Source organism: Diceros bicornis, chromosome 33, assembly GCF_020826845.1.
Source record: "Diceros bicornis minor isolate mBicDic1 chromosome 33, mDicBic1.mat.cur, whole genome shotgun sequence".
NCBI lineage: Eukaryota > Metazoa > Chordata > Mammalia > Perissodactyla > Rhinocerotidae > Diceros > Diceros bicornis.
The window spans coordinates 27,142,044-27,214,132 of NC_080772.1; positions in this window are offsets into that span (position 1 = coordinate 27,142,044).

Consider the following 72,089-nt stretch of genomic DNA (forward strand, 5'->3'; position numbering starts at 1 on the left):
ATCACAATACAATAGTGACACAATTAAATTGGGTTTAGACAGTAAACGTATTTAAATTGCCAAGACCTACACATAAAATTTTAGTAGGATAGACAAAATTCAAGAATTCTTTAAGACTCCTGAATAAAATGAATATCAATGTCCTTGAAAGATAAGAGATTTACACTTTTAATTACTAATTTTTTTTCTTCATGATCTCTGATAAATGGATTTGTAGGTACACATTATAATAGCTTACTTTACAAAATCTTGAAAGGTATATTTTGGCTAGTTCATGCAATATTTTACATATGTTTAAATAACTATCAAATTAACATGAGTTTACAAGAATCTCCTTTGAATATAAAACAGTCAATCATTTTTATCTTTCCAAGTCTCCTGTCTTCTAAGTCTTATCCTATTTCTTTCATCAGTCTTTTTCAATTTTCTTCATGGGTGATATTTCATGTGCATAGCTCTTAACTATGGCATCGCCCCAAGTTCTGTCCTCAACAATTTCCCCTAATCCTTTTCATCCATGTAGTGACTTCCTCACACAATTTCAGGAATTACCAAAATGCTGAAAACCCAAATAAAACATTTCTCATCCAATTCACTCTCTTGTGATTTACACTTGCATATTTATAAGACTACTTTATATCTCCTTCCAGATGTCCCAAACATACTTCACATTAAATGTGTTCAAAACTAAATTCAAATTTTTACCCCTCCTTGTCTCTTTATCCCATAGCTCTGCTGATCCTGCTTCTGTTCCTAAACACTCTGTCTTTGTCATTGGCCCTACCGTCCACCCCATTACCCCATCAGAGATGGGGTACCCATCTTTCTGTATTCCTTCTTTCTGTATACCTGCTTCTTTCTGTATTCCTTCTCCCTCACTCTCCTATGATCAGTTGGTGTCAAATTACTATCGATCCTTTCCTCCTTACATCTTTCCTCGTTCTTCATTGCATTGCTTCTAACTTCTTTCAACATTTCTTTACTAGAATAAATGTATGTTCTCCAGCCTTCCCTCTAGATTCTTCTCATGATGATTCTTACCAATATAGTGTAAAACATGTATCTAATTATGGCACTCTATGATTAAAATTCTTCAATGACTACTCGTTACACATGGAGAAGAAGTCAAAATCCATGCTAACGCAGACAAAGCCCTGCTTTATCTGTTTCCTGCCTGCCTTTATTTCTGCATTTCCTGTGATTCCCCACGTCACACTACCACCTGTGCTTTAGCACTTCTGAATAACTTGCAGATCCCAAAAGGAGCTGTGCTATTAAATGTATTATTTGCTGATGTTGCCCTTTCTGCTCAACTGCAAAATCAATTTAAGTATTAATTTTCCATGAAGAGTTTTTGGACAACCATTGGCAAAACTGGCCCCATAAATCTCTGTACACACATTGTGCCCTATATAGTCATTGAAACACCAGAAACTTCTTTTCATTTGCAAATCTGTTTCTTTCCATTAAAATTGTCTAGGTTTGTGGACCATTTCTAACTCATCAGTTTATCTATAGAGCATACTCTAACACAGTTATATGTGGTAGCTGGCAAATGTTTGCTGACTGTATGAATGAATATCAGGTTAATTTTTGTGGATTATATTGATGTGATTTCTTCCAAAACTTACCCAAATCCTTAATATTATGATACAGTAAATAAACGCACAATCTAATCTCTGGACAAAGAGTTAAAGGAATAAAACCAATATATTTTAAAACACATGGTCTTAACTGTGATTGATTAATACTTTGTTAGACATTGATTTTGTTTTTTTATTCTGAACTTTGTATGTAATTCAAATTCTACTCTTGAATATGTAACTACTTTTTAATCTTTTAAGATCTGAAAATTCAGAGATTTTAACTTTTATTCTATTGTACTGGGTCTCATGAGAATAGGATTAATGAAATAAAAAGTGAACTGAAGTAGCACCCACATTTAAACACTATTAGATTGATTGTTCTGGAAATCTGTAGATTTATGTGGTGCTTATTTTGACAATCAAAATAATTCTAATTTTTATCCAATTACTACAGTGATGGTAGTTGTTGGAAATTCAAGGTCCTGTGACCTACATATCACTCTTTCAACTTCAGTTGATGTTGATATGCTCATAGATTTGTATACCATGAAGCGTAAAACAGTAAGGGTTACTCATACTTCATTGTATTATAATGGATATTTTTTCAAAAAGAAATGAAGCATCTAGTATAATGCTAACATTTTAGTAATACTTGTCAATTTCCCTCATTTCTCAAATTAAAACATGGGCACTTAAAATGGACTTTCTTTAAGCTGTACATGTACACAAAATATTATATTTCTTTTGATAGATGATGCAATCTTTGCGATATATTTAAGTAGACTTTTATTTTTAACATTTTATTGTAAAATAATGTACTAAACTATAAAAGTATTTCATGTTTACTATAAAATTAGAAATAAAGAGAAGTATGAACAAGAAATTCTGACATACCTAATCTCCTTAGTGGCATTATTCATATTGATCTTGAGTTTATTTCCTTCCAGTATTTCATATAATTTTTCTGCAAAATAAAAGATATATTACTGTGTTCTGCTTTTTCTATTGATATAATAACACAAGCATTCCTTCATGTTATTAAAATATTATTAATAAATATCATTTTTAGTATTTTGGCACTTGCCTTTAGGTTTTCCTTATATGACCTGTATGTTCTTAAACATTATTGGTGATTTTCTTGTCAAAATTTGATGTCTTGTCAAAATTCTGGATTAATAAGATGGTGTGGGAAAGTTTCTATAGTTTTTGTTTATTTTCTAAAATCATCTATAAAACATTGAAATTAGAATCATAATTTTAAAAGATCTCAAGTAGAATCCTGTCCTTTATAAAAACAATACATTATTGACCTTTTCAGTTTTTCTCAGGTTGTTTGGCTAATAAATTTTGCAATTCCATGGTCAAATTTGGTAAATTATACTTTTCCAAAAATCTAGTCTCTTATTGAGATTTTTCAGCTATATTAACATATAATGTTTCTCTTATAATTAAAGAAATATACGTTTATATTATTATATAAACTTTCTAGTTTATAATTTTTACTTATATTTTATCTCACTTTCAAAATAATTTGACAGCGCTTGTACTATTTTATTGTTTTAAGATCGGATTTACAAATTATTTATAAATCCAATTTTTTCTTTGTTAATATATTCATTTTACAATTTTTCTCATTTCTACTATTTTTGCAGGTTTATTTAATTTTTCACTTTCAAACCTCTGAAAATAAGCCCTGGGCTAACATCTGTTGCCAATCCTCTTCTTTCTGCTGAGGAAGATTGGCCCCAGGCTAACATCCGTGCCCATCTTTCTGTACTTTATATATGGGATGCCACTGCAGCATGGCTTCATAGGTGATGCATAGTTCCGTGCCCGGGATCCGAACCTGCAAACCCCAGGCCACCAAAGCAGAGCGTGCACACTTAACCACTAAGCCACTGGGCCGGCCCCCATGTCATTTATTTTTATATTTCATTATTCTTAATAATTTCAAAATAAAAATAAATGGAATATTTTTTAAAGTAAATAGAAATGAAAATACTTAAATTTTTATTATAAATTTTTAATGCTTTATTTTTAAAGTAAGCTATTTAAGCTATTTATTTATATGTTAATACAACTTTGCTTTTTTCATCAAAGTATAAATATACATTTTTCCCTCAGATGTGAAAGTGTGTTTTGGAGGATATATATGCTGTGTGGTGGTGGTAGTGTTGGAAAAAACAGATTCTCACCAATTATTCTGCATGCGTTGTTTAAACTTTAATATATATTTTTAATAACATTATATTTAGAGAATGATGTATTTAATTTTTCCTTTCTTGTATTTAACAATGTTTTATCTTTTAGCCTTGCATAATATCAATTTAAAAAAAAAACTCACAAATGTTTGGAAAGAAGGCATCATATCTATTTGGAAAGTTCAAAGGTAGACATCACTTCATTCAATTTTAATTTATTGTTCAGATTTTCCATATCTCTAGTAATTTGACATAACATAGGTATGTAGAAATATAATAACGTTTCTCTGTTATATTTCTCCATTTTTCTTCTTATGTACTTAATAGTGGGCATGCTGCCTTTCTCTGAAACAGATTTGTGACTTATAAACTGAAGAAAATTCTAGCAAATTACACAATCCATGGCCACATCACATAGAAACAAAAGAAAGTGTTTCCTCTTTTCCAAATTCCTGCTGTTCATAAGTCAGATTTTCTACATCAAATCAAAGCTACAATTTTCTCTTGTAGCTTTTGATTTTTTTCTTGTCATTTTTTTATTCTCTCTTCTCAGGGAATTTACAGAGTTTGTCTTTTCCATGTTGCTTTATCCTCTATACCATTTGTTCTACTTATTTACTACTTTATGAAACAATCCCAAATCTAAGTGGCTTAAAATATCAACAATCATTGGTTTGTTCATGAATCTGCAATTTGGACAGGTCCAGGTCCAGATAACTTGTCTCTGTTCCATTCTGGCTTCCTAGGGGATGGTTTTAAGAGCTGAGAGCTGGAAGAGCTGGAGAACTGGTTAAGCAAACATTTCTTTTTATGCAGTCTCTGAGCTTCTCCAACTAGTTTTTCTACGTGGTCTCTGCAGAGTGGCCGCCTCAGGGCAGTAGAACTTCCTGTACGGCAAGTGTTATAAGAATCAGAAAATGGAAGCTGCCCAATCTCTCAAGGCGTGAGCCAGGAATTGAGCACAGCCTCACTGCCACTGTATCGGATTGGTCAGTCAGCCACAGAGGCCGTCTAGATTCAAAAGAAGAGAAATAAACCCCACCTGTCAATGAAAGGAGTAACAAAGTGTTTTTAATCTATACAGTCCAACTGTGGTTCAGAAACATCATCGCTGTGTATAATTTAGAAACACCATTTTTTCATCTCTAAATAATTCTTCCCTAGCTTGGATTATTCCCTTGCTTGATGGCTTCCCTAAGAAATTTTGTCAAGTCGTTGCTTCCATCTCTTTTGGCTGCAGAAAGCTTTGATGGCCTCGTGATATCTTTCAGTTATACAAACATGTCTGAGTCTAAGAAGATGTTGAATGGAAGCTTTCTTGTTGCAACAGAAGTGGCAGTTAGAGGCCAAGCTAAGAAAAAAAGTCTGCATAAACTATGAAAGTGGTAAGATAGCAATTGGGGCCAAACACCTTTTTTAGGACTCATTAAGAATTGGCTGAGTAGGTTATGACATCCCCAACCATCACTCAGCACGCCGTGGACCTTGTCTATAAACATAAAGAAAAGGGAAAAGAAAAAACAAGTTAGAATTGCAGTATTCTTGGTAGGAAGAGAATAAAGTAGATGAAAGGGGCTTCCTACCGTCCCAGGCTAAGCAAAGTAAGATTTCAAATGAACAACTCATAGAAAACAAAGGTGCCTAAAAAAAGACTGTCATTTTACTCAACAGCTGGATATTTGCTGATTGTTGAATCTCTGCAGTCATTCTAGGGGTGACTTCAAATAGTGACATACACAGTGAGGAAGAAAAAGATGTTTCAGGTTTGTACACCATTGCATTCAGATGGTTTAATAAACTGATTACCAATGCTTGCCAATAATGACTTGAAATTGAGAAAGAATTGAGCTGGGTTCTGTTGATAACAGATGTGTATCTCCATTTAAAATTTTCACAAAGAAATCTCCATGTTTGGATGACCTCAGATGAAAGGGAGATATTAGGAGGTACCATCTGAGGATTCAGCCACCCAGGAACATTATGAAGGAGTATTAATTTTGGTAATGTCTGTTTTCTTATTTTTTTTGTTTGTTTGTTTCTTAAGGTAACAGGAAACCAGATATTGCTTAATGAGGACTATGCAGTTAAAGAGTCTGAATTAACAGAGTGTCACACGGATTCTATTAAGGTTTTACTCTTAATACTTACCAAAAGTACTATGTACACCAAAGACAGTGGAGGAGTGGAACTGTGTTAACTCTCAGTAGGTGGTGTGATATTTTTTGTATTTGATTTGGTACAAAATGTTGTATTTGACCTTGTACCGAGGAGAAATTCCACCAGTTTTCTGGTATGTGGGTGATACTTTTCCATAGCTGTCTTTGCTGATGTGGACATTTTCCCCCCATGTTTTCATAGTTTGTAGACAATTTTAATGGAAATTTTGGAAGCAGGATTAAGGGTCTTATCATAAACCCATGTGTCTAATCTTGTACTTTTGATATATGATTTGAATCATGTCCATTTATCTTTAAGGAAACAACATATGAAAAATGGAAAATACTTGAAATCATAGTGTTTTTTAGCCAGAAAGACACTTTATGTCTTAGCTGGACCTGAGAAAATCTCTTTGTAAGCTACTTATTATTTATGGTAAAATTTGCTTCTCTATACATTTTAAGCTAAAAAAATGTATAAAATTGTAGTTATTTTATTTATGTGGTTTTAAGATAAAATGGAAAGCTCCATATGTCCAAAAAGGAGAAATCATCTGAAATGATAACTAAAGTAAAACTGAAGTCTTAATGATTTGTGAGAACCTGAGGAAATCTCTGGAGGTATAGCTAAATTCACATTTATTTCTAGAATATAGAACGTACCTCCATAGTAAGTTCTTTTCAACTACATTAAAATTTTTGATTCCTATTAATTATTCCTCTCCATCATCATAATATTACAGGTTACTCTGCGAATATGTTACATCCTTTCTAGTTTATAACCTGCCATTCCCTGATCATCCCCACGACACTCTTCTCAACAGTTTTAAGAAGATCATTGTATGTGATGAGCTATAATTGAGTGGAGCCATATTAAACAGAGCCAGAGCAGCCTTTTTAGAGGAATTGCCTTGCGTGTCTTGTTTTCTTTGTCTTCCAAACTGGACCAAACTGTCAACATTCTAAGAAGTCAGTAAGGACAAGAATATCCTTCTTTGTAAGGACTGATAAAACTGGACTTTGCTGATGACCAAATTGCTAACCAATCAATGATGTACAAGTCTGGCCTCTTGCCTGGTGACCGAACTTCAAGTCAATCTATGAAGTACAAACCTAGCCTTACCTCATCTAGCACCAATGAACTCTTCTTTAAAACAACTCGCCTCATCTTCCTCCTTTTTTCCCATAAAAACTCTGAGTCCCTCTCCTGTAACTGGGACACTATTTTGGTTTCTACCTGAATCTGTGCTCTCTCAATTGGAATTCTTTGATCTCAAATAAATGCTTTGCCTCTTAAACTGGTTTCTGTTCTTGTAGGTTGACGTATTGGAGAGGATCAAAACTCAAAGCTATGTTCAGATAGGTTAGAAACCAGAAGAAAAACAATGTTAGGTTCAGAGTCCTGTTTTTGGTTATCTCCCATCATTTTTCTTCTCTCTAGTATATATCACTCTTAGATTAAAAAAAAAAAAGGACTATTAATCCAGTCACATTGCATCTCAAAATTGTTTTGTCCTTTTTCGTCATTTTGTTGGTAACTATGCAAATTGTTTGTGATATCTGCGTGGTCAACAAATCCAACAGAAATTTTCAGAAATTTGTCCGATTTTTCCTTAGTAAAATGTAATACAGTGCATTCACAACTGGAAAATGACCACTCAAGTGCCAGTTTTCAAAAACAGAGTCATTTCAAAGTACAATATTTATTTAGGATCTGCCTTTAATTGGGGATTTTATGTCCTTATTGTTTAATGAATTGGTTAAGTGCTTCAGAAATCAGCTTTTTTTATACTACTATTGTTTTAAATCCCCTCTAGTAGAGATGAAATTTTAAAAAGTTTAAAATCACAAAAGGAAGTTAGTCTTTGCAACGACTTTCTCATGCTATTTAACAAAAAGTAGAGTGCAAGCAACAATTCATCTGATTTCTAAGTGGCCATGACAATAGTGGTTATTTGCTCCCTCTGGGCACTAACTGTTTCTGCTGGCTCCAAAAGGGAGGATTTTCTTTAGATCTCTGTACAATGCCACAGATCTGGCAGTTAAGTAGAACCATATGTTAAGTGTTTCAGAATTTTAAAAATAGTACTTTTATCATTGACTACGGGAGGAAACAACTGTTTCTTCTTCTTCTTCTTTTTTTGTTTTTTTGTTAGTTTGTTTCTTACCCTGGAGATCAATGAACATGTTGTTCTTATTGAACTGAATAGCTCTGCTGCAGCATTCTGGAGCCAGCTGCAGAGGGACTCATAGGAAGAGTCAATTATTAGTTGGGCACCAAGTTAAAGACTACATTTCCTAGCCATCCTTTTATATACATGTGGGCATATGACTAAGTTTTGCCCAATGAAAAATGAGCAGTAGTTGTGTGTACAAATTTCACAGTCCTGCCCTAAACAGGAAGGTGTGTGCCTCTTTTGCCTATTTCTCTTTCCTGCTGACTGCAATGTGAATGGAATGATGAGAAATGGAACAGTCATTTGGATCCAGGAAATGGATGTTCAGGAGGTCAAAGAAATAAACCAAAAGAAGTCAAGCATGAAAGAACCAGACAGACACGGACTCAACATGTTGGCTCTTACAACCTTAAGCAGTGTAATATTGGACAAGTTACTGAAGTTTTCTGAGCTTCGTTTTTCTCATTTTGAAAGCATGCATACTATTATTATGAGAATTAAATGAGATTGTTATCGTTGTGAGGATTATTATATTGTGAGAATAAAATGTGATCATGTGTGCAAGCTACCTGGACAGTGTGCAACTACTGTTACTTCTCTCCCCTACTCTTTCTGTTTAAATGTACGCCCATTGTTCTATTTCAATTTTTTTAAACCATTTTTCAGTAGACATGTAAAGCAAATTAATTGTGAAAGTGTAATTTCATCTGTCTAATCTGCTGTCGATTTTATCCAGTATATTTTTTATCTCCCATGTTGCAGTTTTCATGTCAAGAAGTTTGATTTGAGTTTTTAAAAATACAGATCTTATATATCTCTACTTAATATTTTAAACATGAAATTTAGTTATAATTGTTTTAATGTCCTCTGTTACTTCTAATATCTGTGTAAGCTTTGGGTTAGTTTTGGTTAATTGATTTTTCTCCACATTGTAGGGTATATTTGTTGAATTATTACAACCAAAAAAATATTTTATTAGATGTCAGACATTGTTAATTTTACCTAGTTGGATACATTTTTATTTCTATAAAGATTCTTGAGCTTTGTTCTTGGATGTGGTGAAGTAACTTAAAAATGGTTTGATCATTTCACGTTTTGTTGTTTGTTTGTTTAATTGAGGTCGTATTGGCTTACAATGTTGTGTTAATTTCAGGTGTACATTATTATATTTCAGTTTTTGTGTAGACTGAATCCTGTTCACCACCAATAGTCTGGCTTTTATCTGTCACCATACATATGAGCCCCTTTATCCCTTTCACCCTCCCCCACCCCCTCCTTTTCTGGTAGTCACTGATCTGTTCTCCTTATCTATATGTTTGTTTATCTTCCATATAAGAATGGAATCATATGCTATTTGTCTTTCACTGTCTGACTTATTTTGCTTAACATAATGCGCTCAAGGTCCTACCATGTCATTGCAAATGGTGGGATTTTGTCTTTTTTTTATGGCTGAGTAGTATTCCATTGTGTATATATACCACATCTTCTTTATCCATTCATCCATTGATGGGCACTTGGGTTGTTTCCACATCTTGGCTATTGTGAGTAACGCTGCGGTGAACAGAAGGATGCATAAATCTCTTTGAATTTTTGATTGCATGTTCTTTGGATAAATACCCAGTAGTGGGATAGCTGAATCATATGGTATTTCTATTTTTAGTTTTTTGAGAAATCTCCACAGTGTTTTCCATAGTAGCTGTACCTTGCCTTCCCACCAGCAGTGTATGAGGGGTCCATTTTCTCCACATCCTCTCCAATGCTTGTTATTGTTGTGTTGTTAATTATAGCCATTCTGTCACATCTTCTTTTCAAGATGTGTTAGGTGATACCGGAGAAGTGCTCAGTCTAGGGCTAATTATTCCCCACTACTAGGCAAGACCATTCTATGAATTCTGTCCAGTGCCCCTTGAATCATAAGGTTTTCCATTTGATGAAACAAGCACTATTCCTGGCCCTTTGTAAGGGCCGCAGCCTGTTACCTGTAATCTTCTCAAGTGTGTTTTTCTTTGGGCCTCAGGTAATTCTCTCACGTGATCAATACTCAGCTGAATACTCCAGGGGGTCCCTCTGTGTATTTGCAGAATTCTCTTTCTCTGTGCTTCTCTCTCCTCTCTAGTATTTTCTCCTGTGGCTGTTAGATGCCTTGATCTGACTCTCAGCTTTACCTCCTCAACCTAGGGGCTCCATCAGACTCTCCCTGGATTCCCATTGTTTGTGTCACAGCAGAGAAACTCTCTCAAGGTAAGGCGGGGCAATCCTGGAGTCACTTCTTTTTTCTCCTGTCTTTCAAGGATCTTCTTTGTCTGACGTTCAGTGTCTTGAAAACTATTGCTTCATATATTGTCTCTTTTTGGGTTGCTCTCTGAGAGAGAAGCAAGACATATAAACCCTCAACTGAAATACAGTGTAAAAAAAAAATCTGTGATAGAAGACTATACAGAATCTCATGAGAAAACAGAAAAAGGAGCTAAAGTGTTCTTTAGTTTTCTTATTGAATAAATAATAGACTTTTTAAAGAAAACATTATTTGTACATATATGAAAACTATATTTGATACAATCAATGTTTTAATACAATCTGAAATGTAGTTCTCCAATTATCTATTGCTGCATTGAAAAAACCCCAACATTTAGTGATTTAAAACAACATCAGTCATTTTAATATGCTCACGATCTGTGCATCAAGGATTTGGATAGCGCTGGACTGGGAGAGTGTCCTATTCTGTGCAGCATCAATTTGTATCACTCAGTGTTTTTCACTTGGTGACCGGACTCTCTGAGGGTCCAAGATGGCTTCATTTACATACTTTGTGTCTTGTCAAAGGCGCTGGAAGGCTGGGCTCCTCTGGGCCCTTTTCCTTCTCTACATGATCTCAGGGACTCTCTACATGGTCTTTTACAAGCAGGAGTGAGTGAATGTTTCAGATATGTGAGTATGAAGACACAAAGCAGATATTTCTAAGGAAAGATATTTCATGTTTGATTCTATACTCAAACAAGATAGAAAAGAAAATCTCTATAATCTCTTTTGCATACAGAGATGCCCTAGGGAATAAATAAATGTGGTAAAAACTAACGTCTCAGAATCATTTATGGCTGCAGGTGGAGATCCCAGAAATAAGTGATACATAAGGCTACAATTTTCTAACATAAAAAAATGTTTTCTATTAAATATCCTATCTTACAAAGGGAAGCACATAATTACGTGCTTGATTCATAATCCAACCTCTAAAATATAACAAATTTGAAATGATTAATCTCACAGCACAATATTTTTAAAGATAAATGTGATACTCATTTCTAGAGTCCTTCAAATAATCTACTGAGGCACTGCAAAGTGTAACCATTACTTTTATAAAAACAATACATATAATTAAAATTATTCCTGGGCCGGGTCTGTGGCATAGTGGTTAAGTGCGCACACTCAGCTGCTGGCGGCCGGGGTTTGGATCCCAGGCGCGCAGCAATGCACTGCTTGTCGAGCCATGCTGTGGCAGCATCCCATTTAAAGTGGAGGAAGATGGGCACAGATGTTAGCCCAGGGCCAGTCTTCCTCAGCATAAAAGAGGAGGATTGGCGTGGATGTTAGCTCAGGGTTGATCTTCTTCACCAAAAAAAAAAAAAAAAAAAAAATTCCTGAGAGATAAATAAAACGTTCAGTCAGTTCTAAACTTAGTAAATCATATGCATATGAATCAAAGTGGAGGGTTGAATTCTATGGAAAAAAAACAGAAATTAAAAAAAAGATGCTAGATTTTGAATATTTTAAACTTGAAATGGTGTAAAGAAGCTCATACAGTCACAGTTTTACTACCTGTTTTTATTCTTGTGATTTTCAATATGTTCTTTCTATATTTGATTTTTAACATGTGTTACTATCGATGCATTTATAGATTTGTTCCCTTTGGAATGAATATATGAAAATACTGTTTTTCTATAAAAGTTCTTTCATGTCCATAAAGTGTTATATCAATAGATTGAGCAAATTGTGTTTGAGAACTAAGTTCAAAAGGGATAGTAAACACACACATACACACACACACACTTCCCCCCACGATTGTGAATGGAAGCCTGTAGATAAAGAAAGGTAACATATACAGTTCCCTTGAGTTCTATACTAGGGCCAATCTCATTTAGTTTCTGTATAAATGACCTTGAAATAGGAGTAAACCTGACCATACCTTGCTTTGAAAACAGTAGACAGAGCAGAGTCAGGATAAAGCTACAGAGAAATCTTAATAGAATATAGCCGTGACTGGGAATGTTACAGATGAAATTTAAGGTGATACAGTCTCATTTTCACCTCACATGGGAAGTGAAAGCATATGCTGGCAGTGGTGAGAGAAATAACATACATAATTTAAAGCCAGAAATACAGGTGTTTTTTAGTCCAAATAATTTCCTAAAATGCTACGTGTCCTGTGAGTGTGTACATTTTGGCAATTTGCTTATAGATTCTAAGAAAATGAATAAACATATAGATGCTAACTGTGAAAGCATATAATTTTGTACACGAATCAAAAACGTGGTGTCATAATACTCATCTAGGTATGGGGAGTTTGTTTCTGTTGCCCTTATTTTTATCTATAAGACAGTAAAAGCTCATATAATAGAATGACAATGAAAAATGGGAATGTATATGGGATAGCAAAATGGTACTTGTAAGTAAAATTAGATATTCGATAGAGTAATATAAAGATCAGTTAATGGGTAATTGTTTTTTTACCTTTGAGTCAATATCTTTTAAAATTTGCTTGCCTTTGTCGCTTTAGTAGTTGTGGTAGCTCTCTTTTGATAGTGATGAACACACTTCTCTTGGTGGAGTGCCCCTGGTAGAGAACTGTTGAGATGGTGAATGACTCTGAAGTTCTTGCTCTTAAATTTTTGTTGCCGTTAATTTTCTTAAGTAACTTCATATCAAAACAACTCCCGTTTGTTTCTCCTTTCCAAGCTTGAATTTATTAATCAAAAATACCCTCTTTCTTCGTGTATTTTCTAAATATTTTTTTGTCAATGTGTAATTTTGGTGTTTGAAAGTAACCATATTACAAATCGGTCTTTGTCTATCTGGGGGTCAGATCAGAGAATATGGGGAAGTAGGGTGAGAAAAGATTAGAATATCTAGGTGTATTTTCTTCACCTCAGCCTCCAATCCAGGCTAAGAAATTAAGTTGGCTGAGAGATGGGACGCTGGAAAAATCTAGATGTAAATGTTTCTCCTTTAAAAAGCAAATATAGACACAATTTTCCCCTAAGGACCTGAGTCTTAGAATTGCAGAACAAAGTCAAGTCACTGAACTTTGAGAATTACTTCTTGTACCAATCAATTAAGAGCTTGGGTAACTTATTCATGTTGCAACTGCACAGCTTTACAAGTACACGTGTCAAAGCTGGGTAGACAGAGGAACCCTGGTTCTTTCTGACTCTCAATTTAAGAACTTTGGCTTTGGAGTCAAAAGTCCTGAGATCAAGTCCTAACCTTAATGCATGACCTTGAAGAAATTATTTAACATCACTCTGCCCCTTGTTTCTTTATCTTTACCACTATCTCATAGAGTTATTATGATGATTTCCTGGCATAACTCATGTAAGAAAGCACAGTGGCTGAAACATAGTAAATACTCATTAAATATTAGACATTGATGATAGTGTTGATGATGCTGATAATTATACCTTCTTGCCTATATATGTTTATAAAAAGTTAGAACTGTCGGGGCTAATACCGACTCATTGCTCTCCTTCGTGATCAAGAAAATGATGAAGATAACAGAGATGAAGAGGAGCAATTTCTCACCTGGTGGTGTTTGCTCTAAGGAAATGGCTATTTATTAAAATTTCTGCATGAAACTTTGTGTGGTGCCATTTTCAGAGAAACATAGATGATAATGGTGGTAATGATGATGATATTAAAATGATCACTTCCCTCAGGTAGAGCTTATCTTCTTTTAATCCAATTATGCCTCTCTGTTTTATATATTACTAACTAGCTCTTCCAAATATAAAAATCAATGCATCAATAACTGTTTACCAAGTGTCTAACATTTGTTTAATACTGCAAAAGACCCAAAAGGATCTTGCAATATTTTGAAGGAAATAAATTCTTTGCTGGCAAAAAACTTATTAAACTCACTTGACTATTAACCACCCACTTGGTACAGGGCCTGTGCTTAGCAAAGCACCACTGAAATGTGTAAGTAGTATATAAAAAATAATAATCTAGGGCCAGCCCGGTGGCATAGTGGTTAAGTCTGCATGCTCTGCTTCAAAGGCCTGGGGTTCGCAGGTTCAGGTCCCAGGCACGGACATATGGACCACTCATCAAGCCATGCTGTGGCAGCATTCCACATAAAAAATAGAGGAAGATTGGCACAGATGTTAGCTCAGAGATAATCTTCCTTGAGCAAAAAGAGGAAGATTGACAACAGATGTTAGCCCAGAGCCAATCTTCCTCACACACACACACAAAAATAATAATAATAATCTATAAGCAGTACTGATGTGGAATTAGACATACCATGAACAATCAGAGGAATCATTATAACCCATCCAGATCTTTAAAGCATAGCCTCTTAGGTGAGCCACAACCCTGTAACTGTCTAGGATAGGCATGTATTCCTAATCCACTTTAATTCTGCACGGACCACGGTCCCTATCCCTAGGAAAACTGTTATCCTGAATATTCCGCATTGTGAGTCAAAACAGGAGGGAGACATAACTAAGTTTATTGGGAAAAAGATTTTCTACAATCAAATAAATTTGAGGAACACTGGGATAAACAGAATTAAATGAGTTTAATTTCTGCAGGACTTCTCTGACTATTAAATATGATAAAGTGAATTGGCAGTATTTCCAAAACAGATTAGAATGTGCAATCCTTAACCTATCCTAGCCATCTCACTAGACAGTTGTCCCAAGGAACTCACAGTATTCTGTGGAAAACACTTACCAAGTCAAATTATGTATATAGCACAGATTCACGTCAATGAAAGCAGTTCTCACTGCATGTAGTACTGCCCTGTAGGGGCATTTTGGAAATTTTTGAAGGTGCCTTAGCCTTTTGGAATAGTCAGTGTTTAATATATTTTTCTCCTGTGTTGTTAAAGCTTCCTGCTGGAAGATGGAAGAGATAAAGAGAAGACAGAGAATGTACTCTGGATCTCTGGAATACCGTTGAGGTAGCCTTTTTCTCAATTTGATTGAAGTACAATACATTTACCTCAATCATCAAGGGATATCTTCCCCTGGCAAACATCTGCCTTTGGGAACGAGGGTGGGGGCGATGGAGAATTCTGTGGTGTGTCCTTATTTGAGCCTAGATTCTAACCTGAAGCTCAGGATGTGTCACTTGAAAAGCTAAAGTCTCCTAGCAAACAATCTACCTGTTTACTTAGCAATTTGAGCTGTGGGTGTTTCAATTAGTTCCCCAGCCATTGTTTTTAAATTAGAGAATTGTCAGCCTAAGCAAGGAAAAGTACACTTTTACTCAATTGACAGAGGTTAGTTCAATCCTTCCTCTGAACTGTAACTCCATGAACCTTCTGACTGTGACAGAGCTCTCACAGCAGTCTTTAAAATACACTCTTTTTTAGAATTTTCATGTTACTTCATGGTTTCAGCTTTCTTTGTATGTATTTTAAATTCATTCTAGGGCATCTGGATCTCACAGTGGCCTAAATAATATTTTGATAATTTTGAATTGATTGCCAAATTTAAATATCTAAAGATTTTATATGAACGTATGGATTTATTGCTTCCTCTGAAAAATCTGACTATCTGGCCACAGTGGTTGGACATTCTCACATGGAAACAATCAATTGGAACTGAGTAGCTGCTAGCCCTTCCAAGAAGATATATTTTATCCATTCCCCATAGTCCTTGCTATTCCCTAGTGTCTTCCTCATACCAAGGCAAGTTTTACTTGCCATCTATGACTGTGTTTGATTGTTGTTTATTTTGCTGTTAAAGAGAAAAATAAACAGAGACTGCATGTTTCATGAAACATATTCCTATGTGTCTAATATTCAAGGTATGTGTCTGTCTAAAGAATACTATTGAGGTCCTGTTTTGGAGCAACCCTGGTACACTTCACTTGTCTATATTGGCTATCTGACCCCTGAAGTCATCTGAGTTGCAACAGTTGACCTAGGAGCTTAGAGTCAACAGTCAGTATGTAGTGAATCTCCTTATTTCCTCTCTCATCTTCATGAAATTCTATTGTCTTTCGTACTTGGTATCTTTGACTAAGCAGAAGCATAGCTAGTACTTACACATTTAGAGTTTGCTTTTGTTAAAGGAAAAAAAATGGTCTTTGAAGTGTGTTAACAAGGTAAGTAAATGATTGAAGCTGTACTAAAGATGGTTTTTTTGAAATAGAATATCAGCTTGAAATGGAGTGTCTTAAAAAATTTGCAGAAATGCAGAGGAACGCAAGGCTAAAGATGAGTTTTAATAATTCAGCAATAATTGCAATGCCATGTAATGCAAAGAATGTTGTACTAAGAATCAAGAGACCTTGACACTGACAAACTTGCTGTGAGGCTTTGAACAAGCTACTTAATCTCCCTGGGCATTAGCCTACTTATATATGAAATGGATACTGAAAGATGTTCTCTACAAGGATGTTGTGGGATAAAATGGGAAACTATTTAAAATTACTTCAGAATAGTTGAATATTATTGTAAGGTTTAATTACACCATTCCATAGAAAAAGAAGATGTATAAGTTTAAACTTATAAATCAAAGGGAAATGAGAAATAAAATGGCCCAAAAGATTTCAGATCTAGAGAGCCTCAGATTCTTCCCCAAACAATCTTTATCTTTAGGTAGATTGTATCCATCCTAATAGATCTGTGTCTGGGATGTGAGATATAAGAGTTGGTCAGAATGCATCTGAGAAATAGATCCAAAGAGTCATTGATAGAAAGATGGATTATAATGAGGTGCATTGAAATGATAGAGCATGACCAATTAACAACATTAGAGATAGGAGCAGAAAATATGAGGAAAAAGTTCAAAGCAGCATGTGAATCTGGAGAATATAGTGCTGTTGTGAACATTTGCCCTTATTTCTATTTATTTTTTTATTCTGAAATACATTTTTTCATGTTGTTCAGTCCTGATGGATGTTTTGCATAACGATTCTATAACCTTAGTGAGAGAAGTGATAGGTCACCCAGACTGGGCCAGTCTGAACTTATATGCCAGACCACAGTGATTATTCTAGAAATTAGCAAGTAACAAAGACTGGATGAGAGGTTCCTTCTCTGAAGTTTTTCAGTTGGGAGTTGCTGAGGAAGACATTTTTCTTTCCATCCTCTGCGGTCATACAGCCTACAGCCTATAGATTCAAGTCCCAAATTTCTAGAAGCCATTCCATTGCCTCTTTCCATATCTACTTGGACTGGAATAAGAGACTATGAACTACAGAGAGAAGTGGATGTGAGAACTTGAGAGAGCCTGAGAGCATTCAATTCCTTGATTGTTAGCACCTTTAAGGCCAACTCCACCCAATCTCTTCCTGTGTTTCAGTTTTCTGATCCAATAAATGCCCGATTTCTCTCTAAGATAATATGATAAGATAATAGCTTGCGTGTGTGATGGTTATCAAAGAATCCTGAAAATTAGTTTTAAATGAAAGATAAGACCAAAATTTATTTTTAGAGAATAATTAAATTGTAGTTTAAAAATCTCAAAAGTAGGGCTGGCCTGGTAGCGTAATGGTTAAGTTCAGCACGCTCCACTTAAGTGGCCTGGGTTCATGGGTTCGGATCCCTGGCATGAACCTACATCACTCATCAAACCACACTGTGGTGGGCAACTCACATACAAAATGGAGGAGGATTGGCACAGATGTTAGCTCAGGGCCAATCTTCCTCACAGAAAAAAAAAACCAACAAAAAAACAAATCTCAAAAGCAATAATACATTTAGGAAGGAGAATTTGGGTATTAGTTTAGAAAGACTTCTTCATTTACTACTACATCATAGGGAAGACAGATTTTAACGTCAGTGACTCTTTGTGGGGAACCAAAGGAAATTAACAAAGGTAGCTGTGTATTCTGGTTGTTGCCACCAGGAAATTTACTCTGAGGAAATACGGAATTTTGTTTTCAAGAGTTTAGAGATTTAAACTGCATAAAATTTAGTACTTATCACAAAAAGCCACCTACCATCATGGTATTTCCCAATTTTAAAAGGAAAAAAACAAAACAAAACAAATTATGCACCTACTTAAGACTGAAAAATATCTTCTGAGTGCGTACAATGGATATTTTTTCTCATGCTTATCACAATTCTATTTCCACTCGTTTGAATACAATTTACCATCATCATCACGTTTTGAGAGAGAGCCTATAGAGATTGTGTTGTGATGTCAAATTGGTATATGAAAACAATTTTGATAAGCACAGGGACATCACATTACAATGACAAATTATAATGACGAAATGGTTTCAGTGTTTCCATGGAGACCAAATTACAATGTCAAATTGATGGGGAAATGAAGTCAATACAAATCTACACAGACCAGATTGCAATGCTAAAACAATGCAAAGCAATATCACCACGGGTCTGCGGAGGCTATGCTGTGATGTCAAGATGATGGGAAAGCAATATCTAGGATGATGTCAAAACAGTAACAGAAAAGATGTCAGTGGAAATAGCAGCATCCTTCATGATGACAGTACAATAGAACATTATTATTAACGCAGATTTCACCAATGGTAAAATAAATCTAGTGAAACTAAGAAAATGGGAAGGTTATATATTTAAGTATTCTGATTCGAAATATTGTTTTATTATAAGTTCTTGGAAACTAAATGCTGAGTCATGAAAGTTAAGAGTGAAAAAACTAAGCTCTGTTCCCAGTGGTGGAAGTTATTTATTGAAGAATCTGTTTAAATGTAAATTACTTTCCTCATTTACAAAACGACTTGAAAGCACCCACAGGGAGATAGTCTGATTAATTCCCCTCTAGAAGGCTTCACTGCCAGAATTTTCTGTTGAAATGTCTTTGGGGCATGCACCCCCCTCCCCTTGGGGTGGTTGTCACACCTTTTAATTCTTCTTTCCTAAAGATGTTAAAATATTTACAGTTACATTTTTGTATTTTATAAATTATAAACCAAGTAGTTTAACACTGCCATTGTCAAAAATAATGTGAAGCACAATGTTATCTTCACTGATGCAGATTATTTCCATTTGTTCTTAAATAATAAATTACATTGATGCAATTTATCTTGAATAAGTGCAATAAATATTTTAACCTAATGCTAATGCCAATCAGTTGGGATGTTAAATGCAAACGGAATAGAATACATTTATCATGGTTTCTCAACCCAAATAATTTTTTCTTCCCTCCAACGGTAAACCCGACTTCTTGTAGAAACAAAAGAGACATGTCATAGGGTCATAAAAACATTCTGATTATTTAGAAATAATACTTTCATCAAATTAGGAAAAGATAATGATTCTTTGCTATACTGTTTGAGTTTGTGTTATTCTTCCAAGTGTGAGCTGTTCCAGGTTTGTGGATTACCATTCTATGTGGTGATTAAGCCCACGCCTCAGTATGCAGACTCATTTAACCGTGTTGACTAAATTAACTGGATGATTCACCTACATTCAACAAACATATTTCAGTTGAATACCATGTGCCAGATAGTATGCAAGGTCAATTAAATCAAATGGGTTTAGAGATTTGTTTTACAAGGTTTACCAATTGCTTTAAAATGCTCATCATTTAAGTTGAATTGATCCATCTGCTTGTGAGCGTGGGAATCTGTCCTTTAGGTTTTAGCTTCTTTTTCTTTTATTTTGCTTTCTGTTTCTTTTTAAGGAAAAAGTAGACAAAATGGCATAAAGGAAGAGTTCCTCAAGACCACTTGTTTACATAGCTAATATGGTATAAGACCCCCTCAGAGTGGACAACACAGGTCCCACTTCAAGAAATAGCATATAGGGCCGGCCCCGCGGCTTAGCCGTTAAGTGAGAGAGCTCCGCTGCTGGCGGCCGGGGTTCGGATCCCGGGCGCGCACTGACGCACCGCTTCTCCGGCCATGCTGAGGCCGCGTCCCACATACAGCAACTGGAAGGATGTTCAAGTATGACGTACAACTATCTGCTGGGGCTTTGGGAGAAAAAAAAATAGAAATAGCATACAGTTTTCAGTCATTCTTGAGGAGATGCAGAGCCAGGCACAAAACATGCCCAGACCAGCATGTTTATCCAACTGAACCCCGTTCAACTTAAACATGTGGAGAGGAAAAGTAGTAATAACAATAATAATAAGCCAATGGTCTTCCTAATGCAGAAGATGCAGACCTTCAGTGGAATCCCAGCTCTGCCACTATAGAAGTTCAGCAAGTCATTTACTTCCATGAATCTAAGTTTTTTTCATTGTAAGACACTGGAGACAAATAGGAAACCATCTCTCTATGAGGTGGGGTTAACAAGAAGACACCCATCTTCCCACAGCTGAGCTCTTTTAGAGTCTCAGAGGAGAATACAGGAACTCTTGGACTTTGTGGCACCTTAGGACACATAATTGGCCTCATGAAGACCTGTCAGGAGACCATGGCTATAGACTATACTCCGTGTTGAGCTCCACTCAAAGAAACAAATTTCCACAAAGATTTGTGATATCAATATGACAATGTTTTCTCTTATCCAAAGGACAAATGGAATCCCCCTTAAGACTTTCTTTTTTTTTTTTTCTTGCTGAAAGAGATGAGAGTCTCCTTGAGCTAACGTCTGTTGCCAATCTTCCTCTTTTTTTTGATTGGGGAAGATTAGCCCTGAGCTAACATCTGTGCCAATCTTCCTCTATTTTGTATATGGGTCGCCACCACAGCATGGCTGACGAGTGGTGTAGGTCCACACCTGGGATCCAAATCCGTGAACCTGGGCCGCAGAAGCTGAGTGTGCCAAACTTAATGACTACACCATGGGGCCAGCCCCAAGACTTTCTTTGATATCCTTTTATCACCAATTAAATGCAGCTTATTAAGAATCATGGTCTATAACTGTTTCAGATTTCTTAGAGAGATTTTTTTGGTAAGGTCAAATATTACCTAAATTTTACAAAACAGAACTATAGAACACTACACATAAAAAAATAAATGCTAGATGAAGCAAAAGTACTTGACAAAACTGTGATGGAAACAAAGTAACACAACAGTATGGAAACAGTACAGATGAAATCAAGAAAGGAGGTTATATCTATACACTCTTATTTTTTCTTTCCTTCTGTCTTTTATCCCCTGCAATGTATTTTTTGAATATAGCTCATTATTAACTGCTATCTCTACCTCATGCTTTCATATTGCACCTTGTATAATAGGAAGGTCTGACCTTTGCCCCCAGCTCCTGGGAGGTAACCTCAAAGCCCTTGGAATGTCCTGCCTAATAACAGTGCCTGTTTGCCTGGGGACTTTGGGCCGTGTCAGATAGTCTATACTAACACTGTGGTTTATCTTGTGGGCCTTAGGTCATGCAGTAGCAGCTTGGCCTCTGAAGGGCCTGTAGACTGAGGTCAGCCATGCCAACATGATCAACACCCAAGAAAATCCCTGCCTATTAAGGCTCTGGTGAGCTTGCCTCACCCGAGATTGGCAATACTCCCTGTGTGTTGCTGGAAAAGTAAGTGAATAGTCTGGCTCCTGGTTAGAAACTTATGTGTGCCCCAAAGTTCTTGACTTAAAACAGAATATCTCTAGGATTTTCTAGGGGTACCTGACAAGTGTTCATGTATTGGTCCACCCAGTCTTACCATTTTCCTAACTCTGGTCTTTTCTGGCCACATTTGGTGAGGTCTTCTGACAATGTCTCTGTTGTGTATGAAATCTTTAGAGGTAACTTTGTCAAAGGAGGCTCCCACAAAAGCTGTGGTGTCCCTGTTAAGGGTACCATTTCATGAAAACCTATCAACTTCAGCTCTCCCTGGTGCTACAACTGTCCTGGCCACCCCTACATCTACGAGTACACTCGTAGTAGATACTGCCTCTGAGCTCTGCCAACATTTATGCATTGACAGGAGCCTTTGACATTCCAGAGGAGCAAAGCTGCATTCTGTGGAGCCCTCTACTCTTGTGTGCCTAGCTTCAACAATGATCAACTCATGCTCGGTATTGTTTCAACCCACTTCACCACTCCAACAATGGAAGAGTTGAAGCGAATCTCTGATATCGTATAATTTTATCCATAAATGTATCACTTCTGGTGATCACTAAAATTTAATAATAATCCCTTAGCATCAAGTATTCAGTCCATATTCAAATATCTCTGATTTTCTCAAATATTTGCAGTTGGTTTATTGAATCAGAATCCAAAGTCCACCCATTGTAACCAGTTGATAATCTCTTAAATCCCTCCCTCCATTTTTTCAGGCTGCATTTCTTTCTTTCTTTCTTTCTTTTGAGGAAGATTGGCCCTGTGCTAACATCTGTTGCCAATCTTCCTCTTTTTCTTTTTTCTCCTCAAAGCTCCAGTACATAGTTGTATATCACAGTTGTAGAGTTGTAGCTCTTCTATGTGGGACGCCACCTCAGCATGGCTTGGTGAGCTGTGAGTAGGTCCGCACCCAGGATCCAAACCAGCAAACTACAGGCCACCAAAGCAGAACAAGTGAACTTACCTGCTATGCCACTGGGCCAGCCCCTTAAATCCCTTTTAATCTAGTCACTTTCTCTCTCTCTCTCTCTCTCTCTCTCTTGTCTTTTGGCAATAGCACATAACACTTCACAGGCCTTGTTGTATACTATTCTCAGGAGGCACAAAAACGTCTGGTAGCCTTCATTGTAATGATATTAAAATCAGTTAGCAGATTCATTTGTTGTCCTTCTGATCCATCCGTTGTAAAGCTCATCTTCAGCTTTTCACTTAATGGTTTTATCAGCCCTAGACAATCATTACCCAGGTTCAATATTTTTTTGGGTGTTACAAATTGATAATATTCTAGTCCTATCATTCCTTCTTTGTTTATTAGCTGGAGTCCTTCTATAAAGAGAAACTTCTCTTCATCAGCTATTTGGTTACTCGGAGATACCAGTCATACAGCAGAGGTAGGATACATACAAGATTTTTTCCCTCGCCAGGTTTCAGAATAGTTGGTGCCTTAAGCACCTACCAAAGGTGAAACAATGTGTGCCTGGGTTTTTAGTATCATGGTGAACTCATAGATTAAAATACATTTTGTTATATTTTAATCTGTTGCAGCTACCATATAACAATATGTTCTGAAGATCATACCATAGCAGTATATAAAGATATTCCTTATTCCCTCTTGTACTATGTCTGCATAATGCTCTCCTCCATGGTAGATATACCATAGTTTGTTTATACCATGTAGATATACGAAGTTTATTTATACAGCCCTCTGTTGATGAAGCTTTGGGTTGTATCTAGTTTTTAGCTATTATAGATTTAATAAATAATCACTAATACTTTCTGAAAATTAGATTATTTACTTCTCTTAGGATAATTTCTCTCCCAAGAGGACATTTGGTGTTTCACTTGAATACACATTAACTAAACCTGGATCTTCTATTATAATTACAGTGTTTCATAATTTCACTTTTTATATAACATTTTAAAAATATATAAATTATAAGACAAAGTATTTTGCAAAGAAAAGCTATGCCTAAGGCCACTTGGAATATATCCAAAAGTTGATTCATTTTGACAATAAAATATTTTGGATGATTAATATGCTGAGGAATTCAACTGAAAATAAATCAGCTCCCCTTAAAATGTGGTTTTAAAATAATTTATATCTTTGTGGAAATCAAAATAGGAAAAACTTGGTTGATAAGTTATTTGTAGTCAGAATAATATATGATTGTAACATTAGGAAGTCACCATTCCACATGTTTTTGCATTTTTTTAAAACTACATGCTATTTATAGTTGAAATCATAGACACACATATCTAAAAAAACTAGGACAAAAACTAAAGTTATGGTTAGATACCCATCCTTGTGAGATGGTGGCTACTTAAATATTAAGGAAACAGTTTCAAATAAGAACTTTAATTTTAAAGTAATTTTCACATCCCTGGTTGTCCACAGCTGTTTTTTTCCTTTAGTGTTGAACAGAATCACTGTTTTCTTTTGTTCTTTTAATAACTACTTATTTGTAATATATTGTAAGTTTTGGCTAATTTCCCTTCCTAAAATTTACTTCTCTTTAGCATGAAACTAAATTGAATTTCTTATAAAACCATGATGCACAAATTTCACATAAAAAATGATGGCTTTCGGGAGCCTTTGTCCACAGGACGTACTAAACAGAACAATGTACAAGTGAAACATACAAGAGAAACACTATTTAAGAAAAAAATCTGTGTTTATTGACTCATAAGTTCTTTTGGGTTTCTTTTTCCCCACTTTTGTCAGAAGTGACAGAACACTAAATGTAAATTAGACGAGGGGGAGAGAAGAATGAAATGGATGAAAGGAATTAACTGGTCCATAATGGAATGATTGAGGGTTAGAGCTCACTTTAGGTACGAGTCAAACAACCCAGGACTGAGATTCCCTCTATCTGTTGGGTCAGCTTCCATCTTTAAAAAGACTCCTTCACCACTCGCCTCAGGAGGGCTACCAGCAGCTCGTAGGACTGTGTACAACAGCAATAGTCTTTTTTCAAGGGTTTCCAGAATATATCCTGGGACTAATCTCAATGAGATTCAGTATGAACCAATTGCTGTAGTCAGGGGAATTCAACATGCTGATTCTCTTTGGCCTGAGAGCCTCACTAGAAAACATGTAAGAATCGTGGAGTGATGGTTCCTAAAACAAAATTCCATCTTTTGCTTGCAAGAGGGTGAATGGATAGAGGAAAACAATCAATAAATGTCTCAAGAGGTTTTAACCATTGCCAGTGCATTTTTAAAAACTTTCCTAATAGGTCAAACCAACGTTTTTAAAAACAGTTTGCTTTTTTTTTAAGCTTATGTCTTCTTCATTGTTCAGAAGACTTCTTAGTCTTTGAAACCTACACTGAATACTGCATTTGGTCTATTGATTTATTTATGAGATGAATAGGGGTGGGAAAAGGTGAGAGACTTACACACTGCTTTAATGCTTGGCAATCCTCTTCTTCCCTCCCTCCTTCCTTTCCTTCCTTCTTCCCTGTCCCTTTTCTCTCTACTTTTCTTATTCTCTATTTCTCTTCATTTCTTACTTCTTGTTTCCTCCTTCTCTTCTGCTTCTCTTTCATTACTCCTTTGTCTTTCATTTTCTATTTCCTCATTTCTCCTCTTTCCTTGCCTTTTTTCTTGGCTGTGCCTTGTTCTCATTCTTTAATCTGCTTCAAGCTCCTCACCTTCCATCTCCAAAATCTTTTTTCCCTCTTTCTAAAGCAAAGGGTATAGCCAGCATGACTTAAATAAGTTCTTAATGGATAAATTCCTCTTTGTGTAAGGAAAATGAATGATGGACAGAAGAAACTCCCCACATGCTGTGGGTCCAATTCTATCAAAGTTCTTACACATCAATGATCCCTGTCACTCCTATAGGTTCAAATATCTTTAAACATTTTCTCTTCTCTGGAGTACAATGGAAGCTGCTCTTATCAAGAGCACTAACTAAATTCAGTTGATTAATTTAGTCTTAGGTTTAATATTCACTACTTTGTGGCACTTTGCACCGTTTAATTTCTCCAACTTGAAAAAAAATCTTTCTTCATTTTCAGGATCCCATATTTTACCCTAACCTAAATAGATTTCATTTATATGAAACCATATAGCAATAACTGTCAGTGACATTCAATTGACATATATATGCTCATATGTGTTGTCAATTGTCTTTTGGTGTTTAGGATCTTTTCTCCGTCTCCTTAAGAGGAAGAGACTATGCTATAAATATCTGTATCTCCAGCACATGGCATAGTATTTTACATAAGATTTTATTTAAATTAGTTTCTGATGGACTAATCTCATTCCACTATCAAGGTTTTATAAATGATTAATTAGATGGCAACTGAAATATATGGAAGTAAGAAAAAACTAAATCTTAAGTCTATGAGTTTCTTTTTATCAACAAAGAACAAAATATATTTTATATCATTTCTTTGTATTGGAATGAATTGGGATTCAAAATTTGATAACTATTTCACTAATTTCTATTCAAGATGCGTTTACTGAGCATCTACTCTGTGGCTCTCGAGTCAGGGGCTGAAGTTATGAGTCTCTGTTTAGCCGGTGGCTGAGAGCCTAGCGTTTATAGTGAATCAACTTGGCCTTGAATCCTTGATCTACCACATTCTCTTTGTGACCTTTGGAAAGTTGCCTAACATCTCTTTGCTTTCCTTTCCTCATTTGTAAAATGGAGTTATTAATATGCATCTCAGAGCATTTTTGTGAGGATTAAGTGTGATAGAGGACATATAATAAGTATAATGCTTTTGAAGGGCTACACCCTTGTTGGTAAGCTAATCAGGTTTCTCCTGCATCATGTCCACTATGAGAGATAAGCTATGAGGCTGGAGTTGTGAGGAAAGAGGCCATGATGTACAAGAAATGGGAAGCCAAAATCTCTTCCCTTCCAGCACCTGAGAAATACAAGAGAGGGAAGACAGCACTAAAATATCTACTCCTTCTGATTCTTGAGGATCATGGGAAGAACAGAGGGTGATATAGGTGAGCCTGACTGCGTAAAGACAAATTTAGGGATAGAGTGAGGGGAGAAGTATTTTTCCAGCTCATGTTTTGGATTCAAGGAGGAAATTATCCTACAGATTAACCACCGTACAAATCTGAGCATGCACAGCGGACCACTGTGGGGGTGAGATAAAAAGTGGCCTGGAGAATTTCAGTGTGCACTGCCAGATCTGGGCTAGTAGGGGAGCCATGGCCAGACCTTGTGAATCTGTTACAAAAATGGAGGGGAGATGGAGTTAGCTACAGTAAAGCGCCAGGTTCTAATTCAGCTGAAGCTTCCAGTCTAGCCCTTACACCAGAAGTCAAATCTTGTAAGCAAACACCACAAGGGTACACTATGCCCAGGCATCGCGGGAGCATCATCATGGATCCTGAGGGAGCCAATGAACAATGACCATGTCCAGGGATCTCTTCCTTTCCACTTCCATGAAGACACAGTAGCCCCATTTTGTATCGAGGTGAAGAGGGAGAAATTGAAGAGACTGGACTACCCAAAGAGAATTATTTTAGACCATCCCACATAAGGAGTAAAACTTTGAAAAGACTGGCTATTTTAATTGAAAGGAGATTGTTTACTTTGGCATACAATGGAATATTAATAACTGGAAAGTCTCAAATTTTTCCTTTGAGGAACGTCATAGTAGTTTTATAATATAAAAGAACCACATTTTCTTAGACACATATGAGTAATAATTTTGACCTGTTTTTGTTTGAATTCCTCCCAGAAAGCAGTTTAATTTTTTGTATGTCGGGGAAGGCTTTAGGGAGAGTGATGACAGAAGAAAGTACAATCAAAAACTCAAGTCAAGTATGTGTGATTGAGCCAGTCACCACACTGAGCAAGTGGGACATATTGCCACTGTGACCTTCTGAGGAGCTCTGTAGAGTAGAGTGCATCTCAGAACTGACCACTGAAGGAATGGGACCATCTATCCGTCCACCGACTCCCATCCCACCTTCATCATCGTTCACTTCCTCAGACTTCCGCGTGTGCGTAGGCATCATGGCCCACTGGGTTCCTGCAGGCATTCCTCCGTGCAGCATCAGAGAATTCTCAGGACCACAGATGAGAAATGTGAGGTACAATTGAGGCAAGGAGCCGCTGGGTTACACCTGTGCAAAACTGGTAGCTACAAAATGGCTGAAGTAAAAGGTAGACTAACAGGATATGGAATGGAACACAAGATGTATCCAGAATCCAGCCTCACTACGTACATAAATTATCTAACAGAGTTCCTGGAGCAAGGAAAGTGCTTAATAAATGAGAGCTATCCTATTACCAGCCACAGTTCCTATGAATCATACATACTCTTAGATCCCATTACGTAAAATGGTGCCACATATAATAGGAAATAATATCCAAAGAAAGGACTTTAGATGAATGAATATAAACAAATATGATATAAGTTATTGCCTTTAACCAACTCATAGTCTTATAGAAAAAGAATATTTTAAAATAATTATAGTGGTTCCATTGGTATAATCATAAAAACTTTTGTGTTCGTTGGTTTATACCTTTATGCTGCACCTTGTTCTAATTACTGTCATTAGACAGTGAAACTGTATGCAATATACAGAAGCAGTACCAAGAAGGTGAGAAGAGATGAGGTCAAGAAATATTTCCCAGGGGCCACCAGGTGGCGCAAGCGGTTATGTGCGTGCACTCCACTGAGCCCCCCCAGGGTTCGCCGGTTCGGATCCTGGGCGCGCACCTACGCACTGCTTGGCAAGCCATGCTGTGGCAGGGTCCCATATAAAGTGGAGGAAGATGGGCACGGATGTTAGCCCAGGGCCAGTCTTCCTCAGCAAAAAAAGAGGAGGATTTGCGGATGTTAGCACAGGGCTGATCTCCTGACAAAAAAGAAAAAAAAGAAATATTTCCCAGATGAGGAAATATCTCACTAGGATTTTGCTGTGGAGCCAACACATAAGAAAACGTACCCTATAAAAAGGCAAGCCCTGGGGTGTGCTGCAGCACAAATACACTTAAGTAATTAGTAAGCAGGATAATGTAGTGGTTACACATGTAGGTTCTGGAGTCAGACTGCCCAGATCAGATCCCATCTCTGCCACTTAATAGCTTTGTACCTCTTAGCAAGTTACTTAACCTCTGTTAAACTTCATTTGGAAACAGTATATTTAAAATAGTTGCTCTTGTGAGAATTAAATAGTTCAGTTCTTATAAAACACTTAAAATAATGCCTAATACACAAAAAATGTTATATAACCATTTGCTGGTTTTTAAAAATTTTCATTGTTTTAATACTCCTGGCAAAAGAAGAAAGTATATATAAGTAAGGGAGAAGTAATTTCACTTCAGATTATCAGAGCAAGAAAGACAAGATGATACATAAAAACAGCAAGGAAGTCAAAAGTATAAACTTAACAGAGGTTAAAAGAAATTTTCAAAAAATAGGCAAGTAGAAGAAAATGATATGAAGGAGGAAAAGAATTAGAGTTGGATTATACCAAAGGTACATGGTTCTTTTAATTAGTGTATGACTATAGAAAACTTGAAAAAATATGTTATCCTAAACCACCTCTAGGAGAGACTAAAGATTAGCATTCTTAGTGGGAAGGAATAAATATGTTTTTTTTTTTTTTAAATAAAAACCAAGCAAATAAACAAAAATCCTAATTAGAAAAAAAATGAATTGTGCTTGATATCTTTCTAAGGGGCATTGACTATATCCATTTATAATTAATTAACTACAACTGCAATAATGAATTAATCCCAACGTTTCTGTGACTTAGGCATCAGCACAATGAAAGTTTAATTTGCTCAAATGACTGTCCAGTCTGTGTGTTGCTCTTTTGGTGGAGGGAGGCAGGGGTGGCCTCTGTTCCTCGCAGCCATACCTGGGTCCAGGCTGTTGGAGGCTCTGCCATCTCAATACATCAATTTCTAATTTACCATGGATGTTACCAACCACAAGATAGGGAAACAGAGAGGATAGAGAAGGTGTAAGCTGTTTCTTAACCATCACAGCCCAGATGCGACATTTATCATTTCTATTCATATTTCATTTGTACTCCACATTCTTAAATGCAAGCAGAGGTGGGAATGGTAGTCCCAAATAGGCAGTCACTTCCCTGTCACAATAATATTTTATGAAAGAGGAAGCCTGAATTTTGGTGGATAGTTAATCATCACTGGCACATGAAGTATCCCTCTGTAGACTGGATGTGGAGTATGATGTCTTTGAGAGCATGTGTAAGGTCATTTTACTTACTTGGCTTAAGTGGAAAAGATGTCTTCATCTGTTTTTCCAGAAGAAGGCTAGAACTTAGAATCAGAAAACAAAATAAACAAGAAATCAACCAAACAAACTGACAACAATATCAAAAAAGGATATTGGAAGTAAATAGAATATATGGAACATCATATTTTGATTTTTCTGAACATTGAGAACAATATGGGTCTAATCCTGAATAAGAGTTAAATTTACCATCTGAATCCTGGGAAGAAATATGTTGGCAGTGTTTTTGTGATATTTAAATTTAACTATTTACTAGTTTCTTAAAGGCATAGTTTACATACCATAAAATTAGCACACTGTAAATCTACAGTTGGATAATTTGTAGTAAATTTGTACAATTATACAACATCAATACAATTCGGTTTTAGAACACTTCTAACACTACAAAAAGTATGAAACTTCACTTACACCTCCAGCCTAAGTCTACCACTGATCTGGTTTCTGTATCTATAGTTTTACTTTTTCTAAAAATTTTATAAAAATCAAGTTATATGATATATAATCCTTTGTGTCTTGCGTCTTTCCCTGAGCATAATGTTTCTAAGGTATATCCATGTTGCTGCAAATATCAATAGCACTTCGTTTTTATTGTTGAGTGGTACTCCGTTTAATGGATATAACACATTTAGTTATCTATTCATCAGTTAATGGACATTTGAATTATTTCATTTTTGGGGGGCTCTTATAAAGAATGCTACTATGCACATTCACATACAAGCCTTTTCTGGATGTATTTTCATTTCTCCTTGGGTAGATATATAGATATGGAACTGCTGGGTCATATGGTAAGTATACGTTTAAGACGTTAAAAAATTATCAAACTATTTTCCACAATGACTGTTATATTTTACATTTTTACCACAAATATATGCGAGTTTCATTTTCCCACATCCTTGCCAAAACTTGATATGGTCAATATTTAAGATTATAGCTGTTCTAGAGAGTCTGTGATGATATTTCAATGTGACTTCAATTTGAATTTCCCTAATGAATAATTATATTGAGCAAATTTTCATGTGCTTATTATTAATTTATACATCTTCTTTGATATGATATCTATTCAAATATTTTACCCTTTTTTCATTTTTTGTCTTTCTTTTTATTTATAAAATTGCTTTATATCTTCTGGATAGAAGACTTTTATCAGATGTATGTTTTGTAAGTATATTCTTCTTCTCTCAGTTTGTAATTCTTTTTTTGTCATGTTCTCAATGGTGACTATTGAATAGTAAAAGCTTTTAATTTTTATGAAGTCCAATATATTAATATTTTCCCTTTGAGGATCATGCTTTTGTTGCAATATCTATGAAATCTTTGTTTAATCCAAAGTCACAAAAGAATTTTCATGTGTTTTGTTTTAGAAGCTTTATTTTAGTTCTTATGTGTAGGTAAATTAATATGTTGATAAAAATGATAAAATTTTTGAAATACTCTCCACAATACCTTGAAGAAAAGAACTATATTTATTCATGGGAAAAATCAATTTCATAAAGCTATTTTTCCCAAATTTTTTATAGATAGAGTCTAATGTCAATAAAAACTCAGCACCTTTTTTATAATGAACTTGACAAACTAATGCTAAAATTAATAGGAAGGACAATACTTTAATAAATACTCTTAAAGAAGTGTGAGGGACTTTACTTTCAAAATATCAAACCTTATTTTTATGCTATAATAATTAAGACAATGTAGTACTGGCCAATAATAGAAAATTGACGAGTGAAATAAAGTAGAAAATCCAGAGCAGATCCTCGTGTGTATGAAAACTTAGTATCTCGTGGAAATTGTATTGTAGGTCAATGGGAGACTGAAAGACTCTCCAATAAATGGTATAAAGCAACTGTTTATCCATATGGGAAAAATAAAATTGGATATCTCCTTCTCATCATGTATACGGTGACCAAAGGGTGTTAAACAGTTGATAAAAAAAGCAATACAGGCACAATTTGTTTTACTGTGCTTTGCTTTAATGAGCTTTGTAGATACTCCTTTTTTTAGAAAATGAAGGTGTGTGGCAACCCTGCATCCAGCAAGTCTATCGGCGTCATTTTTCCAACAGCACGTGCTTACTTGGTATTTCTGTGTCACATTTTAGTAATTCTCTCAGTATTTCAAACTTTTTCATTTGTTATGGTGATCTGTGATCAGTGGTCTTTGATGTTACTATAGTAATTGTTTGGAGGTGCCAGGAACTGCACCCATATAAGACGGTGAACTTAATCGATAAATGTGTGTGTTCTGACTGCTCCACCCACCGGCCATTCCCCCATTTCTCTCCCTCTCCTTGGGCCTCCTTATTCCCTAAGACACAACAATATTGAAATTAGGCCAATTAAAAACCCTACCATTGCCTCTAAGTGTTCAGGTGAAAGGAAGAGTAGCACATCTCGCATTTTAAATCAAAAGCTGGAAAAGGTTTAGTTTAGTGAGGAAGACATGTCGAAAGCCAAGATAGCCCAAAAGCTAAGCCTTCTGTGCTAAATAGTTAGCCAGGTTATGAATGCAAAGGGAAAGTTCTTGAAGGAAGATAAAAGTGCTACTCCAGTGAACACATGAGTGGTAAGAAAGCAAAACAGCCTTAATGATGATACAGAGAAAGTTTGAGTGGTCTGGATGGAAGATCAAAGCAGCCACAACATTCCCTTAAGCCAATTCCCTTAAGGCTAATCCAGAGCAAGGCCCTAACTCTCTTCAATTCTGTGAAGGCTAGGAGATGTGAGGAAGCTGCAGAAGAAAAGTTTGAAGTTAGCAGAGGTTGGTTGATGAGGTTTAAGGAAAGAAGCTATTTCCATAATATAAAAATGCAACATGAAGCAGCAAGTGCTGATGTAGAAGTTGCAGTAAGTTATCCAGAAGATCTAGCTAAGATAACTAATGAAGGTGGCTACACTAAACAACAGATTTTCAATGTAGACAAAACAGCCTTCTATTGGAAGAAGATGCCATCTAGGACTTTCATAGCTAGAGAGGAGAAGTCAATGCCTTCCTTCAAACTTCAAAGGACAGGCTGACTCCTTTGTTAGAGGCTAATGCAGCTGGTGACTTTAAGTTGAAGCCAATACTCATTTACCATTCCAAAAATTCTAGAGCCTTCAAGAATTATGATAAATCTACTTTGCTTGTGCTGTATAAATGGAACCACAAAGCCTGGATGACAGCACATCTGTTTACAACATGGTTTACTGAATATTTTAAGTCCACTGTTGAGACTTACTGCTCGGAAAAAAAAAGATTTCTTTCAAAATGTGACTGCTCATTGACAATACACCTGGTCATCTTGAGCTCTGATGGAGAAGTACAATGAGATTAATGTTGTTTTTAGGCCTACTAACATAACATCCATTCTTTAGCCCATAGATCTAGGAAGAATTTCAACTTTAAAGTCTTATTATTTAGGAAATAGATTTTGTAAGTCTATAGCTGCCATAGATAGTGATTCTTCTGATGGATCTGGGCAAAGTAAATTGAAAACCTTCTGGAAAGGGTTCACCATTCTAGATGCCATTAAGAAGCTTCATGATTTATGGGAAGAGGTCAAACTACCAGTATTAACAGGAATTTGGAAGAAATTGATTCCAACCCTCGTGGATGATTCTGAGGGATTCAAGACTTCAAATGAGGAAGTAACTGCAGATGTGGTGGAAATAGCAAGAGAATTAGAATTAGAACTAGAGCCTGAAGATTTGACTGAATTGCTGCAATCTCATGATAATCAATCAAACACTAACCTAGGTAGTGCTCTGAAGGGACTTTGAAGATGTAATCAAGATTATGGAGTTTAAAATAGGGAAATTTTCATGGATTATCCAAATTAGGAAGATTTTTGTAGATTATCCAGGTGGGTACAATCTAATCCCTCTTGCCTTTAAAAGCAGAGAGATGTCTCTGGCAGAATTTAGAGAGATGTGGCAGAAGAAGGAAGCAGAGACTAGGTGAAGCAGAAGGGAGGTTCAAAGACATTTGAAACACGGGAGGAACTAGAAGATACTGGCTTTGAAGATAGAGGAAAGGGACAATGAGATAAGGACTGTGGATGGCCTCTAGAATCTAACAGCCATCAAAGAAACGGGATCTTAGTCCTATAATTGTGGAAAACTGAATTCTGCCAACACTCTAAATGAACTGGGAAGCAGATTCATCCCCACAGACTCCACAAAGGAGTGCGGAGCTGCCAACAACTTGATTTTGACCTCACGAAATCCAGAGAATAGACTAGCTGAGAAACTCCATGCCGTGAATTTTGACCTACAGAACACGTAATTGGTTTTGTTTTAAGCTGCTAAATTTGCGATAATTTGTTATGGCAGCCATAGATGACTAGTAGTTTCTTTTACAATTTTATTTTCTAATTGTTTGTTGCTGGTACAGATATTCAGTTGATTTTTGTATATTGACCTTATATTTAGTGAACTTACTAAATTCATTTGTTGATTTGTTTGGATTTTTTAGGTATATAGTTATTATTTGCAAAAATATGACAATTTTATTTTTTTACTTTCCTAATCCAAAGTTCTTTTATTTTTTGTTTTGCCTTATTGTACTGTCTAGAACTTCTACTATACTACTACGCAGAGATGATGAAAAGGGCATTACTGATTTCTTTTTCAAATTCAAATGAAAATTCACAATATTTCACCATTAAATGTGATGCTTAATGTAGGTTTTTAAAATTCTTTTTATCAAACTAAGACAATTCCTATCTGTTTTATGAAGTCTTACATAAAGTGATGCTGAATGTTATCAAATATGTTTTCTGCATCTTTGAGATGACTATTTGATTTTTCTTCCTGTTTTTGTCAAAATGGCCAGTTACATTTGTTAATTTTAAAGTATTTTTCAGACTTACACCCTCAAGTAAATAATAACAAATTAGTAAGTTACTATCATTCATTTGTATATTGTTGGATTTAAAAAAAATATGTTTCTATGATGGCAAGTGATAATGTCCTGTAATTTTCTTTGTTGTAATGTCTTTTTCAAGTTTTGGTGTCAAGGTCATGGCAGCTTCATAAAATACGTTGGAAAGGGTTCTCTTTTTCTAATCTCTTAAAGAGTTTTTATCAAATTGATATTGTGATTTCTTTTGGTAGAATTAGCTTTTGTTTGATGATATCATCTTGGCCTATAATTTTCCTTGTGGAATTTTTAGAATAACATTTTAAATCTCTTTAATTTAAATTTGTTAATTGTTAACATTAACTTTTGTAAAGGGTGGAATAAATATAGCAATGTTTCCTTTCTAATTTTTGATATTGATAATTCATATTCATGCCATTTTTCCATGTGTTTAATAAATTTTACTTGATGTTTATGAATTTGCTTTGTTGTTGTTCCTTATTTCAGATTTGTTTTCTGCTTCACTAATTTTGTCTCACATTCATTATCTTTTTTGTATATTCTTTGAGCTTTATGTACTATTCTTTTACTAATTTCTTGTAGCTCAGATCATTAATATTTAGCAAATGGCAGTTATCGTAATTGGAAAAGTAGTCCCAAATGCCAAGCTCATCTCTTTTGGTTTCCCTCAACTTTTGGATCTGGTTCTGCAAATTCTCATTCAAGTTATTGTAGGTAATTCTTGTAGTTTTTGGTAATTCTCTGATATTTTCAATTTGTTTATTATTATATTATTTTAATATTTTGTCTACAACTAGTTAGCCATTACAATGTAATGTAATGGATCTTTTTTTTTAACCTTCATTTAACTCAAAGACAGAATGTCTAGATGAAACTGGCTTAGATTCTTACCTTTTCTTGACCGTGGACTGAATGTTCTCCTTCCTCTCCATGACTTCCTAGTTGGTTCAGCTGAGGGAGCACTTTTTACCCCACAGAACTGTTCTCTTTTACCCTCACCAGAGAACAGGAAATAGGCCATGATGAGTTAGAAGGAGAAACTACTCCTTATAATAATTCTGCTTCACATTTCGCACATGAATCATACTGTAATCTTGCCAAATATTGTTATTGGTGAGCTCTATGTTTCTGAGGAACATAACTTTCACACATAACTTCAAATACTGAATTCCTAAGAAATGCCTATTATAAACAGTCAGAAAAACTAGAGTGAGTCTTTGATCCAGGTACTTTCTATAGCTAATCTATTAAAAGTCATCAGGTTATGGTAGTAATATCACCCACCCTTACAAATTTTTAATTGGTGTCTTTTTTTTTTCCTTTTGGCTTGTAACTTAGTCTTTCCAAAGTGAACACAATAACCTTTAGATGTTTGAGCTACTGCTCATGCCAATGTGCAGTGTAAATCTGTACAGCAGTACATGGCTTCAGTGGCCCTTTTTGAGGTACATATGTGGATGATAAAAGCATAAAGATAAACAGGGGAATGTTTAACATAAATTTGAAGATGATTGTTGCTCTTAGATGAGAAGAAGGGAAATGATTGGGAAGAGTCTCACAGTCGGTTTCAAAATACACAATACTTTTTCTTCATATGGTTTGGGGGTAAACGAGCATTCAATTTGTGGCTATTCTTTGAACTTGACTTATTTTTTTGCACACACACACACGTACACATGATAACAGCAGCAATGGAGTTACCATCTGATGGTAACTAATTTTTTCTATTTATGCTATTGGAGATGGTGCTAATTATTGCTATTCCCTCAGAGATGTGGTTTTGCATTTAGTTTGCCATTTTGGAGGGAGTTTTATCTATCCTTTCCCATCCTGATAGGCTTCACTCCGTGGACAGGGAACCGTTGCAGGTATTATGCTAACTCTTGAATATATCTATTCTAGTTATACATATAGGAATTTGTGAAATTAATCCAGAATTATTTTAGGGACTCATTTAACAACTTTGAGAAAGACTTGGGACAATTTTCCCTTTCTTCTTCATTCCTGCAAGCCTTTAAACTAGTTGTCCACATAGTTAGCTAGGTCCCAGGGCTTAATGTGAGCTCAAAAGTAGTATCTAATAATTCCCAAATGTTCAAAGGTATTTTTATTGCCCCAATTCATAGTTATCTTTATAAATTTATCTTTATAAATATCCCTTTGGACATGTTTACGGGGAATATTTGCATTATGTAATTGTGGTGAATCTTGTATAAGGGTATCTATCTTTCCCTTTAATCAAGGGGCTGTGGTTTCTGAACTGATTCAGGTTTGGAAATTCAGTAAAAAAACTGCAATTCTCCGTTGTGATTCACGATAAATCTCAATTTAACAGATCTAAATTTATTTCAAATTTTTCCCAGATTTTTACTAAAATGGCATCTAAATATGCTGCCTGTCTTATAGTTCTGGGGATTATATGATCAAAGTCACTTGAATGATGCTATTCTGATTAACACTCTGGTTCTGATCCCTGTCTTGGTAACCACACCCGTGTCGCCTCAGGTAATTCTACCTGAGTTCTACCAGGTAGTTCTCCCACCCAACCTCTGCCATTTCTGGACTCCATTATCCTTATGGAATCTGGAAGCCCATTTCAATACTAGCACCAGCCCCTCTGACCTTCATCCACTAGAATATAGACGACAGAAACTACAGAAATTTTAAGGAAAATTGGAGCTCTTCCTAGCCATGTTTTTCCCAATTGTTCAGTGTCCTATATGCTCATAGGGACATAATTAGAGGGTAAGTGAGTGTATTGCACATCATATATCAATTTGAACATTCCCATCTCGAATGTCTTTTATTTCCTTCCTCTACATTATAATAAGGAATTTCCAACAGTTCAATCTCATTCCATGGAGGCCACTGTTGTTTCCAGGCCAATCAGCTTTCAAAGCTAAAGTTAGAACCATTTTCAGCTACTCAGTTTAATAATAAATCAAAAATCTCACATAAAATTATTTGTATTAAGAAATCCAACCTAAAATTCTAAAATCCAAATTTATGTTTCTCTCTGCTTGATCTAGCACCTCAGAATTCATGCATACATACTTCCTAGATTTTTGCCAACATAAATGGTCAAGTTATTGAAATTTTCTTAGTGTATAAGCTTTATTTTCCCAGGCTTAACTTTATATTTTCCCGCTGGAACATACAGGAACTGACTCTAGTTAAATTTCTAGGAACAATGAGGGATAATATAGGGAGTGAGCAGAGAATTTGCATATACTTTAAAAAAGAACTACTTTTGGTTACCTTACCTTACTGCAGGTAAAGTCATTACAGTATTGTCAATCAAGGCAGGAGCATCCCATCAGATAGATGATGAGAGATTGCTTCTACAGGCAAGTGGAGTTTACGTATTTGGAATATTCAGAGCCATCTAAATTCTTTCAAAGGACCTCATTCCAATTCTCAGGGTTCTACTATTCCCGAATGAAAGCCTTAACTCTTAAGTAGCAAATTCAACTTATGTCCTAATTTAAGAACTCACGGGATTAGATCCCAAGTCTGATTTTCAGCTATATTAGCTCTTCAGCTGAAAAAAGGAAGAAGCTATTTTAGCAAAGTGATAGAAAGCAGTCACAAAATGTTATATCTTAAATATAAGCTAAATACATCAGTGTTTGCTACTTATTTTTAGAACTTTGAAACATACCATATTTAGTTTAATTAAAATGTATTTATCTACTGTTCATGGTCTATCAAATTTACCAATTCAGATAAGTTTGTTCATTTGAATTAAGATTCCAAGTTGTAGAATGGACCAGTTTTCAAATAGATGACCCCAGAACACCAAATTTGAACACAAAAGAAAGAGGTTTTCCCAAGCTATCCCCAAAGCAGTAAAGATTGATAGCTCACCTAAAATTAGATTGGTGCATTGGATATTTAGGTAGAAAGAGTCTTGAGAAAAGGCTATCAGTCAAAATGCTGATGGCATAAACAATATTGAAATAATAGCTGATGAGGCACACTCTGCTGAAAAAAACATTCATTTTACCACAATATGCCTCATCAGCCATTTATTTCAATACTATAGACATATGTAATATAAATAATAGAGTTTATAATAGATCATTATTCACTAACCTTATAAAAATATAAATTATATTTTTATAAATAATAGGTATTATAAATAAGTAAATATATGTCTGTACTATGGGAGGTAGGAGTTTGCGATACAAAACACTTTTTAACTCTCAATCAGTAATATATTAAGACCTAGAATGAGGAGATTATTTATAATTACATTTAATCAGCTTAGACATCACTGGTTCCAGCAGTACAGACCACGTTTTATCTTTGCAGCTGTAGTCCTCCAGGAGCATTATATTCAGTTGGTAATTGGAATCTGGACAAAATATGCAGTCCAGCACCACAAGACTCTTTCCTTTATTCTCCCAGCAACAACAACAAAAAACACTTTAACCGTGACTTTTTTAAAGTTCTTGTATCTTGTGGCCATTCAAATATCTTTACACTTTTCAGACCTTGAGACATTAATGCTATGGTGGAATAAGCTCTGAACTCAGAGATAGAGATTCAAGTCTTGGACCTCCAATTTGCTGACATAAAATCAAAAGTCATTTAACTTCTTTGGGCCCCAGTTTCCTCATATGCAAAATGAAGAAGACCAATTAGGTACTCCTCAAGTTTGTGCTAGAGCTAATGTACTATAATTCTATGACTGATTTTAACAATATATTGTCTCACAAATTTGCCTTAAATGTCATCATGGTGTTTCATAAAAAGCCTAAGAAAGAACTAGAAAAAATCTTTCTTTTCATATACATATACATCAGGATAAATATTATCCTCCACATAAAAGAAAAAATCTGAAACATTGATGTATTAAAAATGTATATGATTAAAAAAATATCAGACAGTTGAAAGCCTCTCTAAGCAACACATAATTTCTGTAATATAAAATAGAAAATATAAGTAAGTTTATCTCAGAAGTGCAGGATTGGACAACTCCAAGCGACATTACTTGTTATTTACATAGAGCACCTTTCAGGTTTTTAAAATTTAAAAAGGCTGAAAATGCATAATATTGGTGTGAGTATAAGGAATAGGGCACTCCAATGTACAGAACGTCAATTCCTGAGGGAGAGAATTTGTTTAGAAAATTATTTCAAAATTTAAATATACATACCCTTTGATTATTTTCATTTCTAGAATTTTACTCACTAGATTTATATGCACAAGTACTCAAAGTTGTATAAACACTGATGCTCTTTCCATCATTGTCAAGGCAAATCAACCAAAAAGATAAAGGAAAGGAAAGAAATAAAATACAGAGAAACAAAAGAATTGGGGAAAACTGAAAATATAACAGTAGGGGTTTGGTCATATAAACTTAGCTACTGATGCAAATGCACTATTATTCCACCATCAAAAACTAAAAAGTACGGGCCAACCCCATGGCATAGTGGTTGGGTGTGCGCACTCCACTGCTGGCGGCCAGGGTTCAGATCCCAGGCGTGCACTGACGCACCACTTGTCAGGCCATGCTGTGGCGGCGTCCCATATAACGTGGAGGAAGATGGGCACGGATGTTAGCCCAGGGCCAGTCTTCCTCAGCAAAAAAGAGGAGTATTGGCATGGATGTTAGCTCAGGGCTGATCTTTCTCACACACACAAAAAAAACCAAAAACACTAAAAAGTAAAGTCAAAATGTGTGTGGTCTTAAGTGGGCAAAACTCCATGATGTAAGAGTATTTCATTGCTCTTAAGATGCATTTTTGCACATATTAACATACATGAAATCCAGGTAATCTCAAAATCCTATTTTCCAAGGGGTAGTTTTATGGTCTGCACAATAAAACACCAGACTCAGACTTGTGGAATCATTGTCAGCTATCTGGAAGAAAGTCCCCAGAGACAAGTATTTAGTCTCGAGGGATTAAAAGAGTACTCCCCTGTCCTCTCAGGGCTGGATTGGTGAATTAGGTGTGTTTCGGAATATTTAGCAAGTGGACAGTCTTAGTCTGTTCGGGCTGCTATAACAAAATATCGCAGGCTGGGTAGCTTATCAACAACAGCAATTTATTTCTCACTGTTCTTAAGGCTGGAAGTCCAAGAGCAGGGTGCCTACATAGTCCTGTGTTTGTAGCACCTGCTTCCCAGATCATAAATGGCCATCTTCTCTTTGTAACCTCACTTGGCAGAAGGGATGAGCTAGCTCTCTGAGATCTGTTTCATCAGGGCACTAATCCCAATCATGAGCGCTCTGCCATCATGACCTAATCACCTCTCAAAAGCCCCATCTCCTAAGACCATCACCTTGAGGATTGGGATTTCCACATATGAATTTTGGAGGGACAGAAACATTTAGACCATAGCATAGGCCAGTGGCTTTTATATGTTTTTATGGTTTCTTTTAAGAATTGCTAAATCAAGTGCTTGATACAACAAACATTAACATGGTGAGAGAAAATCCAAACTTTGTTGACTACAAATTGAAAAGCGAATTCAAGTGGTTGGTTTTTGACTATGAAACTTTGGGATATCTTAGCTGACGTATTTTCCATGAATTTTGTTTTTTAATGTATGCACAAAATGGTTAATCTATAAAAATATATGTCTAATTAAAACTAAAACAACACATACATTGTATTTAAAATAGAAATTCTATATGATAAAAAATATTCTGCTATAGTTTAACTGGTGACATTTTTCTTTCTTGCTGGAACATAAAATTATGGTGAAATATGGTATTGTTAAGTGAAACAAAAGGCATAATAAAACAGGGCAACCGTACATTCTTATTTCTGTGGGAAAATATTCAAAGAGAATTCATTCATGTATCTATGTGCATGGAAAGTATCTGGAAAAATACAAAAGAAACTTAAAAACGTGGACTGGGACAAGGAGACAGAATTGGAAGTAGGAGTTTTTTCATTGAATTTCCTTTTATATATTTTCTTTTGCCATGCGCAAAATTTCATAACAATAAAATCAGATCATCTTCACACTCCTACAGAAATTGTTGAATGACACCCAACATTACAAAAAGTATTGATGATTGCCTAAATAATTATGAATATAAAAATCTACATGGCATTTCTTACTGTCTAAACACCTTTATAGCTTCAGTTTGTGTTTTGGAGAAGTTAGAAAATGAGGCATTAATATTTATGTAAAATTGCATAAATTACAATAATATTCCTCTCCATTCTTTGTCCTTTTAATCTCAGAGTTTCCACTTCTCATTAAGGTCCAATGATCTTCTGATTGATACAATTTCTCACATATACACGTTAAGTAGAATGGTAGGTGTGACTCACTATTTACTCAATACTCACTAGAAAGAAAGAAGGAAGATGAATTTTTCTCAGCAGGCTTTAGCCCAGACTCACAATAATGAATGCCTTATTTTCACAAAAAGAATTATTTGTATACCAGTTCATGACTATGCATGCAAAACAATTATTTATGTAAAATAAAGTCATTAAAATGAGGATGTTAATTTATGAACAATTGAAAAACAATGATTCTCACAGACCATATTTGTGAACATCATCACTTATACCAAAAAGTGCTGTATATTGTTCCTTGACTATTACAAAAGCCATATGTGACTAAGTATAGTATTTTATTGTATATTAATTTATTAATGTGGACTACATTTTTAACATAAAATAATTTTATAAAACTCTAATGTCTCACATTAGTACTGATCTACTATTACAGCATGAACCTTGTATGTTTATGGAGATTCATTCCTAGCATTTCTTCTAGACCCCAGCATCACTAACATTACATGTTGTCAACATAAGGTTAGGGGAGCTGTGGGACAAAAGAACAAAGTGAAAGTAACTGATGTACATAAGAGTAGATTAGCCATCCCGAACTTGTATACCTAGACATTTTCATCTGCTTTTGTCTATCCCCTACCAAAATATTTATTCCCATATATTAATATACAAACACATACACCCACATGTACACACACAATAGCACTTGTTTTGTTTCTTTCTCTTGATCAGCTAGCCATAAAAATTATCTTCTTATTTTGTCTTAAGTATTTAAGAACATCCTCCTCAAGAATTATGCATTATATTATTTACTATGGTCAAGGGTCTGATTGTTAAAAAAAAAAAAACAGCACCATTTTCCAGGAGAAATAAGATTAAGTAAATCACTATAGTCATTAGGTAAATGACTATTACTGTGCAATTTTTTACCAACACACATTAAACATAGTTTTATTTCTAAAGACATTTTATTTTTTTATTTACTTTTAAGCTTTACTATATTGAGTTTAGAATTAAGTTGACCTAGTTGGCTTTTAGATACTTTAAATAGGAAATTCAAATTAACGAATATTTATTGAGTACCTAGTTAAACAAAAAAGACTGTATGTAGCAAAGTGAAAGAAATAAAGAAAATGTTTAAAAATTAAAAAAAAATTTAGAAATATGTTCTTGAGCACCATCTGTTATTTGTGTTGTTTTCATAGTTACAGAAATGTGCAGCAAGTTTTTACAATGTTTGTTTTTTACTTTATTATCAATATCCACGACAGTGTAACAGAAGTTAACAGAAAATGATTTAATTGCAAAATGAAAATTGTTTTGCTCTGTGTGTAGTAACTAATTCATATAGTGATGGAAATCACAGCATTGTTTTTACATAATGCTCAAATATTGTTAACATGAATTGTATTAATTATAGCTATCTGATAAAATACTTGTTGATTTAGAGATAAATCAAGAGAAAAACAAACTCAAATGTGATGAACCTGGAATATGTAAATCACATAATTGGAGCCCTAAACAATTCATTATTGAGTTAAGATAAATAATCAGCAAAGACAATGCCCTTTTTCCTATAACAAGTAGGGCAAATCTGTGAATCCTAACATCTGGTTATCAGTGTTTAAAAGAAATGTCCATCTGCCTGAGGTCTGTAATACAATTAGACACATTAGCCCTTTCTCTTTAACTTGGGGGTAATTTTCATGAGAAAATATGACTTATGAAAGCCATATAATGCCAGTAACTTTGAATCAATTGGTTAGCATAAATATGTTTTGAATTCTAATTCCTATGTGAAGGCTTTGATTGAATGACTTCTCTAGGTAGAATTTGTGATAAGTATGTCTTCTTGAAAGATATGAAACTGGTCTCTCCACTGAAGTAAGTAGCCTTCACTCGCACTGTAAGTCAAAGACTGCATTTGTGAAAAAATGAACTTTTCAGATACTAGATTAAAAAATAGTTTTGTGATTAATGTCATTGAGAATATTGAGCAACATATTTCATCTTCCGATTTATTTAAAATTAAAATTAAAAACATACAATTTTAAAGAAAATATTAAAACAAATAATATATCTAAGATAGAATTTTAAATCCCTTTTATATGCCAATAGATTAAGTAGAAAGCATGTCATTTCTAAGGATACCTCATTGTTAAAGGAGAGTGCTTAATATGATTACTAACGTTTAATCAGATTTTTAAAATTTATTTATTAAATTAAAAATCATTATTAAATGGTTATAAAATGGCCAAATATTTTCTTTTATAAGCATAATGTCATTATACTCTTAAAATAGTGTTTAGACTCATCACATAAATATCTATGTTTAGTCAAAAATAATAGATACAATAAATCTGCACAATTCTTTATACTTGTGACAGCCTAAAAATGTATCACGTGATAAATCTGCTTACTAGTCAACTTCAAGTTTAGTGCTTATTTGAAAGGGAGACAAAGTAATGTTGAGAGATTCTGGTCTCCCTCTATGAGGTTGTTAATTCAGCACCCACTAAATTTGTTTCGGGGAAGATAAGGGCATTTCGATAAATAGTATTCAGTTGAATATTAACATCTATCATTTGGCATATGAAATGGTAAATATTGAGAAGAGACCAATCTACTCTGAATAAAAGTTTGGGTCATCTGGGTTGAATTCTACTCTTCTGAATTACTCTTCGTAGTACCCTAAGATAAGTTTAATTATGCAAAACAACTATGTGGGAAATTTGTTTTCAAACACTTTCATCAGTATAGTTTTCTAAGGTACTAGTATTGTCTCTAATTGAAGTACTAAACTTCCTGTACTTTTTTCTTTTTCTTTTCTGCCATTACGCTAAGGATATATAATTTCTGCTGATTTAGGTATCTTATGTCGGGGCAGTAAGTATGCAATTAGCTTTAGTTTAAGTGATAGCAGCACGCTATAAATAAGATTCTTAATTGTGTTTGCAAGATTAAAATTCAGTCTCATTGTTTGTTCTCTTTATTTCTTTGGTGGCATTGTGGTATAGTCACATTGCTACCTCTAAATGAATGTCAACTTGTTTTACCTCGACTGCAGGCGATCGATACTTCATTAGGCTGAATTGTCTTGTGCCCATGCAACCTTGAAGCTGTGGCTTAATTACCACCCATATTATGCAGTGGCTCAGAGAGCTGTGCTGAGCTGCGTCAGTTTCGAAAAAAAAAAAAAATTTTTTTTTCAAAGCCATGGTGTTACCTATATCTAGGAGAAAATGACCACTTGGTTTAAAAAATAGTAATTTTGGATAAATTGAGTGTTAATAATTTTTTTAAAAATTCACTGAAATGCACAAATGTAGTAAGTTCAATTGTGAAACTCTTATTATTTTACAAAACTCTTTGAAAGGAAACACAATTTTCATGATCAAGCCATTGTGCAGTTAAGATGATTTAAAACTAATGGCAAAATTGCATTCACATGAAGAGAGGAGAGGGGAAAGTGCAGTCAAATGGCAATCATGACAAATGACATCTCTTGTCCAAGAGTCATTTTTCCTCACTAGACTGATTTGTCATCCTCACTTTTGACATTTTTCATCCTGCTATGAAATCACACTGACAGAATAAGATATTTCTAGACTTAACAGCAGGCCACAGAAGATGGTTTCGTGCCTCCATTATTTTTTGGTTGGCTGTTTCAATTTTTATTTTCAAGGAGATCAAATCTGGACATACAAAACTTAGGTCTAACAAAATAAGATCAGTTCAACAACTCCATGGAAGAAGATTATTTTAAAATAAAATGTGAAAGGATATGTAATATTGCTTAACTGACAATAAATCTCTCTACCGGTCACTTTTTAAATGTACCAAAATACCAAAAGTTTTGTTTGGCATAGTGTTTAATGAATCATTTAACAGTTCCAGTAGTTTATGCCAAAGCCCTGGAATTGGAACAGTCCCATGGAAAAATAATCAAAACAAGGAGATTGTTCATCAGCTCACAGAGTCACTACATTTAGATGGGAAATTGGCCTTAGAATTTGTATTAATTTCCTAGGGCTGTCATAACAAAGTACCACACACTCAGGGCTTAAAACAACAGAAATTCATTGTCTTACCGTTCTGGAGGCTACATATTTGACATCAAGATGTTGGTGGGGCTATTGTCCCTCTCAAAAGTGTAGGGGAATCTTTCCTTGCCTCTTCCTAGTTTCTGGCGGGTTGCCAGCCATTTTTGGCATTCCTTGGCTTGCAGCAGCATAATTCTGATCTTTCCACAGCCTATGGGCACATTTTAGACTCAAAATAGCCTCCCGAGCTTCAGTTTAAGCTCAATCTCCTTCCTTCCTCAAGTTTCCTCCATCTTCCTTTGCTGCTTTCTTCCTTCCTTCCTTCCTTCCTTCCTCCCTTCCTCCCTTCCTTCCTTCTTTGAGACACATTTACTGAAAAAGTACTGTATGCCGGGAAACTAAGCTAATACTTACAGGCATTTGGATCCATAAGATTTTTCCCTTAAGTATATCACAGTTCAGTTTACAGTGGGGAGTGGGGAGCCAACTATCTTGTGAATTTAAAAGGTTCTCTAAATCATGCTTCTCAATGCCTGATGGGCAAATAAATCACTTGAGAATCTTCCTAAAATGCAAATTCTGAAGGGCCCAGCATTCTGCATTTGAAACAAATTTCCAAGTGATGCCAAAGTTAGTGGTTTGTGGCACACACTGTGAAAGCAGCAGAGTTAAAAGGCATGAATAGAGGAGAAAGGATTAACTCTAGCTGAAGATCTGGAGAACTGTTGAAGAATATGATTTCATGGGATGTACATAATAAAGAACCAGCAGTGGGTTGTCACATATAGAACAGGAGCCAAGTACTGCAAAATGTAAATAAATGTGATGAAAGAATGCCCTGATTTGCAGTTTGATGGAAGTGGGGAGTACAGAGAGAATGACAAGAGGGTGATATATTGATAGATGAATTGCAGCTTTACAGGCCAGGTTAAAGAGCGTAAACTCAACCCTAGCACTGGAGAACCAGAGCAATGTTAAGCAGAGTAGCCTTGCGTCAAGGAAAGATCTAGTAGAAAGAATCTCAGTTAGAGTTCATTGAACAAATGTTCACTGGGTAACTGCTGGGTGCCAAGTACCCTTCAATTCATTCACGAAACACTAGAGAACAAGGCGAAGTCTCTGCCCCACTGAGACTTGAGTTCTGGTGGGAAGATGCAGTCTTAAGAAAGCAAATCACAGGGTGCAGTGGTTAAGTGCGCACGCTCCACTTTGGAGGCCCAGGTTGGCCCATTCGGATCCCAGGCGCGCACCAAGGCACAGCTTGTCAAGCCATGCTGTGGCCGCGTCCCATATAAAGTAGAGAAAGATGGGCATGGATGTTAGCCCAGGGCCAATCTTCCTGAGCAAAAAGAGGAGGATTGGCAACAGATGTTAGCTGAGGCTGATCTTCCTCACAAAAAAAAAAAAAGAGAGAGAGAAAGCAAATCATCTCTCTAGGAGGAGAGGCACCAAGAAATATTAAGAATTCAAAATGCTGATGAGAAGGAAGGAAAATAGAACACAAGAGTGATATCTCCACAAAAAACTAAAACAGATAAATCCGTCTGCACACATCAAGAAGCAATGTACACTTCTGGTGAAGTCTGTGGATAAATTGGTCATAGGTTTTTAGAATATTAAGCGAATAAAAAGATGAAGCAATCAACTCTAGGGTAAACAAAATGTATTATAAAAAGTAAATATAACCATTGTACACTACCTGACTCAGCTCTGCATACTAAACATATAATAATAATAATACTGTGATGATCGATTTAAAGCAAAACTGGGAGGATAGGAGTTAGATGGATTTGGTAAGTCTAAGAGAGCTAACTTCTTATTTTCAGTTTTAAGGATTCAAATGGTAACCTCTAAAGCAAAAATTTTTAAGAAATAATAGAATTAGTGGACTATTTAGAAACAAGAAACTAAACACCCGAAGAGAGTTGAAAGCAGTTGATTCTGGGGAATGCAGATGGAGCAGATGATTAGTACTTTTCACGTGAGTCATTTGAAATGTAAAATTGTGTGCATTTACTACTTTGAATATAATAACAGTAAAGTGTTGCTGGTTCACAACATCCAGAGCTCCCCGGGGAGAAATTCGAAACTGGCTCCCATACGTGGAGGGCAAGGAGAGACCGAAGAAAGAGGCAGACCACTCCGATTGGTAGATGGCAGTTTAATAAGCAAAAAAGCAAAGGAACTGGGAGGCTTGTCTTGAGCACCTGCAAGACAAGTAGATCTCCCCACTGGCCCGCCAGAATCTTAAAAGATTATACAGAGACCTTAACTGGGTTCAGTCACATATTCAGTCCAGATGGTCTCAACAACACACTACTCTCTCAAGGCTGCATCCTTGAAATGGCTTCTAGTGTGGGAATAGTAGGCTGAAGGTACATTCTAAGGACAGGGGAGGGGAGCGGGGACCTCCAATTGCCCAGGTCTAGCTCACAGGTCGACCTTGGTCACATCCTCTCAATGATCTCCTCCAACAAATGTTTTGAAAATCTAGTGTATGAACTATAATATAATAAACAGGAAAATGTGATAGACTCTATCTAGCTGGGTGGGGGAAACATTCACCACCTAGGATCAAGTGGTCAGCAGGGCCTTCTCTGGGGGAAGCTGCATTTGAACTGAGACATGAAGGATGAAGGAGTCAGCTCTGTCAACAGTCGAAAAGAAAGATCTACAAGTCGTTGGTACCAGCAAATGCAGAGACCTCGTAACCAGAAAGAGATTGAGTTATAGGTGGGAAAATAGAATGCCCAAGTGGACCTGAGGTATAGTGAGAAAGAGGAGAGAGGGGTTCTAGGTGAGTTTATAAATGTGGGTGCAGCAAGACAATTTAGGGCATTGTTGCTTATATTGAGGAATTTTATCCGAAAATCAAGAGGAAGCCATCAAAGGACAATAAGCTAGGGGCAGGCGGGGTAAAAACCAGAGTCTTACTCAAAAAGGAGACTCTGGGACGTAGCAGGATGATTCGGGCAACTGTTGCTGTGTTTCAGAATAGAGACAATGGTGCCTAGACCAGATTGGTGCTAATGGAGATGTAGAGAGGTAGTCAGATTTAAGCTCTATTTTGGAGGAGGAAATTTCTGATGGAACTGCAGAGTCAATGCAGATGAAAAAATGGTGAGAGCTGAGACTAAGGGGATATTAGCAACAGCAAGGATTCAAAAGACATTTTGGAAAGAGAATTTACAGGACCTGGTGACTAATCAGATATTGACAATGGAGGTAAAAGTAGAGGGTGACTCAGATGTTTCTAGCTTTGGATCTTATTAGAGCCAAGGCTATTGCCCCTCCTTGAAATATTAAAACAGACCGGGGAAAATTTGGAAAGCATTTCGTTAATAAAAAGTCAATTATTTCACTAGAAATATTTTGATACCAGTAAGTGCTGAAGCCACACAGTAATTTTTGGAATCATTCTACAGCTTTCAAACGAGACCTTTTGGAAAATATTTTACTGAAATTTGGTATCTTTAAATGAGGTTAAAATGCCCAGGTCGTTAAAATATTTAGCAGTAGGACTATTATTCTCTTACTCTCACAGGCTTATGAAATTAAAATCAGCTTTGCCAAACTTTTTTCCCTAGCTCACATAATCCAGTTTTGTACATTTTCCCAGTAATTCTTCTCCAAATCTTTTTTTGCACAGCACATTTCTGTTTTAGCCTCTCACCTCATTTGCCCCCAAATATTCCAGCATCTTGCTCTCTGCTCCTCTGTTTTCTTCTTCCTCTTCAATATGGACTGTTTGCAGTAGGCAACTTACTTTACTATTCAAACAAACATCTTTCGGCCATAGCGTGCTCATACAGAAGGTTGCAATTGTGGATGAAATTCCTGATGGTGAGTTTTTACTAAAGATTTTTTCTCTGTAACCGTGGAATGTGTTCTTGTAAAATTGCTGCTCTGTGTGTGTAGGTAGGTGCGCATGTGTTTTAGTGTGTCTATTTTTGTTCTCTGTTATACTTATTAGAAACTGTTCATAGAGTAAGCAAAGTCCCTGTGTTTTTTAGGCATCATGACTCCTATGCAGTGTGTCCTGAAATGAATGTTGGGAGACTTTCAGCTCCTAAATTCTGTGTTTCTCTTAAGTGAACAAGTTCTGTTTCTGAAACCCTTCTACTTCTTTTTAACCAAATTGTAATACTTTTCAGAGATAAGAGGACCTTAAAAATAAAATTCAGTTCTAAAAACCAAACACGTAACTGACTGAAGCACCCATCTGCTTCATTCAATGGTCTGTTTATTGCATCATTTCTTTGTACATGGACTTATTGTGTAGTTACTCTGCACCAGAGTCTGAGTTACCATTTGAAGACAGGACAGTACATTACCTGGATTCTGCTTTAGGATGCCACCTCTCCCTTTATTGTTAATCTATTTTTGCCTTTCAGTATTCAAGACTTATAGTAAAAACTAACTTAGTTAATTTGTCTTTTAAATTATATTTTTAAGTTTCTCTCTTTGTTTCTGTAATATTGTGAGATCTGGTAATTATACAACTTTATCATTATGTCAACTAGTTTCATTAATATAAGTGCTAATTATATTTATCTTGTAACTCTGTTAGATTATACATTCTCAAGGAAAAGTCCATGCCATTTAACTTCTAATAGTTTCTAGAATAGTCTGTGCTGTGGATTTATTATTTGAATACTAAATTTGATTTTAGTTTTTCTCCATCCTCCACAGTTGCTATTCAACATTCAACTGTAGCATAAGTACATCATGTGAAAGTATTTCTTTTTCCTAAAAATAGATCCACATTTATCTATATCCTTCTTCTGGTATCATTTCAGGCAGCGTCAAAGAATTCTTTGAGCATATATCTTCTACTGCTTTTAGAATAAAGGTTTTAAAATAACGGGTTTTTATATGACTTTCATAGGATCCAATTACAGGAGAATGGAAGAGAATAAGCTGGATAATCATTTCTTATAAGTATAGTTTGTAACTTTAAGTAATACTTTGTATGAATTGATTTCATTAAATAGCTTCTGAATTTTTTTGTCACCTTATAGAAAATTTAATTGAAACTTTCCTATATTTCATTGGCTTAAATAATTTATTTTTTAAATTATATTGATTATTAGGTGAAATCTACCCTTGATTCTAGTACATAGTCTTGAAACAATAAAAGTAATTCATATATTCATTAATATTGTTTTAGTTAATGCTTTTAAAGTTATTTGTCATATTTATGATTAAAGAGTAAACAATTCATTTTGGGATAAAATTTTTGAAGATTTACCTTTTTCAAATGCTCTTAATCAAGCAAGAACATATAGTGATATAGATGCTGGTTAAAATATCTCACAGTGAATGGGAAAGACAATGATTATTGAAACTATATGGCTAGGAGTTGAGTTTTTGAGTTGAGTTTTGAGTCCATAGTTTACAATGACAATCTGGTCAGGAGTATTCTGAGTTATGCATGCTTAGAGGAACGATGAATGGCACTGCTGAAATTTTGCTAGGCTATCCATGTAGATCCCCTCTTATGTTCCTCACAGCAAGATGTATGCTCAGGAAATCTCAGATTCCTTGGAGCTGGACACAGGTAAGGAAAGTCATAACAATAATGACAGCATTTCTAGATTCTTAAAACTTTTCCAGTGTTTGCAGGAGATGAGTCCCATGAAAGATAGCTGCTTTATTCATTTCTGTCACTAGTACCTTGTATCTAGTAGGTTCTTAGTGACTACTGTTTAAACGAATATGAAAGGAATCTCCAGAAGGTTCATTTACTATCAGCATCTCTTTCTGTCTTCCAGGGCTACACTAAGACTTTTTGAGTATCCAACCATATATTATATATCACTTTATACATAAATTCTAGCTAATGCCAACAATATATGAAATCTAAAACTTACATTTATACTGAAATTTTAAAGAGAACTTTTCTTTTCCTGTTTCTTACTGCAAAATTCTAGGTAAGATAGTCTAAGTTTATATTTTAGAGGAGTTGTTATGTCCATAATTGGCCATTGCTCTTTTCTTGTTGCCTGGAGTTGGCAAAGTGTCATCCAAATTTTAGAAGTGATACCTGTATCCAAAGTTGTGTTTTGTAGTTTAAAATTAAAGGGTTTGTTTTTCCTTGTTTTAAAATATTTTTAATGTTGATAAAAATCACTTTCAACCCTATCTTTAAAAGATTCTTGAAATATTAAAAACACAGGTGTAAAATGTTTTTAAAGTACTTATAATGGGTTTTTGATATTTCTGTTCCATTTTTACAATAGTCTCTTGAAATGGCTAGACAAACCCCCAGAAACCAAGTACAGGATATAGATAGGCGAAGATGACTTTTTAGTTGGAGAAAAATAAATTGATCTATAAAGACAATGAGGAAAAAATCAAATTATTATATGAGAGATTTATGCATTTGTCTTGGCTACCTGTATGCTATCTTCCAAGAAAATTCATTTCAAAGGCATGAAAAGGTAGATGCTGGGAGCAGGATGGCTTTTAAGAGTCTGCTCACATTGTGTCTTGGCCTTGGTGGAATATGCAGATAACAAACTATATTAGAGTAAATGATGAGAGTTGAGAGAAGGGAAAGAAAAGGAGACTCTTATACCGTATCTTTTTGAGTTTCAGTGATAATTTTATGAGGATAAACATACAAGTTTCAGAAGAAACCAGAACCCATCCATCTGGATTTCAGATTAGAATTGATCTTGCAAGCCAGTTCCCTCAATAACAAAATTCTGTTTGGTGGTGGAGAGTGACTAAACTGTGGATCTATGCCTATATCAAATGGTGTATATCGTACATTCTCTACCTACTACAAGAACACAAACCATAAATCAGTGGGAGAATTTGGCTAGAAGTGGCTCTTGGGAACTCGAGTGTGGCGAGTTAGATCCCGGCTGAGAGCTGGCTAACCGTGTAAATGGATCACTGAACTTTTATTGATTCTATGTTTAACTCTGTACCCCATGTTATTATACTTGGGAAAAGTAAGTGCAAAACAGTAGAATTGACTATCAGGATTATGAAACTCTGCACAGTGTGTCACTATTGCTCTCAGGGAAGTAATGCAGCGTTTTTATAACTTGACAAATTCATCAGCCCTTCCTCTAGTCAGTGTTATCCAATTTGAGGATCAAGGAAGCCCAGGAGTTCCAGAATGATTTATAAAATTGTCTGCAGGGACTTGGATTTTACATTAAGATTAAAGCAATTAGGAGAATAATATGATTTCCATGTAAAATAATAAATGTGATAGTGTGTGAACAATCAAAATACCAAAATGTTGACAATGAAAAAATATACAGTCATGCACTGCATAATGACGTTTCGGTCAACAATGGACCGCATATACAACAATGGTCCCAAAAGATTAGCACCATACAGCCTAGATGTGTAGTAGGCTATACCATCTAGCTTTGTGTAAGTGCACGCTATCGTGTTTGCACAACTACAAAATTGCCTAACACCACATTTCTCAGAAGGTATCCACTTTGTTAAGTGATGCATGACTGTACAATATTGAAGAAAAAATATAAATTTGCATTATAAAATGTAGGGTCCAACTCCAAAACTGGAAATGACCACCAACCTGGTTTATGAAGAAGCATGCTTATACAGAGAGGTAAACTCTATTATTTCCAGGGCTATGTATGCTAAGGAAAGATAATCATCAATGTACATTATATGAGGCTTTGGTAGCATTTTAATAATTTGAGATGTTGGATATAAATTCATTATGGGTTTTTCTGGCAGATTGGCTCTTGCAAAACTTTGCACTTGAACTTAGGAAGATGGCTCAGTCATTTATTAATGCTTTCTTCTCACAAATAGTCAATTTCTGTCCTGTACTGAAATACTAAAAACACACAGATGTTCAATGAATGTCTAGAGTGCATTACATATATTATTCTACACGTAGTAAAGGCAGCTTTTATGGTGATCTCAGAAAGTAGTGCATTGTTCATATCCACTTTAGAAAATAAGCCTCAAATACAGTGATTTATAACTAGAAATCTCACTTTCAAATAAAAAGTGTTTTAAGTTTATTTTTAATTTTTATATTATATGGATTAAATATGACCTTTTATCCATAGCCAGCAATTTTATATTTTAGAATCTACCTTCATAGTTAAATTTAATTCTTCATCCATTAAAAAACCTTTATTTCTCCATTTTAAACAGTTTTTTGTAATCCAAGTTAGATAAATTCATTTGATATATTGTTACTTAGTTCCTATAATGTTAAAAGTATGTAGTAAAAATATTACTAATTGGAAATTTTACATAATTCTTTAAAAAAATATTTTAGTGGAATCAATTTTTTTAGAGAATTTTGTGAGTCAATTAAAAAGAAACTATGTTAATGATATCTGTGAGTATATCACCTCCTTTACAGTCAAAACTCATTCACGGTTATGATTTAATACTTGAAAATATACTGAAATATATTAGCATTGAAATATTCTCAGAGTGAAGCAGTCTTGCACTCTGTGAACAATTTTGTGATTTCAGGTATAAGAAGAACACGATATGGCACAGAGCATCCGAGTCCAGCCTATCTTGGCTCATCTCCACCAAAAGAAAGGCAGTCAGGAGGATATAGAAATGGTTCTCTTATCTTTCTTTCTGATCACGATTTACCCTCTGCCACACTCATCTTTTCAGATGGTACTTTTCACTTCTTGTTTTAGTTTTCAAATCATCTCAGCATTCTATACTACATAGTTTTGTCCAACTATTTTTGACAAAAATTTTATTTGAGAGGAAACTTTATTGGATTTACTCACACACAAATAGTACTAATGATTTGTACTTGAAAAATACTTTGAATTAGTCACAAAGCCCAAATGTCATTATCCTTTAAAAAATAAGGAAGACAAAATGCAAGAGATGTTCTAATCCGTGGTTATAATTAAATTAAACTTTGTTTATGGACAAGAGCAGGAAGGATATAAAACATAAAAGCAGACGCAAATTTGGGTAAAGTTTGTGCTTCACTTGGATGAGAAATGATTTTTAGGTAATAAAACATCTTGCCAACATTAAAATAAACGAAATACTTGAGCTTTATTACTGTCAAATGTATTAAAGTCTGAGAAACAACTAGTATGGTTTGTCTTGTAAATTTGTCTTTACAACTTTATTGAGATACATTTCACATACCACAAAATTCACTCATTTTAAGTGTACAATTCAATGGCTTTTAGCTTATTCACAGAGTTGTGCAATCATCACCACAATCTAATTTTAGAAGATTTTCATTACCCCAAGGGAAACTCCGTACACGCTAGCAGTCATTCTCCATTCCCGCTCTTCCCCACCTCCCAGCACCACCACCCCCACCACCCTCCTTGCAACCCTAGGCAACTACTAATCTACTTCCTGTCTCTATGGATTTTTCTATTTTGCGTATTTCACATAAATGGAATCATGCAATATATGTTTTTTTGTGAGTGTCTTCTGTCACTTAGCACAGTGCCTTCAAGGTTCATCTGTGTTGTAGCATGTACCAGTACTTCATTCTTTTTATTACTGAATAATATTCCATTGTATCAATATACCACACGTTGTTTATCCATTCACCAGTTTAGGGACATGTGGGTTATTTCTACTTTTTGGCTATCATAAATAATGCTGCCATGAGCATTCATGTGCGAGCTTTGCATAGACGTATGTTTTCATTTCTTTTGAGTATATGCCTAAGATTGGAGTTGCTTGTTGTATGGTAACTGTATATTTGAAGGGCTGCCAAATTGTCTTCCAAAACAGCAGCACCATTTTATTTTCCTACCAACAATGTATGAGGGTTCTAATTTCTCCACATCCTTGTCAATACTTATTGTCTGTCTTCTTTACTTTATCTGTCTAATATGTGTGAAGTGGTATCTCATTGTGGTTTTGATTTGCATTTTCCAATAGGTAATAATGTTAAGCATCCTTTCTTGTCTTTATGGTCATTTGTATACCTTCTTTCGAAAAGTGAGAGTTCAAATCCTTTGTCCATTTTTAATTTGGTTATTTGTCTTTTTATTATAGAGTTGGAAGATTTCTTTATACACTGTAGATACAAGTGCCTTGTCAGATAAATGTATGTCAAATATTTTCTCCCATTCTGTGGGTTGTGTTTCACTTTCTTGATGGCATATTTGTCGCACAAATATATTTAATTTTGATGAAGTTCAATTTAAACTTTTGTGGTTGTTGTTGCTTATACTTTCATGTCATATCTAATAAGCCATTGCCTAACCCGAGGTCATGAAAATTTACTCCTATGTTTTCATCTAGGAATTTTGTAGTTTTTTGAACTTTTTTTGAATGATTAGATCTACAAACCATTTGAAGTTAATCTTTGTGTACTTTGTGAGGTAGGGATGTAAATTCATTTTTTACATGTAGAGATTGAGCTGTCACAGTGCTTTCCCCAATGTATTGTTTTGGCACCTTTGTCAAAATCAATTGACCATAAATGTGAGAATTTATTTCTAGATTCTCAATTCTATTCTAGTGATCTGTGTCTGTCCTTATGTCAGTATCAGACTGCTTCAATTACAGTAGGTTTGTAGTAAATTTTGAATTCTGAAAAGGTGAGTCTTCCAATTTTATTCTTCCTTTTCAAGATTTTTTGGACTATCCTAGTTCCCCAAATTTCCACATGAATTTTAGAATTAAAATTTAGTAACTATGCACAATGTGTATTTATAGTAAATATACATTCATAATTCTATGTATACATATGTGTATGTATATATCAAAGTACAAAAATGATAATAATGATTAATTCAGTGTACATTTTATATTAACAAGGCTCATTTAGGTTAAAATTATTTAACATAAATTATCTCTATTTTTATAGATAAGGAAATTGAAGCTCAAGTTGATTAAAAATATTTAGTGTCATTGAGCTCATAAAGGAAATTTGGGATTAAAATTTAGGTAAGCCTGATTCCCAGGGTCATATACATTTTATTATACCATATGTTCCACCTATAGGCACATACAATGTTAATTAAATTGATTGGAAATTAAATACAGAAGAAAAATAGCAAGTGAGTTATTACAGCCATAAATAATTCTACTACACATAGACAATGGAATCCTAATTAAATATCTGATATTTATTTAGAGTAGTTTTTCTCATATGGCTTTGATACAGCAAAGGCATTATTAGACAAAAGAGTAGAAAAATTCATTAATATTCTAACCCAAATTACCATGAAAATTAACCTTTAAAATAAGATGTATCTATTTTTTCCAAGTTCTTCATCTCAGCATAAGAAGTAGTTCTAGCAACAATATTTGTAGCATCCTACTGGTGAATTTGTTAGAGAAGAATAGTACTTGGAAAAAAAATGTATATTCTGCTTCCAGTAGTGGCATAGTAGCCTTCATTGGACTAATGCACTTTCCAATAAAAAATATTAACTCTGGACAAAATTTAACCGATAACTTTTTGAAGCCATGCAGAAATTGGAGATGAACAGCTATTTAAAAGAAAGAACTCTAGGAGAAATCCACATTTAACTGGGTTTTCCCCTAAAGATACCCCCATCTCTCACAACTGTGGTAGTGAATAGAGCTAAAACAGAAAGTGGCAGATTTACTGTGCAGAAATTTGAAGTGGCTGGAACTTGAGTAATGAAATCTAGGAAAAGTAGCTATAGAGAAGGAATCCTCAAAATGAGCATATGGGTTGCCATGACTCCTAAACTGTACAAGCACAACAAAAATGCAATAGCTAGTGGAGGAAAAGAGCAGAGCAGAAATTTCAGCAAATTACTTACGCTGTAGAAATTGTTATAAGTACAAATCCTGTCAAGTTAGCAACTTGGCCAACACCTTAGACTTTCAATTAAACTCCCAGAAGGACCATGTCAGAGGAGCAAGGATCAAGCCCAGGACTAAGGACTACTACTTTGGACTAAGGACAAAGCCAAAATACACCTGCCCTAACAAAGTGTTGAGAAGGTACACAGTGATTTAATTGATTACTGAGAAAAAAATGTTAACACTCTTCACAGGAAGAAAATAGAATCCAGAGTCTCTACAATGTATCATCATCCATAATATAAGGTACATAATTAAAAATCACTAGTTATGAGAATGACGAGCAACACATAACTCATGTCTTCAAGATTATTACTCAAGAAATAATCAAGATTATTCAAGATCAATTAACCAAGATTACTCAAGAAATAAAAACATTTAATAGATGCAAACCCCCAGAAGACCAGATATTAAAATTAGCAAAGATTTTAAAATAAGTATTATAAATACATCAAAAATTTGCAGATAAAAATGTATATAATGAGTGAGAAGATAAGAAATTTCAGGAAAGATATGAGAGCTCTAAAAAGAATCAAATGATATTCTAGAACAAAAAAATAAAATACCTAAAATAAAAAAATTACTTGATGGGCTTAATGGAAGTTTTTAAACTTCAGAAGAAAGACTCAGTGAACCTGGAAAGAGCTCCATATAAAACATATAAATGAAGCACACGGAGCAAAGATTGAACAAACTCAGCAGAATCTGAATCACCTGTAGGACGGTATTGAGTGCGCTAGCATAATTGGAGTTCCAGAAGGAAAGGAAAGAGGAAAAAAGGGAGGAATAGTGGACAACTGTTTTTCAAATTTGATAATAGAAACCCTACGTCCAAGAAGCTCAGAGAATACTAACGGGATAAACACAAATAAAAACACACATCAGCACCTCTATTCAAACTGTTGACAATGAAAAATAAAGAGAATATATTAAAAGCAGCTAGAAAGAAAAGACACATTATATGTTGGGGGAAAATAGTTAGAATAAAGGCTGACTTTTCCTCAGAAACAAGAGATCTCAGAGACACCAGAATATCAGTGTTAAAATGCTGAAAGAAAAAAGTCTTCCCTTAAATTTACATCTAACAATATATTGAGTGGATTTATTATATAAGAAATACTAAAGAAAGTTCTTCTGGCTGAAGGAGAATGGTACCAGATGGAAATTCACAACCATGTGAAGGAAATAGTAACATTAAAAATTAAAAATATGTAGGTAAATATAAAAGATTATTTTTTTAAATGTATTACTTAAAACTCAATTGACTGTTAAAGGAAAAGTATTAATGCATTGCTAGGTTTATAACACATGCAGAAGTAAAATATATGGAAACGATTGACAAAGGATGGAGTAAATGGACCTATGCTCTTGTAAGTTTCACAAATTACATGTGACAACAAAATATTAATTCTAAGTAGACTGTGATATGTTAGTGTATTTCAGTTCACTAAGAAAATAGTGTAACGAAGAAGTATAGCTAAAAATCCAAAAGAAAAGATGTAATAATCTACTAAAAAAATAAAAGTAAAGGAAGAATAAGAGAACAAGTAACAGGGCACATAGAAAGCAAATAGGACAGTAGACTTACACCCAATCACATCAATAGTTATGTTAAATATAAGTGAACGAAACACTCCAATTAAAAGCAGAGTGTGTCAGACTGGATAAAAAAGCAAGTCCAAATTATATACTAATTATTATATACTGTCAGTATATATTAATTATATACTGACACATTATAAATATATAAACAAATCTAAGTTAAATTTAAAAAATGGAAAATAATATACAACGCAAAGTCCTATTATAAGAAATATGAAATGACTCTTAATATCAGAAAAAATAGATTTTCAAGCAAATAATGTTATCACATTTAGAGCAGGATATTTTATAATGAATATTTTATAATGATTACTCAAACAGATATAACAATACTAAATATATATGGACCTATTAGAGATTTAAATACACAAGGCAAAAGTTAGAAGTAAATGAGAAATAAGCAAATTCACAAACATGTTTGAGAATTTATACCACTCAGATTTAATAAGTCCATGAAAACCATAATCAGTAATAATATAGAAGATTTAAATAATATTAGCATTCAATCTGACTCAATTGACATTTATATACTTCTACACCCAAATCTGAATAACACTCAATTCTTTGTAAATGCACTTGGCATATTTATTAATATAAACTTTATTCTGGGCCATAACTAAGTTTCAATAAATGTTTAAAGATTGACAATCCACAACAGAATGAAATTAGGTGATGAGACTAGGGAGATACCTAGAAAAGCCTAATGTTTGAAACTTAACATGTTTCCAAACTAGGGATTGTCAGAGTATGGCCCACAGCCAGCCACACAGTCACGCCTGTTTGTTTCTATATTGTCCATTACTGCTTTCAGGCTACAACAGCTCAGTGTAATCACTCATCCCAGAAATGCAAACCCACCCTGAGGGATCACTTCATACCCTACAGTAGCTAAATTACAAAAACACGGCACCAAATGTTGATAAACATCTGAAGCAACAAGAACTCTAATATATAACTTGTGGAAGTTTAAAATACTATGACCACTTTGGAAAACTCTTGCAAAGTAGTTACTTGTGAATTTAAATACGCATGTATCCTTTGACCAAGATATTATATTCCTATTTATTTACCCAAGAGAAATAAAAACATATGTCATAAACATCAAAAATAAAATGTCATAGAAGAATATTCATACGATAATTGCTTGTAATTGCTCTAAACTGAAAACAACCCAAATGTCCACCAACTCAAAAACACTTTTGGATAAAAACTTTGTGGTGTATTCATACAATGGAATACTACTCAGCAAAGAAAAAGAAAAATTGGTGGTACATAACAGCTCGGATGAATATCAAAAAATCATGTTGAAGAAAGACACATAAAACAAGAAGTCTCCATTATTTCATTTATATGGATTTAAAGAATAAGCAAAAAAGATTATGTTCATAGAAGTCAGAACAATCATTGCCTCGGGTAGGAGTGGGGGACTTACTGGAAAAGAGCAGGGGAAATTTTCTCGGGTGACTCAAATGTTCTATATGTTGAAAGGGATAGTGGCTACACAGATATGCATGTTTATCCAAACTCATAGAACTGCACATTAAGATCTGCGCATGTTATTGTAGGTAAATGTACTTCACTTAATAAAAGTGTGAGAAGACGAAAAAGGAATTGTATGGAATGAATGCAATAAAAAGATTAGTAATATTCAAAAACAATCCACAATATATTTATGTTTCTGAAATCTTAAATAGGGATACATGAGGCATTCATCAAAGAATGTAAATTAAAAGAAACTGGACATGATTCAAAAATCAGAGCAGTGTCTGCTGCACCGTAATACTATAAAGTAAATAAAATTTGGATGAAACTACAAGAAATTTATACTAGCGGAAATTTGATAGGAAAAAATTAAAATGAGAAAAAACATAAAATAAAATGTTAATTACAAGTTATCTGAAAACATGGTTCAATTAAATTAATGCATAAAGTATCTTAATATTAACTATATTTATTTGCCCAAAAATATGGAAAGCGAAGCCTATCATAGAAGATCAGAAATTGATGTGAAAAGTCTCTCAATCTCAAAATTGGTTTAAAATATTGTCTAAGGAAATAGTTATCATTATTGGACATAGCCACTGATTATATATTTATACAATGACTGTAAAATAAAAGGTAACATTTCACTGAATTCTAATTACAAAGAGTAGTATTAATACTTTTGGTAAATAATTATTCTAAATTGCTATACCTTTTTATATTCTTCCTTTAATAATTTCTCCTTCAAGGTATAGAAATAACATGTTAATGGAAGATAATTTTTAAAATATGGGAAATGCAATTATAATAAAACAAAATTATCACACTTCCAAGGTAATTACTATTAAATTTTTGTTCATTTTCTCCTATCCAAAAAATATGCCTTCAAAATATGCATATGTCTTAAAGAATTGGACTCATGCTTTTTATCCCAGTTGTTCTGTAAACGGAAACTTGACCTTGGTTTTTTAGAGGAGTGGTTGTCCCTTTGTCACTCCACAGGACTCAGATGGGAAAATTCCCACCCCTTGGGCCTCAAAAGTATACATAGTTAAACCAGCAAATTGAAAATTTCCTTAGACTATTCCTTAGAGAATATTTAAAAACCTTCCTGAGATATGACTCCAGGGAAGGAAATTCTTGCCTAGTGTTTGCTAAGACAGCTGATGTAAACTTGGAGTTTCTGTGGGCACTTTGGGCCCCGTGGGTAAAACACAGTCTGCCAACACTCAGAGAGAAACAACTGAGAGAAAGACAAGGGGGAAAAAGCATCTTGATGACGTTGAATGAGTCACTGAATCCACCCCTAGCTTTCCTGGTTTTGTAAATCCTTGAATCTCAGGTTTTTGTTTGATGAGGCCTGTTTGCATTGGGTCCCTATAATCTGCACTGGAAAAACTCTGACGACTGCAGCGCCATTGCTAAGAATCAGAGACCCAGGCTCCGTGTCAGTCTATCCCTCACCCCTAGGCGTCCAACCATGGGGCAATTCAGTTACACTTGCCAGTTTTCTTTTCCTTTCTACTATAGAAGATTAATGTGAACATTAACAGGCTTAACATGGTGCTAGGAATATAGTAAGTGCCCAATGAATGGTCATTTATGTTACTATTTATCTTATACCATTAACTTCAGATCATGAAATAATTTTTAAAAGGTAATTATATTATAATTTGAATGAATGTTGTGCTTCATGATAATAAGTATGCATCATTGTAAGCAATACATGCTGCTGTCTTTTGTTTTAAATTTTCCTCTCTGCCCACCGCATATACATCTTAGGAATCTCTAAATCTGACATTCCAGATATGAGGAGACTATAAGGGATGACACTCTCTACCCTCTCCTGTCTGATGTTTCTGTGTACCTATGTGCCCACGTATACCCACATATATATCACATATATCAGGCTTGTAAAGGTGAGTGGAATAACTGTTAACATCCTAATTACATTAAAGCTCTTTACATCAGTCTATACTTTAGGACTTTGGTTTGGTTTGGTTTTTGTTGTTAACATACACAGATCCCGTTTTCGTGATGTAAATTAGATATTGTGTAAAGCAAGATCAGTACTAAAAACTAATGTATCATTGACAATTTACATTGTTTATGAAAACCCAAGCTCATCGTCTGCAAATGGATATGTAATAATGACCATAATTACCTAAAAAACTTCATTTAAACAATTATCACATTTATTCCTAAAATTACAAACATTGTCTTAATTATTTAATGCATTAAAATTGATAGATAACTATTAGAAATACACAGAAATATAAATAACCCAATAGATAACATTTATACAAGCAACTATGAACAATTCAATGAATTACAATTCTGATTTTACATTTTTACCTATTGTTCAGTAGGAGTTTATTACTTACAGTAGTTTTTTTTAACCATTGATGCAATTTAGTACAGTCTCAGGTATAAATTGTAAGACTTTTGAATTTTAGACATATCTATGAAATGCAAAATCATTTTATGAGCCACTAGATACCAATGGTACTATGTTATTAATGTGAAATATATTTTTTAAGCAATCTGTTAAATACGAGACTGTCTTTTGACATGCTTAATAGAGCTAGTGAGAATTCCATATGGAAATTTACAAAGAAAGTAAGAAGAGTGCTATTGTTTGTACCACAGCACACTTTATTTTTGGATATAGAAGAGTTATACATTAACAATGTCAAAATAAGATCCCATAAACCAAGACAATTACAGAATAAGGTATACTATAAATCAAACAGGATCAATATAAAGATCAAATTGAAGGAAAGAATACACAATGACAATTTTCTTTTCTTTTTAAGTCAAAACTGCTTATTGTTTTCCATAATACAGAAACAATGTATATGCACTTCAGAGAAGCTGGAAAACAATGTTCAGCAGAACAAAAGAAAATATCAAAATATTTAAAATTCTACCATCCATATACAATCATTGTTATCAAACATTGTTATCTTTTTCTACACCTTTGTAAGTTCCTGCTTTCAATAACGGCTGTCCGGGCCATCTTTTTTTTCTGCCAGCTATATTGAGATGTAATTGACAAAAAAATTATGTATATTTAAAGTGTACAATGTGCTGATTGATATATATATACACTGTGAAATGTCTACCAGAATCAGGATAATTAACACATCCATCACCTCACATAGTTACATTTTTTGGGGGGTAAGGATGGGGGGAGAATGCTCAAGATCTACTCTCTTAGTAAATTTCAAGTATGTAATACAGTGTTATTAACTATAGTCACCATGCTGTACATTAAGTCCTCAAAATTTATTCATCTTATAACTGAAAGTTTGTACCCTTTGACCAACACGTCCCCATTTCCCCCACCTACAACCTTTGGCAACCATCATTCAACCCTCTGTCTCTAACAGCTCAATTTTCTTTCTTTATTTTTTTTGTGGATTCCACATACAAGTGATACCATTCCAGTATTAGTCTTTCTGTGTCTAGCTTATTTCACTTAGCACAATGCACTACACGCTCATCCATGTCATTGCAGATGGCAGAATTTCCTTTTTTATTGTTGGATAATATTCCATTGTATATATCTATTTCTATCTCTATCTTAGGGATATATCTATCTTAGAGATAGAGATAGAGATATCACATTTTTCTTTATCCACTCATCCATCGATGGAGATTTATGTTGTTTCCATGTCTTGGCTATTGTGAATAATGTTGCAACGAACATGGAAATGCAGATATCTCTTCAAGATAATGATTTCACTTCCCTCAAATACATACTAAGAGGTGGGATTGCTGGATCATATGATAGTTCTATTTTTAATTTTTTGAGGAAACTCCATACTGTTTTCATAGTGGCTGTAGCAATTTATATTCCCATCAACAGTGCACAAAGATTCCTTTTTTTCCACAACCTCATAAGCGCTTGTTATCTCTTGTCTTTTGATAATAGCCATCCTAACAAGTGTGAGGTAATATCTCATTGTGGTTTTGATTTGCATTTTGCTGATGATTAGTGATGTTGATAAATTTTCATACATCTGTTGGCCATTTTTATATCTTCTTTGAAAAAATGTCTATTCAGATACTTTGCCCATTTTTTAATCAGATTTATTTTTTTGCTATTGAGTTGTATGAGTTCTTTATATATTTTAGATATTAACTCCTTATCAGATACACAGTTTGCAAATATTTTCTCCCATCCATGGGTTGCTTTTTCATTTTGTTGATGGTTTCCTTTGCTGTGCAAAAGCTTATTAATTTCATGTAGTCCCACTTGTTTATTTTCCCTTTTGTTGCTTTTGGTGTCATATCCAAAAAAGTCACTGCCAAGACTGATGTCAAGGAGCTTTTCCCCTGTTTTCTCCTAGAAGTTTTATGGAATCATGTCTTAGATTTAAGTCTTTAACCAATTTCCAGTTAATTTTTGTGATTACTACACAATAACTATTTTCAACATGAGAATGGACGTAGACTATTTTGTCTTATATTTTGAGAATTTTGAGAGGAATATTCTATGAAAAAACAAGTTGAAAGACATAGCCAGAACTTCAAGTTATCCTGAAAAATGGAAATAGTTGTGATAGTACTTTATAACAATAAACCACTGCTTTCACAGCTAATTTCCAAGAGGTCTTGTTAGTTTTCTCTGTTTGCTTGTTCATTTGTTTTTTAGTACAAATTAACATTTAATGAGTAGCCACTATGTGCAGCCTCTGTGTGAACATACAAGAGCATATTTAGCAGATTATTGTACTCAATTTGCACAGCTTTGGGAATACGATTATTACCCCTAATTGCAGATGGAGAGGCTTTGAAAAGTCAACAGTGTACCTAAATTCAGACATCTGGTAAATGGCAGAAACATGGCAAATATGTCTGACTTCAGTGTAAATTTTAACTACAGTATTGTTTCATGAGGATTGTGTATATTTGTGTGTTTGTAATTAAAGAAATCTTTTAACTTTTTCAAAAAAATATTGCAAGTTGTTTTAAGGGAGTATTCAGTTAAACACCATTTTTGACTCAGATATGTGAATAAAAATCTGGGCCTGCTGTCTATACTGTTAGCTTGCATCACTCTTTTCAATCTTGTATTTTCAAGTGTACACACATGATCTTTAGTTTGTGTCATCTTTTAATACATTTTTTCGGGCCGGCCCCGTGGCGTAGCGGTTAAGCGTGCGCACTCCACTGCTGGCGGCCCGGGTTCGGATCCCGGGTGCGCACCGATGCACTGCTTCTCCGGCCATGCTGAGGCCGCGTCCCACATACAGCAACTAGAAGGATGTGCAGCTATGACATACAACTATCTACTGGGGCTTTGGGGAAAAAATAAATAAATGAATGAAATTATAATACATTTTTTCAAAGAATAATTAATAGTAAATGAGTAGTTGTTTTAAAAATGACTCAAGTTGACAAAGATTCTTTGTGTGTGTGTATATATATATTACTCATGTGTTGGTATATTAAATAGCATCCTTGAAAGCTAGTACCACCTAATATTTAGAAGGCAGTCTGTAATCACATTTGTTTTTACCATAAGTGATGTGTGAACCACAGTCAGGAATTGAGAAATTCCTCATAGATCAGATCTGAATCATAACCATTATGAATTGCCCATGCATTGAAATTTAACCTCTCATCCCCATGGAAAACTCAAGGAATTAGTATTCAGTATTATTGGATAAGAATTTAAATAAATGATTTAGCCATGACTTTAATGCAATTTAGATTGTAAATTATAAGATAGCATGTACCTCAATTATACTATATAAATAATGGATAGGAAAAATAAAGGTAGAGAAAATTACTGTACCAGTAATTTAAAAATATCCAATTTGATGTAATTTGGAAAAAATAAGTTCTTTAAGGCAACCTTGTCTACACTGCTAAATAGATTGGGATTAAAAAAAAAACAACTTCTAAGTCAAATTACTCTCTCTACGTCTATAAATGGTCCATAATTTTTCAGAGAAATATGCAGTCTGTAAGTGGATAATTAAGATGTAATTATATTTCAGTGACTATTACTAAGCCATTGGGAGTTTAAGAAATATTTTAGATGTTTTCTATAAGGTAAACAGGTATTGAGGTATCTATTTCCAGTGATTAAAAATAGTCATTTGAATTATTAAACTTAATTTATGTTATCAGTGGACACAGCTCAAAAAGCTGAGAAACAAACTATATAATTGTTTAGTGAGACATAATAAGTAAATGCTTATCTTTGGCAATGCTAAATGAAGGAAGAATGAGCTCTAAAATAAATATAATAATTATTTGCATAAAAGTAAATGGCCTTATAAATAATATTTTGCCAAAGTTAAATAATTAATGAAAAATTATGTTAAATGATACTTTTGGCAATGTTATAGTTTCATCTAACTCACATTAATTCTGGTCTTCATTTTTTCTCTCTCTCTTCTCAGACTCTCCCTTTCAAATGTCAACCCCCTGCCTTTTGGCTGCAGCATTGTAGAAAAACTGTTCATTCAGATGTCAAAAAACGATGTCTTTGTTGCCAAATTGAATAAAAAACTTTTAGTTCCATTTTACTTCTCTGTAGCATGTTCTCGAAATCCCTCCTCGCTGAGATTCTGCAATTTCATTTTATCTGTTTCCTTAAGCGTTCCCTGTTATTCTCCTTCCTATACTCATCTTCCTCTGTCTATTCCTTAAATGCCACTGGTTCCCTTCCCATCCTCCTCTCTTTTCATCTGTCTTCTGTGGTTCTCAAACTTCTTTGGTTCACTGACGTCTTTGAGATTCTAATGAGCTATGACCCTTCTCCCTAGAGAAAAATAAATACACACCAAATTTTAAGTGCAATTTTAGGATGTTCATGAATCCCCAAAAAGCCATATGTAGGACACTCCTGATTAAGACACTCTGCTCTATAAGCTTTCTCGTAAATTCACATGGCTTTCATGACTAGGTATATGCTGACAAATTCCATAGCTCTTTTCTAGTTTAGTCCAGTAGTTCTAACAATATCTCCAACTTTCAATTAGACAGCTCCTTTGGAAGGAGGCTGATATCTCAAACTCAGCATATACCCATAAGTGAATTTGCCATAGTCCCCCCACTAAAACCTCCGCCACTCTATCTCGGTTGATGACCCCATATCCACTAAGAAATACCCTCATCCTTGACATGTCCCTCTTCTTAACTCCATAATATAAAATAAATAAATCAGTGTATTTTCTTGATTTTTGTTTCTTTAAAATATTGCTTACTTTTATTTCTGGCTGTCATCACTACTAGAGCCTCTGACCAGGCTCTCTGCACTTCTAAATTATTACAATAGCATCTAGTCTCTTTCATGGTAGTCTCTCTCTTCAGAGCCACTGGGGACTCGATCAATTTAACTTCCTTAACAAGCTTCAATGGCTCCCCAATGTCTACAGAATTTAAAAAAAAAGAAACAAAATACATGCCAGCCATCTACTTAATGTAATAGGTACAGCACTACATACTTTACATATGTTACTTTTATGTTAATGACTAGTACAATGAGGATTGAAACAAATCTTTCTAAGAGTGTGCTTTTTCTGCTGAATCTCACAGCCTCAATGAATTCCAATCCCATCATGGTACATACAAACTAAGGGCACAAGCAGACCCACCCAGGGCCGACATGGGTTTCTGCCTCCCCAGAAGCCATCTCTAACTCTTTTCTCTCTTACCCTCTTCCTCCTATGGAAGAGTCAGTTACAACCTTTTCCTTCTTCCACTCCAGATGGAGGTGATCATGTGATTCAGTTTTGGACAAAGAAACCCCGAGGGTCATCTGGACAGGAATTTCCTCGGTGGTGAAGAGAGACAGGTACGTAAAGAGATCCACTTTTGCTCTTCTACTGACCTTTCAGCTTTAGTCATTATAAGGACACAACGTCTGAGACTGCGGCAGCCACCGTTTGACCGTGGTGACAAGTCCAAAGATGAAAATCAGCGCTTTCATATTGGTGGGGAAGGATGGGAAGCGCTTGGATTCTTGATGACATCAGCAAACCCTGAACTAACTCTGGACTGCTGGTTGAGCAAATAATAAACTTTTTTTATGGTTTAAGCCACTGTTAGTGGTTTTCCTGTTATTTGTAGTATAAACCATAGCATAGTAAATGATAACCTACTATTCTGGTCTCATCTATTTTAATTCTCACCAGTGTACCATATTTGCAAATAGAATTAAACACGATTTCCCAAACATGATAAGCATTTTCATACCTACATTCTTTGTAGGGTAGCTTCCTGCCCAGGTTATCATCCCATAATTATTTTTCTGAATGACTAACTTCTGTCTCCTCCTTTGATATCCAGAAAAATCTCACCTCTTTCAAATCTGTCCTCCGTGTCATTGGACTCTTCTACAGTAGCACAGTTGGTTCATTGGGGAAAAAAAATGGTGGGGAGAGCTTATGAAATGTATCTGTTTGCATAACTGTCAACCCTCTTAGATTCTATTTCCTCAAAGTTGAGAATTTTATTCATGTGTTTCCTCAGCTTTAGCAAGTATTCCTATTTAAAAGTACTAGAGGTATACCAGAATTCAAAAGCCTGAGTCATATTTTGGGGGTTTCATGTTAGCTCTTCTCATTTTTTTTTTTTTGTTGTTATTTTGTTTTAAAAAGATCAATATTTAAAAAAAATGATGGTTGGCAGAAGGAAAGGGGATGGGGGGAGGAGAAAGGAGTAAAGGGGCACTTATGTTCGGGGATGGATGGAAACTAGGTTTTTGATGGTGAACACGATGCAGTCTATACAGAAGCTGAAATATAATGATGCACACCTGAAATTTACACAAGGTTATAAGCCAATGTGACATCAATAAAATAATAAAAGTAATTTTAAAGAAAGAAAAACATCAAAATTATTTCAAATAATGTTTCTAGGTCATTTTCTAGGATAATCCGTTTCCAATGGAATTGAATATGAACTGTCGTATTAAAAATGGATATGTTTCAGAGAAAATGCCTTTTCTCTGAAATATGAGGAGATCTCTGGGCTTTGGCTTTACATCAAGAATTTCAGCTGATATGTCCTTAAATCTGCTTCTTCTGAAGCTACAAGACAGGGCCAGGTAGGTAAGCTTCCAAATGTACTCCTTACATTTCCTCTCTCACAGCCTTACTATTTATCACTGTATTTTAATAGCCATTTAGTTTGTCTCCATCATTAGATTTTAGATTTTAATCTCCTTGAAGACAAGTACTTGGTCTTTTTTACTTTTGTATTACCCACATTTTGCACAAAGCCTAGTTTGTATTTACTAACAAAAGAATACCTTTCCTTGAAATTTATTCTTGTTATGATATCAAGATACTTCTTCTCTACAAGTTTGAAATATTTTTTAAAATTTAAAGTCAAATGTGCCCATATAAATGTTCTATAATTGCATGCATTGAATAGCTTTCCAGAAAATGTCTGATTATATTATTAATATTCCAGAGTTTTTTTACTAATTCAGTACAGATGCCTTTTAAGACAAGCATGGGACTCAGTTGGCAATGTTGTCATTCACCCAGGAAACGGGAGCTCAGACAAGACAGGACTTAACCTACCCCTGGAGACTACACCCTAGCTCTACAGGACATTAAGCCCTCGCCAATTTCTATAATCTCTTCTCAAAGATTGCAAACCTCATCTCCCCAGGATTTGCAATCCCTGACAGTCTGTAAACCAGCAGGTATAAATTCTGCTTCTAATTTGTAATTACTGGGTCCACATCCCAACAAGATAGATCAAACATTATTGAGATTGCCTTTATTTAATTAGCGGACATGCTTCTCTCTAAATATAAAATAGTGCAGTTCGAAATAAAATGTCATGAAGACTTCAGGTTGCTTTTTAGTTTTTTTTTTAATTGTCCTAGATTCACTTGCTGGGTCTATATTCTACCATAGCCTATTATCACTAACATTAATAATATTGGATTCTATGCATAGTTTTAAAGAAAATTTGGTTTTGCTAGAAGAAAGCAAGGATAGCAGGTTATAGAATGGAGACTGTAGAATCTTGAATTCTTATCCCTTCTCTGAGAACAATCCCTATTATTAATGTATATTATTACTTCAAGTATGTCAGAAAAGGAGACAAACAGTCAGAGGCAGGAATTTCTCCCTAATTCACTCTGCCTAGCCAGCAAAATGTAACGCAAAATTATTCAGGGGAATAATACAATTTTCTGTCATCTCTGTCATACACTGATAACAAAGCTACAGGCTAATATGTTTTGATATTTTTGTCACTCGTTTATCATGTGACCTTTCATGCTATCATTAATACAGCAGAGGGACAGAGCAGATACAGAAATAAGGGTGTGGAGAAGTCAGATTGCTTCTCTAACAACTGATGGTCAGTCACAGCAATTTATGCTTTTCTGCAGTATAGTCCCGACTGAAGAAGAGGAATTGTTATTAAAATTTGATATTACTGTCTAGCTTCTGCCACCTAGAATTTGCGACTTTTAGCAATGATGGGAATACTGGAGGGTTAATAAATTTCCCTTTGAATTATGATATTAATACAATGCAACGTGCCCGTTCAGATATTCAGAACATATATATGAAAAAATGTATCCTAGACATTTGAACATTGACTATTAGTCATACTCTGATTTGGTAAATCCAGGGAGCGCATTAAAATATGATTGTTGAAACTGCTCTGCATGTGTTCAGCAAAAATTGTTGATATTTTTAAAGTATAGATGAACCAAAATAATTTGTGGTACTGGGGACTGTGGTATGGCCACCTGGAAGTTTAATACATCATGTGTTTTCTTCAATGATAAATGATACCTGGTTTAAATTTGCATGCAGCCTAACACCATTTCTGACAATGGTCTAGTTTTTATGTTGCCCGTGGAGGCTAGACTGTTAAAATTCCAATATAAAACTAATTTATACTTGACATTAATGAGTTAAGAAATGTTTTATATAGTGCATCAGGGCAGAGAAAGAACTTTACAGGGATATTCTAAAATCAAATCATGTCTGAATACTACCACTGCGCACATA